At 32.7% G+C, this 72,089-nt stretch overlaps 1 long non-coding RNA gene across 1 annotated transcript; it reads left to right on the forward strand.

Annotated features, from left to right (window-relative positions):
• Positions 1-6,157: 6,157 nt before the first annotated feature.
• On the forward strand, positions 6,158-41,382 carry LOC129225742 (uncharacterized). Its single transcript, XR_008580749.1, has 3 exons — positions 6,158-9,829; positions 22,167-22,248; positions 40,820-41,382. It is a non-coding gene; the product is annotated as an uncharacterized LOC129225742 (long non-coding RNA).
• The last annotated feature ends 30,707 nt before the right edge of the window (positions 41,383-72,089 follow it).

The raw sequence follows: 72,089 nt of genomic DNA on the forward strand, positions 1-72,089 counted from the left end.
TTTAAAAAAGTTTTGAATTTCTTATGGGACACCAGTTTAATTGCTTCCTTTTGATGAAAAAATACACAGATAAAAGTTTCATAGAATTTGAACATAATTTAGGGGGTGCTACCAGTGATTAAAATTACATTCATTGTGAAAAAAATGGTGTAAAAATCAACTCTCTCTCCCCAATATACCTTGTCACATTTTTAATCAAATTAGGTTGGTTGGGGTTAACGTAACACAAATACCTATTTATTATAAATACAAGAAAATAATAAGCATTTCATGGTTGTCATTTTATGTAATAATGTCAAAAAAAGCATTTAAAAGTTCAGTAATGCCATTTATATCACAGGTTTACACTTTCGGTCTTTTACATTCAGCAATATTGTAATTTTTCTCTTTGTTACTTCCATGTGATAATACAAACTTTTCACTGATTGCTACTTATTATCCAGACTAAATAAATAAATTAAAAAAAAATAAAAAGAAAGAGAGTTGAAAAATTTTGCAGCAGTGGTAGCACCCTCTAAATATTATTCAATTTTTATTTTTCATATATGAGAAATTTTTTTCCATCCAAAGGAACAAAATGAGAGGGTGCCTGATGAAAAAATAACACCTTTAAAAATAAGACGCACCCTAACCTTTGTACTTAGAAAGTAAAATAACAAATAACAAACGTATAATAGCACAGATTGCAAAATATGTAATAATTTGCAATTTGTGCTATTACGCACTTATTATTTCTTATTTTACTTTTAACATATAATAGCATTTACAAATCACCCCCCCCCCCCTTTTTAAGGATCATATGTTATTATATGTTAAAAGTAACAAAAATATTATAGCACAAATTGCAAAATATGTAATAATTTGCAACTTGTGCTATTACACACTTATTATTTCTTATTTTACTTTTACTTTCATGCTCTAAATCTAAAGTGTGCAAGAAAGATATTCGTTAAAACTGAGCTTTTTCTCTTAAATAAACTGCCTTTAAAATGACTGAGAACACTTTCTGAGAAGGTCTCGGCATAATGGAAAATGGTTTTGAAAGTTGCTTTCTGAACAGATATTTTGCATTATCCATTAGTTTACCCATACTGTATTATGTAGGGAAAGGAGGGGCCGAGAATGCAATTTTCGATTATTTCCTCCAGGAAATATACACCTCCGGCTAAATTATTCATTCAGTTCATAAAGCAAGCAGAAAAAGCATGCCCAAGCAGGCAGTTGAAAAATGACATCTTGCTCCCACCTGCTAAGAATAGGCAGAGAGGGGAGTTTGGAAACTGTAGAGCAACCACGACGTCGTTCTCTGGTATAAAATTCAGCTCTACAACTTTATTGGTTTGGGAAGTCATTTGCAACAGCGGTGGGTTTTGATGCCCAGTGGATTTGTTATTTTTCTTGCAATATCTCTTCTGAAAGTGTTTTGACATAAAGCTCAAAATTGGCAGGAAAATAATACGTGATACATAGAGTGCAGGCAAAAATCAACAGTGAAACACGCTAAAAGAAATGAGCTTATTTCTTCCAAACCTCACTCCGGTGAAAAAGTACTCAAAAACTGATTATATTATTGTGAAGAGGGGCAACAGCTTACTGAAAAACGTTACAGTAAAACCTGTGTAAGTTGACCACTTTGAGGTGCAGCACTTTGGTGGTCAACTTATAGAAGGTAGTAATGAAAACCTTTTTTTTTTTGTCATTTTCTTGTCCCATGCATTCATTTTTAACTAATTGGAATACTTTAAAACTCACTTTCATTGGTTAACATTACTTTAAAACAAAAAGAAAAAATGTTGTTTGAATATTTTTAGAGATTATTTACCAGAATGACTCGTAAAGTATCATACAAATTTAAAATTTCTGTAAATCTATCAAAAAAAAAAAAAAAAAGCTTTATTACTAATGAAAAACAACTTACTTGATATTAACAATTCCTAAAAATTCATAAGTCAAAAGTTACTCAAATTCTTCATTTGATTTTTTTCTTGAACATTTGTAACCATGGTAATCTACTTTTCAACAAAAATAACTTCTTTTTGAAGTTTGGCGCATTTTCTGGGACCTAACATTAGCCCAATGTTTTTCGATGGAAACATAAATATTCATAGGATTTTCTAAAATGTCTGGTTATTTATTTGAGGCATAACTGATGAAACTTTTAGTATAGTCTAATGCTTTTGCCTAGTGTCAACTTACAAAGGGTTTAAATACTCCAAACCAAAGCTGTTGTATATTAGTGGTCATGATAGAGAGGTGGTAGTTACAGAGGTTTTCCTTCATTATATAAAATATGACTAGTTCCGTTCCTGACAAAAGCGGTTAACTTAGCCAAGTGGTCATCTTACAAAGGTGGTCAACTTTTACAGGTTTTACTGTACTAGAAAGATTCGTCGCCATGTTATTGTAAGTTATACGCGCCATATAAATACTTACTGGGGGCGCTATATAAATGTGTTTCTATTAGGTGTTTCCTGAAAAGTTACTTATGTAGGGGAAGGTTTGCCGTCAATAAATCACATAACAGTTTTCGATTTTTTTAGCAAGGAAATCCAACTCAAATTTCACGGTAGTTATAGAAACAATTTTTCAGTATATTTCTCTTTTGATAATAATATTTACTTTCATGATAAATATACACAATAAAGAATGGACAATTAAAAATAAATATTTTAGCAAGTGGTCACTTTATGGCTACTGGTTGCTATAGATGGACCATCGAGTTTCCATCGATGGACCACATCCTCAATCAAAGCAATCACTGCGTAACTTACAAGTTTTTATAACAAGTGATCAATAAGCCCTAAAAGTAACAATAATTTATAGAAAAATAGATTTATTTTCTAAAATATTTTATTTTCGGATAAGAGGAAAATAAAAAAATTCCAGCACTCACACAACACACAGCTGTTGTCATTACACCTCGTTCACCGCTTGATATTTTCCCAACCTCTGCAACACTGTTCTTAGCTAATATCTTTTTAACCTCTTTTGAACTGTTGAGAATTTTGTTAAATCAATTTTGAAAATTATTTTTCGACGCAATATTGTACTTGCTCTCTAAAATATCAGAGAATTTATTGACCATTTTATTACTGAAACCAGAAGTCTCAAACTACCAGAGAATTATAGTACCTACCAACTGACTTTTTGTCTGAATTTAATCAGTGGGACATGTTATTTTTCTCAACATCTTGAAAGGCCAGTTCCCCCAATTTTTCGATGGTAATTTCCAAAAGGGTCTGCTCTAGTTTCAAAAACACGATTCACTAATCATATTCCTATTTTCGGTGGGGCTTATCTCCTAAATTTTTAATAAGTGACTAAGGTAACAAGAAACCGGTTTTTATCTTCTATCCGACTGCTTAAAGTTGCTTTCAGGACACTATATTGTCGACAGACTTCGTAGCGGTCTATGCCACCATTTCTGTAAGCTACTGTAGCACGTTACATGCTCTCACATGTCCACTGGCCACATATTACTAATTTTTGCATTTTCCTGGAACAGTAAAAGTACTTGAAACTGTATTATTATAAGATAAATAAATACCTTTGTGCTGAACAGTAAAGAAAGACAAAACAACGTTAGAAGAAGCACAAATTTGTAAATTACAGCAACTGCTAATTTACAAATTTGAGCTTCTTCTAACGTTGTTTTGTCTTACTTTACTGTATTATTATGTTTTAAATTTTATTCAATTTTATTTAAAAAATGACTTTAAATTATAATAAAGTATAAGAGTCTTCATGAATTACTGGGATTATTTTTTTACATTATCGTATTTTAAATCAATAGAGCCATTTTCGAAGGTAATTGAGCTGAAGTTACAACAATATTTGAGATTTTCCATGAATGAACCACTCTGTCAGGTGGTCCATTCATGAAAACTCCTAGCGGTCCAATGACAGCAGCTGCGTCATTTTTAGTATTCTTACAGGTGTTACTGCTGTGACGAATCATGATGAAACATGAAGTATGGGGAGTTGTACTTGAAAAGATCCTCTTTTAAATTAATATTGACTTTTAATTGATCAATAATATTCAAAGCATGTTATAACTAAATGAAAATCTGAATAATTATTAAGATAGTGGAAGAAATCATTTCTGACCGATTAACAATATGATGAAATAATTTTACCTACTTGACGACTCTGCAGTAGACTGTTTTCAGACAAAGGAAGGTACAGTAAAACCTGTAAAGTTGACCACCTTTGTAAGTTGACCACCTGTCTAAGTTGACCGCTTTTGTCAGGAACGGAATTAGTCCTATCTTATATAGTGAAGGGAAAACCTCTGTAACTTGACCACCTCTCTATCTTGACCACTAATGAACACCAAATTTGGTTTGGAGTATTGTAAAAAAACCCTTTGTAAGTCGACCACTAGGCAAAAGCATTAGATTGTACTAAAAGTTTCATTCAGTTATGCCTGAAATAAGTAATCAGACATTTTAGAAAAACCTATGAATACTTATGTTTCCATCGAAAAACATTGGGCTAATGAAAGTCCTAGAAAATTCGCCAAACTTCAACAAGGAGTTATTTTGTTAAAAAAGTAGATTACCATGGACACAAATGCATAAGAAAAAATCAAATGAAGAATTTGAGTCACTTTTGACTTGTTATGAATCTTTAGGAATTGTTAATATCAAGTAAGTAGTTTTTCATAAGCAATGGGGCAATTCTTTTTTTTTTTTTGATCAATTTGCAGAAATTTTAAATTTGTATGATACTTTACGCGTCATTCTGGTAAATAATCTCTAAAAATATTTAAACAACTTTTTTTCTTATTGTTTTAAAGTAATGTTAAACAATGAAAGTGAGTTTAATGTATATTATAATTAGTTAAAAAATGAATGCATGGACAAGAAATGATAAAAAAAAAAAGTTTTCATTACTACCCTCTATAAGTTGACCACCAAAGTACTGCACCGCAAGTGGTCAACTTACACAGGTTTCACTGTACTAAAACTGATTATGCATTGGTCCAAACTTTGGTACAGGAAATATCTTTGCGGTCTAGTCATGGAACCGGTTCATTGACGGCAATCTTCCCCTATATGTAATATTATGTAACTATCTTTATTATTTTACAAGCCTCAATAGTTTTATTCTCTTAAATAATATGATTCTTATTAATAATTCTTATATAAACCCTTTGTTTTAAGTTAAGAACACAGCCAAATAACTGCTCGAAACAGAAATACATGATCATAATTTGAAACATCGACGAAAATATTTCAAAGACATTTGTATATGTTGAATCTTCAAAACAGAATTGTTGTTGTTAGAATGCATAGGAAAACCACTTCAAACAATATTTGCAGACATTGTTTATGCATAGATTTAAATATTTGTTTGAGCACTTCTCAATTTTGAACTAGATTAAGCCACATTAGGGTGCTTAGTTACCTTTATAATGTATGATACATTTAAAGAAAAATTTGGGAAACATAATGTGTGGATAGCTCTGCATGTTATGTATATTTCATAATGCAATAAATAAATTTAAATCAAGTTTATTAATAAGTATGTAGTTTACACATTTAACATCATATTAAAATAATATTTATTCAATAATACTCATGCAAAAAATTTCAAATTTATTCTTTACGTCAGTGAAATATTGGACAAAAATAAACCCCTATTTTTAACTTGTGATTTGAGAGAGCTTGGAACATTGAAGTTTTAAAGGTTCACAAGGTTTTTTGAACAACTTCGTTAGTCAATAGCTTAAGAGCGCTTAAGGAACAAGTGGGGGAAATTTAATTGTTAGCTGGAAGAGTTAATGAGGTAATTATTTATGCAAAGTACCACCCAAATTAAAGGCGTAACTCATTAAAAATTATAAGTTATTTCAATTAGTCCCATCCTCCCATGAGTTCGTAGTCATGGCAACGATCGGAAGAATTTCATTAAAACAAACGTTGTTACCATGGTAATGGCGGTGCTGGGGAATTAGGTCACCCGGCCGTTTTTTAACATCCCCCGCCCTCCACTGTGTGCTTTCGCTGCAGTCAAGAAATACTTATCCCTTCACCACCCCTTCCAGACGATGCTAATGTGTCACATCTTTAATTGCGGTAGTTTGGAGAGGAGGCAAGGAGTGAAGAATTGATGACGTAGTTGGAGGAATGGTGGAGGGGAAAAGAATTATAATGTAATGAGCGAAGAACAAAAGACTCAAGGCTTGCCACGTGACAAAATCGATAGCAGTAATTACACACACAGATCCAATCAGAGAAGCCCATCTAAAGTACACGGGAGAGCTGCTAAGTGATGCTGCTGGGATTTTGCTCTTCAGCTTCCCGTGTGGGATTCTAAGAGGCAGGCGTCTCTCTCTCTCTTTCCTTTTCTGCGAAGGCTTGCTTTTGAAGAAATCTTCTGAAATTCGTCGATGCTTTTTTATCCGTCTCCTATGAGCCTAGGAGAAGATTATGCGCTTACCGAAGTAAAGAACAGACTTCTGGAGTAGAAGATCGAGTGGAGAGGAAGCCTTGTAGAACAGCCATGTTGCAAATCTGCCCAGGCGTCCTTTGCGCCTGGGCAGAGCGATGCCTGATGTTTTCAAGATGGATCCCCATTCATCTTTCGTCTGTTTAGTAGGATTAAACAGCTTTCCTTTGCTATAAATGAGTTACAGAATTTCCACACTACATTCAATTCCTTTTCTACTTTCTCGAAGAAGAATAGATCGAAGTGTCATGATGCTACTGTTGCCAACTTGCGAAAGACAAATCTTCTTTCAATGGCTGCCGAAAAGGGAGAACAGATTTTTCATTTGGGAAATGGCTTAATTTTCGAACTACTGTTCATTTGAATTACTGCAATTGAAAACTAAGAAGGCATTATTCGAATTTTCATGAAGTTTATTCGGAATATGGATTCTAGTAAGTATTCATAATTAGGTGTTGCCAACATGTAAATGCAAAATGTGAAACTCTAAATTTAATGGCTTCCAAAAAACGAAGAATGGACATTTCATTGGAAAAATGGCTTAATTTTCGAATTCCAACTAATTTGAAAGACCAAAATTGAAAACTAAGAAGATATTGATCGCATTTTCATGAAATATTTTCCGAAGATGGGTTTAAGTAAGTATTAAAAATTAGGTGTTGCCAGCTTGCGAAAGACAAATATGCAACTCTTCATCCAATGGTTACCCGAAAAGAAAGAATGGATGCTTCATTTGGAAAATTGCTCAATTTTTGAAATTCTATTCATTTGAAGGATTGCAATAGAAAACTAAGAAAATACTAATCGAATTTTCATAAAAAGTTTTCTTTGAATATGGATTTAAGTAACTATTCAGAACTTGATTACATCTTGATTCATTCAGAATGGAAACAATGGCTTTTATTACAACATATTTCTCATAAATATTTTTTGTCTTAAATAGTTCATCGAATTCCTCGCTCCGATTTTAAAACTCCGTACGAAGAATGTGGTGAAGAAACTGGTTTTATTAGGAATAAGATGAAAATGAATTAGAACTTTAATTAATAATCTGATGAAGAGCATAGCTTTCAGAGTCTATTTTTCTTCAGAATCTTTGTAGAAAATACGATATTTTGAAGCTACGAAAAAATTGGAATTCTGAATTGGTTGTAAAGAGATTCATACTGAAATACGAACGCATCTGTTTAGTTTCAAGACCAGACATGTTTGACAACAAAAAAAAGAAAGGAATATAGGCAATTTTATTGGAAGAAAGCCTCTGATGATTTAACTTAAATAAGTTCAACTTGTGAATAAATAGAAATTTGCACAGTTTAACTGATTGCTTTGGTTAAAGGTTCGTTTTTATGAGAGAAAATAATGATAAAAACTATTGAAACTTATAAAAAAGTTCGACTTCTTTAAATTTGTTCATGGACTTCTCTTCATTGTTTTCAGTTCACACATTAAAAAAAACTTCGATCTTGATTGAAAGCTGTTATAGTTTTATCTTTTCAAATTGTATGAAGTTAACCAAGAAAAAGTGGAAAAATGTCAGAAATCATTCAGAAAATTTGTTATTTAGTGCAGTTGAAGTTATTTGAAGCGAATGAAAGCTGGTGTTGTGATTCGAGCTTTAGAAGAAGCTGAAATTTCATTAAGATACAACTGATTTCACAATACTTTTTCATGCATCAAACACTCTCGATAACAGAGAAGATTCAATTGTAAAAGAAATGATTCAGAAAACCATGTGTGATGATAGAAATGTTTTCAAGACCCGAACTTTAGCCCCCCCCCCCCAAAAAAAAAGAAGTAAAAGAAAAGTGTTCAAGAACCGAACTTCGGTCCAGAAAAGAAAATGAGAAAAAGAAATGTTCAAGACCAAATTTAAGCCAAAAAAAAAAAAAGGAAGTGAGTTCAAGAACCAAGCTTAAGTTCAAAAAAAAAAAAGAGCTAAAAAACAAAAATTGATTCAGAAGCATTTGATGATGAAAAGCATTTAGGGAAAGATGGAGATTTTTCTAACTTTTCACAAAAAATATTTCCTCTGAGTCTAAAAGCTGGTATATTCTAAACTGGAGTTAGTTTTAAATATTGAATAAAATATTATAGATTTTTTTTAAAAAGGCAATCGAAATGAATCATTCGAAGAAAGAAGTGATTAATTTGAAAAGAAGAACTGAAACTATGAATCAAATTTTGATTAAAGATGGGATGTGCTATATAAATGCTTTCAAAATGAAAGAAAAAAATAAATTAAATAAACGAAGGAGAAAATTGAGAAAGAATGTACCCCTTAGTCAAAGAAAGAGCAGTCATTTATCAGCTCAAAGTGCATGCAAAAATGATCTACATCTGTTTGGAATTCCAATGACAAATTTTGAAAATGACTGTAAGGCTAACTACATAAACTGTTGTGAATTGTAAATATGTCTAATTTTGTAAACAGTTTTCATAGGAAAGAATGTGAACTGAAAATAAATCAAACTCGTTTTATTTAGTATCACGTTACATTTCAGCACTTTGCATTGCTATCAATGTTACATTAAATGTTCCAGTAGCTGTCAATTTTTACACAAGAAATGCAAAATATCGTAAATATTGCTTTAGGAAGTATTCTGTTTCAATGCTTCAAGTTGCTATCAATTCATACGGAAGAACTGCTAAATTTCATAAGTATTGCTTTAGAATTTGTGCAGTTTAGATGCTTCAAGTTGTCAATTTGCACTCACGAAATGTAAAATTTCATAAACATTGCTTTAGGACTTGTACAGTTTCAGTGTTTCAAGTTGTTATCAATTCGCAAGCAAGAAGTGCAAAATTTCATAAACATTGCTTTAGGACTTATGCAGTTTCAGTGTTTCAAGTTGTTATCAATTCGCAAGCAAGAAGTGCAAAATTTCATAAACATTGCTTTAGGACTTGTATAGTTTCACATTGTTATCAATTCATACGGAAGAAATGCAAAATTTCATAAGCATTGCTTTAGAACTTGTATAGTTTAGATGTTTCAAGTTGTCCATTCGCACTCAAGAAATGCAAAATTTCATAAACATTGCTTTAGTACCTGTACAGTTTCAGTGTTTCAAGCTGTTATCAATTCGTACGGACGAAATGCAAAATTTCATAAACATTGCTTTAGTACCTGTACAGTTTCAGTGTTTCAAGCTGTTATCAATTCGTACGGACGAAATGCAAAATTTTATAAACATCGCTTTCGAACTTGTACAGTTTCACTGTTTAACGTGCCAGATTTTAAAAACTTTGAACACTGCTAAGAACTTGTGTATTCCCCCTAAATGTTGTCCTAAATGTCTGCTGTAGAGTTTAGAAATTTCGAGAAGCGTTTCATCAGAAAGGAGTTGGTGAATTCATCAAATATTTCGTCGTAGTAAGTAACAATTTATATTTTTAAATGCACTTGCTAATATGAAATGATAAATACCTTTATGCAATTAAGTAACAATAATAAACAATTTAATATCAAGTATAAATTAGCCAACTGATCTCAGTCATGTGTTTCGGGGTTTCATAGGGATTCCTTGAATGTAACGCGTGTATGCAACCAGATTGCTAAATGGTACTTAATTACGTTGTTTACTGTTGGTACTTGTTAATGTTTTTGTAAAATTTAACTTCAAGAAAAGTCGAAGACCTTGTTTTAGGAGTTTCTTAGTTTTTAAAGTTTCAATTAAGTAGAGTAATTCTTATTTCTTAGAACTAATAGGCTGAACTGTGAACGATATACACTTTGCTTTTTGTTCCGCGGTTTCGTAGGGGCTCCTTGAAACTCCGAAACACGTGCCTTCAATCAGATTTCTAAATGGTGCTTTTTTGTTTACTATATATATATATATATATATATATATATATATATATATATATATATATATATATATAGTAAATAAAATTGAAAAAAATTAATAATAATTGCAAATCTAAGGTTGCATATTTGTTAGAATATTTTTAATATTTGGGGTTGTTTAGTAAATGATTAAAAAAAGAAACAAATTTTTTCCCAATGATTTTGAATTATAAATTGAGAAAACCTAGTATATATATATATATATATATATATATATATATATATATATATATATATATATATATATATATATATATATATATATATATATATATATATATATATATATATATATATATATATATATATATATATATATATATATAAATATTTTTTACTATTGTTACTTGCTTATGTTTTTTTTAATAGATTACTTAAAGAAAAGCTGAAATCCTTGTTTTAACATTTTCTTAGTTTTTGAAGAGTTTCAATTTAGTGGAGGAATTCTTAGTTTTTAGAATTAACAGGCTAAATTATGAATTATACTTTCAGTTTGGGAGACGCTATGATTTTCCGCAGTTTACATCAAACAATTTAAGCAGATTTTAAGCATGTATTCATTAAAAAAAAAAAATCCTCCCAAACAGAAAAATACTAATGTTAAATTTACTTATTTAAATGATAGGTTGTTGTTACTTTTTGAGCATACTACGAAACATTTTGTGCAATTTGCGTTTGTTTACTTAAGTAGGAAAATATTGAATAAAAATGAAAATAATTAATAATAATTGCAAATCTAAGGTTGCATATTTGTTAGAATATTTTTAATATTTGGGGTTGTTTAGTAAATGATTAAAAAAAGAAACAAATTTTTTCCCAATGATTTTGAATTATAAATCGAGAAAACCTAGCATATTTTCAAGTAGCTGGAGGCAATAAACAACAAAAGCAGTTATAATTATAATGCTGCTACCGCTAATAATAGTAAAATAACACTAATGTTTAATTTTTTCTTCTTGAAAAAAATAATTCTCTGTGCTCTTATTTTTATTCTCATTACCAATAATCATTGAATTTCCGCTACTGTCGCTCTTGTGAGTGTTACTATTACCGTTATAATTATGATATACGTTTTATTTTGTTTACCAATAATCATTGAATCGCCGCTACTGCTGCTCTTGTGAGTAATACTTCCATCGTTAAAAAATGAGAAGTTTTAATTTTATTACCAATAACCATAGAATTCTGCTACTGCTCTTGTGAGTGTTTCTATTACCGTTATAATTATGATATACGTTTTATTTTGTTTACCAATAATCCTTGAATCGCCGCTACTGCTGCTCTTGTGAGTATTACTTCCATCGTTAAAAAATGAGAAGTTTTAATTTTATTACCAATAACCATAGAATTCTGCTACTGCTGTTGTGAGTGTTACTATTACCGTTATAATTATGATATACGTTTTATTTTGTTTACCAATAATCCTTGAATCGCCGCTACTGCTGCTCTTGTGAGTATTACTTTCTTCTTTAAAAAATTAAAAGTTTTCATTTTATTACCAACTAGTGATACCCGCACGGCTTTGCCCGTAATAGAAAAATCAAAAGGTCTTTTGGTTCGCCTGTATATTTACAAATAATGTATGGTGAATTTTCTCGCCAGTTGGCTTGTACCCATCTTACGGTTCCACGTTATGATAATTTCGTATCTCGCCAATTGGCTTGTGTCCATGTTACGGTTCCACGTTATGATAATTTGTAATTGACTCGTCCATCTTATGATATTTTTTTTCTTAAAATTGAAATAAAAAAAGAATCACATCGAATTTTCGAAAAATCGCTTCGAGGTGCACACCCCCATGCTACATTCTAACTTTGTGCCAAATTTCATGAAAATCGGCCGAGCGGTTTAGGCGCTATGCGCGTCACAGACATCCTACAGATATCCTACAGACATCCTACAGACATCCAGACATCCTCCGGACAGAGAGACTTTCAGCTTTATTATTAGTAAAGATAACCATTGAGTTGTGCTACTGCTCTTGTGAGTGTCACTATTACCGTTATAATTATGATAAGTTTTATTTTTAATACCATAATCATTGAAATGCTCTGACTGCTGCTCTTGTGAGTGTTACTATTACCGTTATAGTTATGATATACGGTCTGTTTTTATTACCAACTAGTGGTACCCGCACGGCTTCGCCCGTAATAGAAAAATTAAAGGTCTTTTGGTTCGCTTGTATATTTACAAATAATGTATGGTGAATTTTCTCGCCAATTGGCTTGTACCGACGTTACGGTTCCACGTTATGATAATTTCGTATCTCGCCAATTGGCTTGTGCCCATGGTACGGTTCCACGTTATGATAATTTCGTAACTTATGATAGTTTTTTTTTCTTAAAATTTGAATAAAAAAAGAACCACATCGAATTTTCGAAAAATCGCTTCGAGGTGCACACCCCCATGCTACATAATAACTTTGTGCCAAATTTCATGAAAATCGGCCGAACGGTTTAAGCGCTATGCGCGTCACAGACATCCTACGGACATCCTACAGACATCCTACAGACATCCTACAGACATCCTCCGGACAGAGAGACTTACTGCTTTATTATTAGTAAAGATAATTATTGAATTGCTCTGACTGCTGCTCTTCTGAGTGTTACTATTACCGTTATAATTGTGATACACGTTTCATTTTTTTTACCAATAATGATTGAATCGCCATGCTGCTCTTGTGAATATTATTACTAACCTTATAATTTACTTATTTCCAGTATTGCATAGCTTTAACTATGCTGTTTCTTCCCCCATATGTAACGTTTCGTTACTTACCTTTAATCTCCGTTGCAAAAAAAAAAAAAAAAAAAAAAAAAAAAAGAAGACTTTAAGTTAAACTTGTGTATCTGTATATCTCTGTGTGTCTGTTTATTTGTGTAATAGTGGATGTCTGTGGCATCGTAAATTCTGAATGAATGAACCGATTTTTATATATTTTTGTATTTGAAAGGTGATTTGATCAAGAGTGTCCTTTTTTATGATTTATTTGAGTCGGATATTTTTAAAAATTTCCCCTTAATACGTTCGTTTCGAAAATGAACCATCTTTTTTGTAAACTATGATGAGTGCCTTTTGCTGCCATATTTTCTAAATTAATCAATTAATGTATTAAATTTTAGAAGATGAACTACCACTATTACTACTATTTTATTACTAATAGCTTATCCTTACAATAGATGTTATCAAACTGGTACTTTTGCTAAAGTTATTATTATTATTATTATTTCTGTTGTAATTGCTTCTGTTGTCCCATATTTTGTTTTTCTTCCTCCTCACGTAACGTTTTGTTTTGTTTTGTTTTGTTTTGTTTTTTTTGTTTTTTTTGTTTTTTTTTCAAAAACGAACAATTTTTTTGGTGAGCTTAGTAAAGTGACATTTGCTGCCGGATTTTCCAAATTAACCAAAAAATTAAGTAAATTAGAGGTGATTATCAGAAGGAATATGAGCAAACTACTGCAATTACAGCTACTTTTTTACTGTAGTTATTATTCCTTTGTTATAATATGACAATAGTTCTTACTATTGTAACATATTTTGGTTTTCTCTCCTCTTGCAATGCTTTAAAACTATTCTTTTTTCTTATCTTCGAAAATTAACTCTCTTTTCGATGTGCTTCGTTAAGGACCTTTGATGCATAGTTCCTTAAATTAATGATTTCTTAATATGAGAAAGTATTATATAAATTAGAATAAATGACGAAAATGAATTAAACGAATTACATTTATTCTTTTAAATTTGTTTATTTAGTTTGAATTATTATAGGGAAATAGTTTTTAGTAGCATTTATGTTGAATAGTTGTAGTTATGTAGAATATGTTGAAGAGTTTGGAGCTGTTTTGGAGTTAAATAAGTCCGCTGCTTTTAAGACTATTGTTGGTTTTCTTATACCACGTAAAGTTTTTCTCTCTAAACCTAGTGTGAATGCGGTCACTTTCCTCGTTAGAACGCGTATTACAAGAAGCTCTGGTGCGCACATAGTGACCGGCATAAGACAACTAAATAGCTGCTTTTCAGTATTATTTTATTGAATGTTTGTTACTTCGTTTCTTCGGTAAACATTTGAAGAGATGAATTTTCAGATATTATGAAAATTTTCTTACTACTAAAGTTTTACTAAATAAAGAAACAAATCCTGCTATTTTTTTTTAAACTTCAGACATTATGTATGTATTTTTTCAGTTTGACTTGATTGCGTGATTATTTCAATCAGAACCGAAAAATTGGTATCATAATTATAAACACCCGCAAAGAGTTAATTATTGGCTTACTACGTTTCGTGTACATTTATCTTTGTTAGTAAAACGATAGGGGTTCATAGAGCACAGCGTGCCATCGATTTCTTGAGGGGGCGGGCGATTAATTATAGAGTGCTTTTGATCAGAGTTGGAGGACGACGGCTATCGTTCTTCGAGAGGGGTGTTCTGTAACATTTAAGGAGCTAGGGATGTGCCATCGCTCTTAGGCGGAATTCGCACCGTCTTTAACAGAAAAGTTATCAACAGGCATTAAAAAAATAAAATTTCTATCATTATAAATTTTAAGGGAATGTATTATGTAAAAGAACACTTTCAGGTTCACATTTAATGCTCAAAAAAGCATTTCTTATTCAGATAATTTCCAGACAATAAAATTTAATCATAAATTACTATCACCAGTCTCTGCTTTTCAAATAAATAAAGAGGGACACATGTGAACATGGTATGTTTTACGAGGATAACCTCAAGCGAAAAATATTGAAAAATTCTCAAATAATGGCAGTACCAGTCCTACTTCTGGGCCAAACCCATAGAGAAATGGGCTCGTTTATGTTTCTGTAACGACAATTTCTTTATTTTAGCAGGTGCTGTATGAAATTTTATCTCTGTATTCTTCTCGTGAAAACTTATTTAAAACTAACTGATAAGCGAAACCTAATTATTGCAAACCATCTTATGAGCATTCAAGTAAATTTAAGATAGAGCGTCTAAATTTTTAAATTAAATTAAGAATCCTTTATTTTTAAAAATCAGTTCTAAGGTAGGTGACAGGTCACTTGTGAGCACAACATGTAAGGGCACATGTGAACAGTTTCTATGTCCTCTCTGCATTGTAAGTATTAGTGTAGGGTTTTTATAAGTGTTGAAAAAGGTGCAAATATTTATAATTATTATTTTACTACAGTTAGTTTGTAAATTTATTGTGAATTATTATTACATTATTTATTTATTTTTTTACTGTTTTATTATTTTTTAAATTCTTTTGCTAATAAATAGTTGACTGACATTTAATGTTTACGATATTTACAAGAAGAAACTAGTATGTTGTGGATACATGAATAAAAATAATTATTCAGTTAATTGGTAACTCAATTTCAAACCTTAGCGTAATCAAGCGTAGATTTGTGGATTTTGGACTTATGAAACTTTTCAAATGATACAGGATTTCGAGGTTTTCCTTGACTTAAGTCGTCAACTTAAAAGCGTCTTTAAAAACTGCCCTTTCTTCCTCATATACTTGTAACAATACCTTTTCTTTGCGTCAAAACCCAATTCGAAGTATAATTCCACATTCAACCAACTTCAATTCCAAAAAAACTTTTGTGGTTTTTTTTTCTACGAAAACACGCGTAGAGAACGAATCATCAGGGCTCTCATAAAGGAAACTCGCTTGGTCAGCTGAAAACTTCGTAAAATAATATTTAAAAACTTTTCTGCATTGTTATTAAAGTTTTTCTAAGAAGCACTCTACCGAAGTAAATACATTTGAAGTATTACAGACTAGAAAACGCTGCATACCAACAAAAAAAGTTCTATTCTTTTTCACCTAACTTGGAATATGGGAATATAATATCCGGAGGGGGGATGCTTGAAACCTCGTTGCAAAACGGCTGAGTTCGCCATTTCGTGCTTTTCACTCGACGTGGAGGCACGTAGGAGGCATGGATGACAACAACTACGACAAAAGAATTTTTTTATCGCGGTATTTTATCTTTTTGTTTAAGAGGGCATTGTGGAGGTCACTCTTCCAGATTTAGATATCGTGAGATAGCGTATCTTAATATTGTTCACTTTTTCCTTTCAATATAAAGGTAGAAATAAATAGTTTAATTTGAGTAGAAAATCCTAAATAAATCATAGAATTTTAACATGAAACAAGTTATAATTTTAATATAATGGAAAGAATAAATCATCTACTTTGTACGGGAAACCCTAAATTAATCATATAATTTTGATTGTGTGGAAACCCTAAATAAATCCATAAATTTTTTAATTCAGGTAATGTAAGAACAAATCGTTTATTTTGTGCGGAGACCCTAAACAAATCATATGATTTTCTATAGAATAAGACATAATTTAAAATACATGCAATGATAGAATTTTATTTTGCGTAGAAACCCAAAATAAATCACGTAACTATTAATAATCATTAAAAAAAGAATTTCAGTAATTATATAATGATTCAATAAGAGTAACAATGACTAAAATGGAAAACTAACGTAACTAAAGCATAAATTCTGAAGAAAATACAGTATACAAGGCTACAATGGAGCCTTTTCATCCATGCAAAAAGCTTACCAACACAGCCAGAAAGTCGCGAGAACTGCCAGTGTTCCCTCACGCTGTTGTTTCACCATTTACGCTGGTTTTTACCTTTAAACTGGTTTGACACAAAGCTTATTAGATCCTTTTTCATTTAATAGAAGTGATGGTCATAAATATTAAGTTAATTCATATTGTGTTAATCAGAGAAATTTTAACCCCTCCAAAAGCGCTATTTCAGGCATTGAATTTATGTATGTATAAAAAAAATAAAAACGTAATTGAAAGTGAGAACAAAAGCAATTTAATTGAATTTTTTTTAACTCAGAAGAAACAGTAAGGTAAACACACCAGTAGTGACCAGTGGTTCAGTATTGGCCACTTCAAGCTTTATATTTGAAAAAATAGGATTCCAGATCTCCCAATGGATTCAAAAGCGCATCAAGCGTACATGAGGTATTACCAAAGAAAATAGATTGGTATTACCTCTTGCACGTTTGAATCCATAAGGAAACCTGAAATCCTATTTTTTCAAATAAAACCTTGAATCGACCACTACTGAAGCACTACTAAGCACTGGCTACTGCTGTTGTGTTTACCTTATATAATTAAAAAAAAATTTAAAAACGTTTTTAAAATTGATGAATTAAAGCAAGGAAAGCTTCAATGGGGTCGGTTCCAATGTTTTCAAAGTATTTTTTTTTCTGAAAGAACATGCTTAAAAACATAAGATCCAACCATTTTTCAAATAATTTGTTTAAGCTCCATGTTTTTAAAAAATTACTTAAATCGGTGATTTTTTTTTTTGTTTACATTTCTTGCCGATGACATCACAAATGATGAAATGCCATTCTGTGTTGCTATTCACTGAGCAAAATATTTAATTACCTTCTTTACTTACGTGCATTGGCAACGATAGGGTTGATAGCAAGCGTAGAGCGCAATTTTAATTCGCTTCTTGATTATCATAACGTGGAAACGCGGTACAAAGATGCGCCAAAAAACATCATTTGTGACGTCATCTAGATCACGTCTTGTTTGAAAAATCGAACATTTAAAAAAATTCATTAAAAAATAACTGTTGGGAAAATAAAAGAATTTTCTGGGTCCATGTTATTTTTTTTTTTTTTTTTTTTGCTTATTCTATCAATTTCAGTGACTAAAAGTACTCTTTTTGATTGAAGGAAACAACCCCATTGAAAAATTTTAAAAGCCCAAAACACATAAATCTATGCCTGCTTAAGTTCATCTTAAAAATAAATTTATAAACTTTATTAATGTTTGACTTCATAATTACTAAAACAGAGAGCTACAAAAACTGTAAGCTCTTAGACTCCTATAAAATATTTCAGTCGTGACACAAATTATTTCTCACTGTTCACAGGCTAACTCATTGTAATTGTAACATAGATTCTGAAAGATTCTTATTAAGAAAATACCAGTCACCAAGTATTTTAGTCGCCCGGGGGGCCTGGCACCTAGCTTGTTCGAATCCTGGCTTTTATTTATTCTTGTTTTTGACAACGTTTAAAAAATTTTTCTCATCCAATACAAAGTAAGTACAGAAATACACCTAATTATATCGTCACTTAAAACGGACATATCCTTCAAACTATTTAACGCTGAATAATTTTTCACTTAACAAAAGGTTTTTTTCTTAAGTGATGTTCAAGGATAGAATGTCTAGCCTTAATAGAGACCTAAAGCTTTCTTAGCTGATAACGGAAGAGAAAAAGTTGCGCATCGCTGATTAACGGTACTCTAATTGAAACTTTTATTACTGAAACTAATGTTCTTGTTGACTTTAACATGGCTTTCAAAGGACCTTTGTCCAATTGATCTCGATTGCCTTAGTGAAAAATAAAGTTAAAATCCAATGACTGCGATGGGGGGGGGGGGGTTAGTAGCTTTTACATTTGCGTTATAAAATAATTTTTCCAATACAGAGCGAATTTTAGTACGGCTCTTTCTAAATTTGGGAATTAAAGTAATGTTTAACACTTACTTAATGGGGTCGTTTCCAAAATTTTAAAAGTTTTTTTTCTGAAAGAGCATGCTTAAAAACATAGGATCTGATTTTTTTTTAAATAATTTATTCAAATTTAATATTTTTAAAAAGTTACTTAAATCGGTGCACTTTCATTGTTTACACTTCTGTAGTGTGACATCACAAATGATGAAATGCCATTCAATGTTGCCATTCACAGAACAAAATATTTAATTCGCATCTTTAATCACGTGCGTTGGCAACGATATGGTTGATAGCAAGCGTAGAGCACAATTTTAATTCGCTGCTTGATTATCATAACGTTGAAACGTAGTAGAAAGATGCGGCAAAGTGCATCATTTGTGACGTCATCAAGACCACGCCTTGTTTGAAAAATCGGACATTTTAAAAAATTAATTTAAAAAAAACTGTTGGGAAAATGAAAGTATTTTCTGGTTCCATGATTTTTTTTTGCTCATACTATCCATTTCAATGACTAAAAGTAGTACTTTTGACTGAAGGAAACCACCCCATTATTAGCAGAGATATAGCTAGGTTTTTTTTCCCCCGAGGCGCTGAAATGCTCCTTGACACTTTTAAATGAGTGAAATTCATTCGGAAGAAGGGAAATGAACGAAAGCATGGAAGATCATAATGATCATCCATTCCATAAAAGAGCTATTTAAGTATGAAATGGAAAATGGCAAGGAAAGAAGACATGTGCACCTACTGTACAGCTTTATAACATTTTAAACATTAGGTATTTTAAATTTAAAGACACAAAAATATTCAAAATTTAAGAAAGTTTCAACTCACCCCTCTCCTTACCCCAATTTAAACGGTAGTAAATTTTTATTCGAAATATAAGGTACAAAAATACACTTGACTGAGTATTTGAGGGGTATATCCGATTTTCAGTATGTGAAATACACTTAAGAATATTCAAATGTAACATTTTAAAAATTCTAATTATATTGTATTCAATTTTCTTGTTAGTTTTTTACTTAAAGTACAAAACGTGAAAATACGTTTGATCAAGTTTTTGAGATGTATTTCTAATTTCTGGTGCATGAAATACCCTTGTAGAAGTGTTAAAAATGCTCATGGTTGTGAATATTATCAGAAGTGACGGCCCAGACTATTAACAAAATATTCTGAGTATGTCTATCAAACCAATAATCCATTTTTGACTAGTCAACTTGCTTAGAGTTATTTTCTTTCTCCTGTCAAGGTTTCGGATTTTCTTATCAAAACGAGAGGTCTGATAAATTAAGTTAAGTATGTTCTTTGTGTCTTCGAGAAAGGAGACCTCCGAATAAAATCAGGCATAGAACTCATTCGAATGCGAAAGAGGTGGATGCGAAGTGAGATAAGGTTTGCGTCTCCGACATCTCTCTCTGTCTTTCTCTCTTCATCGCCTCTTTTTCATCCCTCTCAAGCATCACTCTATAAGATACAGGCAAAATGTAGGTTGTGTTGCTATGTCGTGACGTCATCACGCAACTGTCATGGCCGCTGTAGACTTATTTTTATTTTTTTATTGCAGTTCCCTCTTTTGCAAGGATTCGGAGTTTCCTTTTTCACGGGATTGCTAAGACGGAACTAAATAGCCACCTTGAGTACTAGGTTAGGAGGTTCCCTGGGGGGGGGGGGAGGAGGGGGCAGATAACTAGTATAAGGAAAGCGGATGGCTCAAAATATTTGTTATCCATCTTATCATTACACACACACATACACACATTTTCAGGGTCTGACAAATCCCAGGCGCTAGGTGAACCTGGCGACATAAAAAAAATACCTTGGCAGATAATTCTTTAAAAACAAAAATCTTTCAGAACCATGTATCGAATTGTTCTATAAAGTCTGAGTAATAAATTGTCTGGCGCCTAAGATTTTGCATTGTTTGTTGATCTCTGAGTTTACAATGTCTCTCCCACCCTCTCTCTCTCTCTCCCCCTCCCTCTCTCTCTCTCCCCCCTCTCTCTCTCCTCTCTCTCTCTCTCTCTCTCTCTCTATATATATATATATATATATATATACACACACAGTTTTATGACGTTTGTGAAGCTTGTCAAATTCAATGACATGTTTCACTTACGTCAATATGAGAAAATTTTTATGTTAAAAAGTTAATTTGTTTCTTTTTCTTCTTATAAGATTCTTTTTTGTCAGAACGATATTCTTCTGAATAGCATAATAAATTGAAAAGTAACATTTAAAATGCTTTCCTAAACTTCATGCATTAAATTCAGACAATGCTTTTCTACTATTACTAAATAGTTGATTGTTACCAAAAGATAAAACCAAAACGCTTTTAGAACAAAAATTCAGCATTCGAAATTTTTTTTACAATGTAGGCGAGAGTGTTGTTCCTTGGGACACTAAATATAAAAGTCGCATTAAAATACTCCAAAATACTTCTCTGCAATATATTTTTTAAAATTGAGACAGTTTGAAAATAAAATATTGCCAGTCATTTAAAGTAAGAGTTCCAAATTGTCTCAAGGTACAACATCCTATATTATTTTGGGATACATCCTGTTATACCATGGGAAACTCTTTATGATTCAGGAAACAGCCATGTACTTACGCCAATTTTGCACAAAAAAAAAAAAAAAAATCATGGCAGTGAATTAAATTATGAGTAATGAATAAAATGAATCATAAATTATGAATTATTATCTAACATTAAATGTGTTTAAAAGAATTCATCAGATTAGAACATTTTTACATGGTCCTAAACTATCTTAATTGTTAAGAACCATGCATATGTTTCATCTTGGAACGTGTCCTAAGTAGAATACGGTTGGCTGTCCCGAGGTACAATCACAACTTAGTTTAGGAAAAACCAAAATGACTGTCAAAAGATGCATTATCATTACTTTCTCATAACCAACATATTTGAAGTACTTCTCTTTTATAACAAAAGAAAATTCAGTTGATCAGTTTTATAAATACAAAGACATAAAATGAAATAAAAATAAGGAAAATATTTACTTTGGAGTCATGAAATTTTTCTTTCTCTCACAAAATCGTCAATTTTACCCATTTAACGCTGATTTTTACTATGGCACCATTTATTGGTGAAGGTTACTAGATTAAAGTTAGAGATATTAACTAGATTAAAGTTAGAACTAGATATAACTAGATTAGAGTTAGAACTAGATATAACTAAATTAAAGTTAGAGATTAAAAAAAAAAAACGTGACTGCTAGAAAAAGATACTTAGAAATTAGCAGTGTTCCAAGGTACAAGCGTCCCAAGGTATTACACTCTCCCCTATTATATGCAATTTTTTATAAAATCGTGTTAGCTTTTGTGTGATATAATATTTATTGTTTTTCTTCTCTTCCAGAATTCTGAAGTGGATTCTCTATGCTGCATCTGTAATATAGTTGACTTTAAAGAAAAACGGATTCGGTGACTTCACTAGAAAAGTTAGTTTGCATTTTAAGGGGTTTTTTTTATTATTTCCAATTTTATTTTACATTTATTTATTTATTTATTTATTTATTTTTTTGATGTTATATTTGCTTTAGTGCTTTCTGTGAATTAAAAATCTATTTTCATCGACTTTTTATTCGTTCTTTGTACTTTCAATTGAATTGTAGGTTTTAAATTCTTAAAATTAAGTCTAGTTAATAATAATACTAATAATAATAATAAGAATAATAAGGTTTACTAGAAATGTAATCGATGTCAGCAGTTTCTTGTAGTGGTAAAATACAGTCAGGACCGTTATTATTATTATTATTATTATTAATTGAAATTTGAGTGTGCATTGACTTTGATTAGCTTCAATTAATGTAATGCAATATTAAAACAGTTTAAAAAGTAACTTTTCCAGTATAAGGTATATTTATAAGCAATATACTCTGTGATTCAGAAAAAGGTGGTTCAACCATTTCTCTTTCTTATTCATTATTTTTTTCCCTCGAACAATAAATCTATGTTTTTTTTTTTATTATTATTTGAAAAGAGGTTCTAGAATTATTAATGTTTAAATTACAGTTCAATTTAAAAAAAAGGATATTCCAATCAAAATTGAAGTTTGAATTATGTTGTATTTTTAAAAATGTATTATTTTACTTATACAACCGTAAAATAACAAAAAGTCCTTCCTTTTTTTTTCGTCAATGTTCATCGTGGTTTGACTATATTTCTTACAAATCTTCTAGCTAAACTCAAGTTAACGACCCGTTCTATGTCAAATCAACAAGGCGCTCAACCCGACCTTCTTACATTTTGAGAAATAGTACTCTTCCACATCTCAAATCTATAGTACATAGTTTTGAAAAATCTATCATTCGTGATTGCTGATTAACTCATGTTTAAAATCCGTCAAAAAACACTTTTTATTAAACTTTCTGGTTGTGCTTAAAATTTTATTATTCAAGTTCTGTGGGAGTTACAGAGGTGTACAATGGCTTATTTTAAAGATAATTACATGCACTTTAATTTAAAATGTGCTTAAATACTTGCCAATGAAAATGTTTCCAGAAATGTAAAATATGAAAATTCAAAATTGTTTATGACTTTAACATACCAATTCTGTTGCTCCATTAGAACTTTTAATCTTTTAAAGCACTACCGGCAAGTAAGAAAGTTTCATGAAAATCTGAATGGTGTGGTTGAGATTTTTTTTTTTCTTTCGGGTTGATTTTTAACATGGACGGTGTCATAAGACTATCATTGAGTAAAATTATTTCGTCCTCTTTTTACTATCTCTTCGAAGGATTAATACCAAAGAATTAAAACCAGAGTTCTGAAAGTCGAAGCAAGGGTAAACCCAGGCGGAAATGAGGGGACTGTAGAGGCCCCTTTAAGGGGAAGGGGGTTCATACTGACAACGGAAAGGGGTAGACTTTTCAATGGGTTACGGTTCCTTTTTTTAGTTCATTTGCTCTAAAACCAAGGTGAACGACCGAGCAAAAAAAAAAAAAAAAAAAAAAAAAAAAAAAACTAGGCGGGTGGAGAGCAAAAGGGGTACGCTTAAGGGACTTCCCTGTAACCATGACCTTCCTGGTTGTAACCCGCGTAGAAAATGCATACAATTCTGTCTTTGTGACGCGAAAGAAAGTGACGTAATATTGCAGCTGGAATTTCCGGGTACTACATTTTTAACACTTTTTTTTCCTTGTAGCTTTATAATTTTTTCAAAAGTTTCCATTGAAATTATTAAATAACTTGTTGTATTAGCTATTCAAGGTAATTGTTTTTTCAAAAACAATTTTAACCAGCAGTTAATAAATAAATAAATAATTAAATAATTGAATATTTAAATTTTGTCATTGTCACCAAGAGAACATTTTAAGCATCCCTTTTCTTCTGTAAATTTTTAGATATTATTTTAAATACATTTAAACTACCTCTATTATTGCAAACAACTGTTAATATTTTAAATAGTTTATTAATATATTTTTTTAAAGATTTGCCTGTTAAAAGTGAAATTGGAATTGTATTATGGCAAACTACCTTCAAAATAATACGATTTATTAGAGCTTCTTTCGTATGATATTTAGCATGAATGGAAAATTATAAAAGGAAGAGAGCAAGTAAATAAAGAGAATTTATTTCTAAAAGTGGGATTTTTTTTTTTTTTTTTTTTTTTTTAGTGACGGGCTTGGCTGTTTCCTTTCTTTTGTGTATTACAAATGAATTTCTTAACCATATCAGGATAACGAACGTGGTGCCTATTGGAAGATGATTAGGATGCATATTGGAAGCAAAAATCATAATATTGAGTGGAGCGTATTTTGTTGGTGTTATATTATTTACGATAGCTGAAATATTTCAAGTGAAATTAATGAGAGTTTAAACTGATTTACTCCTTCTAAAATTTACAAAAAGTTTTATTTCCTTTTGAGAAAAAATGAAGCAAAACGACTGAATTTTGTTAATTCGATCACCCAAAATTTTCCTTAGCTTTAGAGAAGTTGAATCTTTTCACAAAAAATTGCTGCAGCATGTAATTAAATTTCCAGCAATGTACTTGCAAAATGGATGCTTGAGCGAAATTTAAATGTCGTTCATGTCACTTACTGTAACATTATTGCTTTACTAATCTTTATGCTTGAAAAACCAGTACAAAGGCATTCTTTTCAATAGCAAAATCATTAGTAAACACCGAGAAAGAAATAAAGCAGAAAATAATTCACTAGTAGTTAAAGATTTTTAAAAATGACGTGAATATTGGAAAAGTCAAGCAGTTCAAACTGGTTTTTCGTAGCCTTATGTACAAAAATTGTACTCATCATTGTTGACAGCAGAAACAGCGCCCAGATATATGTAAATACAATGTAAATACAATAGTTTCTAAAAACTAGGGGAAAATCCCCCCCCCCCCCCCTTGATCCCTCTAAATGACGGGCCTGGAATAAGGCGCATATTTTAACCAGGACAGTTAAGATATTTCTGCCAAAAAGTTGTTGGTTTAAATCTGACTACAAAATTTTAAATTACTGATGGGAAGAAGTTAGACAGATAGACATTTCCCCATCTAAATACCCTACTTACAACTTTTTAAAGACATTTATGTAATTATTTAATTCATTTTTTTACTTTTTCTTTCACGTTGTTTTAAAAAACTCCAGCTGCTTTTAGGTCCGTAATATTTTTCTGTAATAATAATGTATTAATAAATGAAAATAAATAAATAAACAAATAAATAATTATTCACGTCAGAATATACTAAAAACCAATTTTAAAATTTGCTTATCGCAACTAAAGATTTAAAAATATATAAATGTATTAACTTCCTTTCATGAGATTCAAATCTTGTCAACAACTATGTATTTATCTAAATTATATTATTGCTCTTCATTCATTTGGGAATCTATTAACATCTTTTATCTGTGTTACGAATTGTGATGATTTTACTTAAAGAATGTCTAAAGCAATTTTTACACGTTAAAATAGAAAATCTCGTCAATTTGAGAGAAAAATATCTTTCTTAAGTCTTAGCTGTTCTCATTTATTAAATTATTTTACACGAAAAAAAAGTACTTTCACTTTCATTATCTCGTTAAGCTTTTTAAAACAGCGTAACAGGTCTAGCAAACTAAGCTGCAGCAATGTTTTTCAAAACCAAGCAGGGAAAAAACCTCATGGGGAAAATCTTGTTTATGTGTCGTTGTGAAGGGGGTGGGGGTGGGGGGAATGCACTTCCTGGATCTAAATGTATTTTTCATGAGGTATGCACTTAATGCGTTAAAAAAAGATCTTAGAAAACGAGATCTGGTATTAAACACTCTTTTACGCCCCGATATTTGTTTTTTTTTTTCCCCCTCCTACAACAGCAGTAGCATATTTAATATTAAAGCATATTTTAAAATGATGAAGATATGATGATTTTTCAATTGTAATATGTTTGGATTAACTTTTTCACGTTCGAAAAAATGTGCAAGGTTTAAAAAACAGATTCCTTTTTGTCCGTGAAAATGCTGCAATGAAAATTCTTTAATGATTGCTAAGGTATTATTAAAGATATTTTATTTTATCTTAAGAGCTAGAATGGCATTAGGATAATTTTTTTGCCTGAAAGATTTATTCTATAAAATTTCTTTTGTGTACAAATTTAAACACTATTAACTTACTTTGTATTGGCGGATAAAAATAAAAGATAAGGTAAAATACAGAAAACAAATTGATACTGAATTAAAGCGTTATTAAAATACAGAATCTAGTACCCCACACATATATCTACATATTATACAAGCATTGTGGCATTATTACTTGAAAATTGAAGGAAAATTTAATTTACTTCTTAAAAACTAGCATTTGTGGAAAAAGAATCCTTTATTTTTCGTTGTTTTTTTGCCTGTTAAGTTTCACTATTCACATATATCGAAATAATACTCCCTGTGACATTTTTATTTTTTGTTGATCATAGCCAACATTTTCATTTTAATGCACTTTTTATGCATAGAGATTTTAACTCAATTGAAGGGCAAACCAAACTTCAGAAACAAAAAGTTCGTTTTAGCCGTGATTCGTAGTAAGCGTAGTCCTATGGAGTGAGTTCATATATATATACACCTAACAATCTGGCGCTCGAATAAAATTGATCAGCTACTTTTTTTGGCTACTGGAAACTTTACAGAAAGTGTTTCCAACATTTCAATGAAATTGCTGATAAAAAGAATAATATAAAAATCACACAAAAAGACAGATGTTTTTAGGGGGATCCTAGATTTCTTTACTAACGCCATACTTCTATTTGCAGCAAGTTGCTTCTCGTAAATAAGAACAAAAACATCATAAAATGTTTCTTTTGCGGACCTAGTTGCCGTAAATACGTGTTTTACGTCTTAGAGAGGGCATAAAACATAAGAATATAAGGGACGCTGATGTAAAACGAAACAAAGACAGGGTTGAGACGGAAAATATTTTTATATATATATGCAAAGAAGCAAGGATTAAATAAAAGTAAAAAGATAGATATATTTGGCAACAGATTTTTATAGCTTTCAAGTCAGATTCAAATTTATAGTAATACTTGCTACAAAAAAATCGTTAAATTTTCGTAAATTCCTTTCTTGAAATTTTACTGATGAACTTGTTTGAATATCTATTCCTTTAGAATTTAACGGGTTAAGATTTTGTCGCGTATCCAGTGCACAATAAAATAAAGTTCATTTTATTTGGACTGCAGTTTCGTATCCGAGATTTAATTTAGTACAAGTAGGCCGGATCATAAAATACGTATTTTGGAATGGAGATTTTGTTGCACTTTTTATTATTTCAGTGAGAACAGATTTTATAAGTTACGTTTATACGTTTCATTTTATATGTTAAGTTTTGTAACTTTATGATAAACAGAAGAATGTGTGCTTCATGTCTTCTAATAATCAAACTGTTTTTTGTATTTACAGCTATTAGGTTTCAAATACAATAAATATTTGAAATATGTTTAAATTAAGATGGATAATTGTTTTTTGGCGGTTTTGGAGTGTTTCAAAACAAATTTAGAAATCAATAGGTTTTGAATGATATTTACTTATTAACTGTTAGTTACGGTGGCTTTGAACCATGTAGGTCAACTTTGCATCACTTCATATTTCTTGTTACATTTGGCAAAATGTTTTTTTATATTTGCGAAAGAAAATAAACGATGGCCCCTTTTCTGCTGCCAACATATTAAAACCAGTTTTTACTTTTTATTTTAGAAAAAAAGTTGTATATTGTTCAATCCATTTGCACTAATGAGACACACACTATCACAACAAAAAAAACGAATTTTGAAATTCCGACAATGAAGAGCAAATATATGCGTAAAAATGCTGCAGCCATGATAATGGTTTGAGCAATGTAGTACGTAGTAGTTTGAGCATAGAACCATGTAGGCCAACTTTGTATCACTTCATATTTCTTGTTAAATTTCGCAAAATGTTTCATTATATTTGCGAAAGAAAATAAACGATGGCTCCTATTCTGCTGCCAACGTATCAAAACCAGTTTTTACTCTTTATTTTAGGAAAAAAGTTGTATATTGTTCAATCCATTTGCACTAATGAGACACACACTGTCACAACCAAACACCGAATTTTGAAATTTCGAGAATGAAGTGCAAATATATGCGTAAAAATGCCGCAGCCGTGTTGATGGTTTGAGCAATGTAGCTGATAGTATCATCCATTCCTGAAGTCACCATTTAGAATCTATTTTTTGAAGTTATTAAAATCTCTCCTTTCATATTGTAATATTGTGATCGTTATAATAATTACGGAAAGTTTGTGAAGCTGGGAAATAGAAAGGAGACATTTTTAAAGATTTCGCAATTTAATTCATATTTAGTTATTTATTTCATACTCAAAATTAAGCTACTTTTATTAAAATAATTTTATTTGCACTAAATTTCCCACGTGTTTTAAAGCGACCTTAAGTGACAAGATACTTTGAACCAGATTAACAATCCTCTCAAAATTTTATAGTTAGTATTTCCTAATTTTGAATACTATACAACATATTTTTAAAGCTTTATGCCAACAAATGTAGTAAGTTAAGTATGCGTTGAGTTGCTTTTTGCTAATGTGATATAAGAAAATAACCTATATCCTGACGAGGATGATAAACTTTCTCAATATCACTCCTTCATAGGTACTAAATTGTAGCTCTGACCTGAAGGTGTTTCGTTTTACCAGTGAAGGAATAACGTTACCACTCGGTCGGATGAAGGAGGAAGTTGATGAAGATAGAAAAGCAGTTTTGGCTCAAAATATTTATCTGCGTATTGAATTTTTTTGCACAATTACCCGATCCCTAAAAATTTGACATTAAATTCAACTTCACTGCATAAATGAGTAACGAACATCCCCAGAGCGAAAAAGGTATAGTAACTTTCCACTTAAACAAACTCCGGTTAACCAGACGTCTGCTTCTATCGGCTTCTTTTTTCGTAGAAAAAATGCATTTTTCTTACGCAATACCTTTATCTATAGAAATACCCACTGTTCATCAGGAAAAAAAAATCACCAGTTTCTGCAAAAGTAGAGTATTTTATTGGAATGCATATGTCTGAAATTTTGTTTTCGATTATAAATCGCAAAAATTTTGAGAAAAAAATTGCATTTTGCCATCTAATTTTACTCCCTTTTCACTCCCCCTACAACTCTGATTTAACCAGATTTTCCCTAAACTAGTCTGCTGTTCATCCCTATTGGAGCAGGGATTTTTAACTTTTATCTACCTATGTACCCTATTTGTTTTCATCATAATTTTGTGCAGCCCTAACAGAAACATTTTTGTTTTATTGAACTGTGTTACTTAGTCAAAATTTAATGGGAAAGTTTAATCGCATATAAATTATTTAATATTAAAAAAAATAAGCAATTTTAATTTAATGTACGTTTTATAACAAAGTTTTATTCATCAGACATAAAATTTAAAAACTCTGAAGTAAAAAAAAAAGAGCAAGAGAAATACTTTTTTTTACAAAGTTCATCAACAATTAACCTTGGTCAAATACAGTCACAAATCATCCCCATAAATTTACTTGTTTACTTTCTCATCAGGTAAGTTAGACTCAAAATCCTTTTTCAAGTTTTCGTAAATTAACTTATTTCACAGTTGCATCAGCTAGTTTTTTGCGTTCCTTTTCAATACCAGTTCAAAAGTTAACTAAGAAATAATTGCAATACTTTTGTTTCAAAATAGTGTCATACGGTACTACACAACCTTTTTCCACAAATAAATTTCATTACTATCAATAATAAAATTTAAAAACTCTGAAGAAAAAAAAAAGAGCAAGAGAAATACTTTTTTTAGTTCATCAACAATTAACCTTGGTCAAATACAGTCACAAATCATCCCCATAAACTTATTTGTTTACTTTCTCACAAGTTAAGTTAGACTCAAAATCCTTTTCGCTTTAAGTTTTTGTAAATTAACTTATTTCACAGTTGCGTCAGCTAGTTCTTTGTGTTCAGTTTCAATACCAGTTCAAAAGTTAACTAAGAAATAATTGCAGTACTTTTGTTTCAAAATAGAGTCATACGGTACTACACAACCTTTTTCCACAAATCAATTTCATTAATATCAATATAATTTTGAGTACTCTTTGGTAGTGAACCCCTTTCTGACAAGCATACTAGAGGCACGCATACCACCAGTTACGAGCAGGGTTGCCAGATTTAAGAACAGTTAATACGGGACAGACTTTTAGAAGTGAAAAGAGGGGGGGGGGGATATTTTTGAGATTGAGTGCAATTACTGGTTATGGTGTATTTTTAAGGAGTGATAAATAACAATGTTTTTATAGCTTTCCGAAGATTCCTCTCAGTATGTTTATGGGTGAGCACAATTTAGGAGGAACTCTATCTCAGAGAATAAAGCAAGCAATAGAACGATGTTCAGTGTACATATCGACGTTGATAGGAACAGGTGCTAACTAGTTTTTTACTTGCGTTTGCTATAAGAGAAACAGTGCAATCGAAAAATTTTCTTGTTAAATGTGACTACTTTATCAAAAATAGTAATGGAAGGAATCAAGGAGCAAAAATTATTTTTTAAAGCCACACCATGCCAATGTGGAAATCTGAATGAGTAAGCCTCATGGTCTACCGCCAAAACAAAAACGTACGAACCAAATAAAAGCGATAACAATTTTTGCATTTGCTACCAAATTATTTTCTTTTAGCCCCTTTTTTCACGTGTTTTGTTATTTTTTTCCCTTAAAATAATATCTCGTTCTGTAAAATACTGTTATTAGCCAAAATACGTTAGCCGTCCCGTATGGATGTTCCCTGGGACGCGGGACAATTTTTCAAAATACGGGACTGTCCGTCGAAATCCGGGACGTCTGGCAACCCTGGTTACGAGCCACTGTGTTGAGCAAAATTTCTTTAATGTATGTCCAATATTTAGTACATTCCCTTAGCGATTTATTTACGCTTAATCATCCCTTACCTGTAGCTTTCAGATACCTAAAATCGTATTTCTATAGTTATTGAAAACAGCAGCAGCGAAAAAGAATAATAGCACATTTAATTCCGCAAAAGATTTGGACGTCAAAAAGCAGTTCTGCAATTAATATTATTCATTCGTGAAACATTGGTACTGCCTACAGTCAGAAAAACAATTTCTTATGGCACATCACTCGCTCACGCAGAACTTCGCCAATATTTATTTATATCCGAATTTAATGCTCCCGAAAATTTACATCCGAAAACGGGGAAAAAACCGTATCCAGGCAATTCTGCTTATAAAAGAGCTACGTTGCCATGGCAACGCTTTTAGTATATTCAAGGCAGTTACCTTTTTTCTTTCATAAAAAACCAATAACGGCTTCCTACCAGATTCTGGATTCACCATTGGAAAAAATCAAGAATATTGAGCCGGCTGTATAGATGCAACATCTATTTTCGTGTTGGCATCACTGCCTTTGATATTTCTTGGATTTTTCATTGGCTTATATATGGATTGAGCTGTGAGCAGTATGGTTTTCTTCTTAAGATGTTGCTTGCGTTGGTTTAAGAGTTAATTGTTATATTTGTGGTTTCTTATCTGCTGTTGAGTCTTTCGGATGGACTGCTTGGTTGGTCTTAACTTAACTATATTATTCACAGTTAGAGGCAAAATTAATTTTAAACAAAATAAAATAAACATGAAGTTGAACTTGTTTTGACAGAAAAAGTGTTAAAAGCTTGAAGCCTAATTTTGAGACATTATTTTTTAGTTTTTTATACTTATTTATTAGTTATTGTTACTTTTATTCATTTATTCTGGTCAAATGATCAATGATCATACATTTTCTTAGAATTTCTATACTTTATAATAGTTTACTCAGGGTTTCCAAAAGTTATAGTTTTGCATACATTTCAGTCTATCTTTATGACTTTTTTGTTCATACTCATACTTATAATCAATTATAGTAATAAAAAAAAAAACTAAAAAATCGCATCATTTTAAGATCTTATGCCATAATACATGAAAAAACCATGCTAAAGCAAATCAGGACAGTTACCTTTTTTACTTCCTTTTACAAAAAAGGAAGTATTGTATTCGCGAAAAACATTTCACTCAAAAATCGGCCGTAATTTCCATTTTTCTCACCCCCGAATGAATGTTGAGTTTTTTTTCAATCCAATCACGCGTGGATATATGCCTAGGAACGTGCAGACACCCTAAATATCCATTTTGACGACCCCCGGGGTAATTACAAGGAATTTTCTCGTGACGTCCGAATGTACGTATATGTATGTGCGTATGTATCTCGCATAACTCAAAAACGGTATGTCCAAGAAAGTTGAAATTTGGTACGTAGACTCCTAGTAGGGCCTAGTTGTGCATCTTCCGTTTTGGTTGCATTCAGATGTTCTTAAAGGGGTCTTTTGCCCCTTTTCGTGGGGATATCATTGTTAATTTGGATGTAAACTCAAGTTGTCATATAATTTGTCGGACACTTGGCGATATATCGCCAGTCTTTTGGTCGTCAGCTTGGCGACAAATTTGGCGATTTCTTTTCTCTTTTTTAAATTTGGTTTGAATTTGTCCACTGTTGGTGATATTTAGAGAGTGAACAATTGAATAACATTAAAGTTGCCAATAATGGGGAAATGACATTAAATTGGAGTAAAAGGAAGTCATGTGATGCACGCATCAGCTCGTTCTTTCATAAAACACCAACAACGGCTTTCTACCATCTCCTACATTTACCATCGGAAATGAATCAGAAATATTGCGCCGGTAGTAGAAAGATGCTACAACTATATGCCTTTTCTACTTCTTAAAGTTTTCCTTGGCTTGCATATGATTGAGCTATGTGCAATATGATTTCTTTTGATAATGTTACCAGTCTTGGGTTAAGAGTAAATAATTATTTTTGGTTTCTTAACTGTTGTAGACTCAAGGAATGGAGTGCTTGGTTCTTCTTTATATATCTATATTAATCAGATAGTTAGAAACGACACTAATTTCAATTAAAGTAGATTCAACAAGAAATTGAGTTTGTATCTGACAAATTAAAGTTTTTGCAACGAAGGATTGCAGCCAAACTTTGAAACATTTTTTAACAATCACGAATTGCTTATTGTTTTCACTTGACCGTTGAATGACGTCCGCGTCCGTTCACGCCCTTTAATATATTTTTCACGCTTATAATGCAGGTATCCATGTGCCTCGGAATCGAATTGTTTATAAGCGACTTTCGTGACTTTACACAACCTTTTTTACGCAAAAACAGTATCCAGAATCCAGCCCCTAGCATTCGTTTGAATTTTGACATCTTGGATTAAAATTATGGTTGCAACAAAAGCCATTAGTAGGAGCAAGAAACCCAACGAGTAGGGTCCTATAGCAATTCGTGATTGCGAAACACAATTTAAATTCAAGATCTCAAAATTAAAACTAATTTTTTTTTATTTATTTTATTTTATTCTTTTTTTTCTTTTCAAATGATTTTACATTTTTCTTCGAATTTCTATGCTTTGTAGTTGATTACTCAGTCATCGTAAAGATTACAACTTTTCACACGTTTCAGTCAAAGTTTTTTTAGGTTTTTTATTAATAATAAGTAACACACAAAAATAACACTAATTAATCACAGCGTTCGAAAAAGGTTTAGTATAATACATGAAACAACCATCATAAAATAAATTTTCCATGTTGTAATAAATGTGCTCAATTGGAATATCAATTTAAAGATATCGTAAAAAAATATAACATTAAAAAAAAAGAGAGAGATTTCATTAAAACAGACAAAATGAAAACGAAAAACAGTATTCTAAATAGATTCATTTAAATAACTCTGGTACGAGAAGTACTTAAATTAGATGCAATTTAAAAAATGATCATACATAATTACTACATAGTTAAATAACCTTTCAACGTTTCAAAAAGGTATAGAGAGCCAGCCACACTAAAGCTAAAGTAATAAACCGTCTGAAATGTTAATGATAAGGCCGTTCCCTGGTTAAATTCTTATTTAATTATCTTATAATCTCTCTTTTTTTCATCAAGTATTACATTTAGTAATGAAAATGAATTACTTTGTTTCTCTCAATTAATTGAATTATTCGTTATTTTAAAGTATTTTTACAAACTGAATTTCATCATTAAACATTTTAAGTTAGGTTGAACAATGTTATGAGGTACATATAAGGCGGTTACAATTACAGTTACTTTATTTGGACATACGTAGAGTTAGTTCGAATAGACGCGTCATTGAAACGTAGTAGACACGTGATGTGAGCAAAAAGAAAATAAATTTCTAATAAGAAAACATTAGTTCAAAATTTTATCAGCAGGGATATAAAGGATGCTTGAAAAGAAAGCAACAATCTAGGAACAAAAATTTTGCTTTTTCATAGAATTTGTTCAATGTTTTTTTTTTTTCCTTTCTTTTCTTTTTTTTAATTATTATTATTGACATTGATCACACGTCTAAAGCGTTCTTTAGTACGTTCAAAAGTTCCAAGAATGATTTGTCTCTCAATCGCAGCAGCCTTGAGGTTAGAATTTCAATTGATAAAAAGCCTGTCGGAGAAAAAAACAGAACTCGTGTTTTGTTATTGGTTATGAATTTTTGCTTCGGTTCGTATCGTATAACATAGGTACCAAGTTTCAATGACTTACCTCTGTTACAACGAGTTTTTAACGATATGTGTCCAATTTTGTGTTTTTATATTAATACAATACCTTTATTTTTGTTAGCTAGTTGTAATAATAGCGAATTAGTTGCAAAGATTTGGAAAAATATCTAGAAGATATTTACCAGTATATTGCTTCATTTTAGAGAGGAATTCAGCGCAAATTAACCTCTCACAAATGTCATTGTTTTCTTGCTACTAAAATAAGTAGTTTTAACCTTTTTTTTCAATTAAAACTTCATCGTTACCATGCATTTTTATTTTTATTTTGTATGCTGCTGAATAAAATACATATATAGGAAAAGGTATAAAAAAATCTCGGTATTTATTGTTTTAGTAAAACTTATTGAGTCAAAACATTTTTTTTGTTGAAATAAAATTGACCCCGAATTAAAATTGTCTTCTAAATCCAAATGTTTCTTAGACAGAATTACTTCAATTTAAAGCTTGGTCCAATTTAAAATTTTGTTATTTGGGCAGTCTTGTTTTCCTCTTTTTTTGCTTTCTCACTCGTGGGAAATTATTTCAGAATAGAAAAAAAAGTTTAAAGATTAAGTAACTGATCATAATGACATAAATGATTCCAAACAAACATGAAGCTACTTTAGATGAAAAATTTAAGTTAAATTAGAGTGATGTAACTAATTTTAGCAGTTTCGATTCCTAAGATTTTCTTTTCTTGAAACATATACTTTTTAAACCAAACTGCTAGATTTTGGGAGACATAATTTAAATTCAATTATACGCTTTTTCATGCATATTGTCAATAATTTTAACATAAAAAAAACGCAGGCACCTTCAATTCCCGTTAGACATTTTACATTCCTCATCTTTTTTTTTTTTTGAGCAATCACGATTGCTTATTGTTCTCACTTGACTGTTTTTGGCGTTACGCTAACTCACACTCACACACACATACACACATACACACATATCCACACACACATACACACATATACCCACACACTCATGCCCGCACACAGACACAAACACAGGCCTACACACACTTACACACACATACACGCCTGCACACAGACACAAACACACGCACCTACACACACACACTCACACACACTCTCACACACCCTCACACTCACACACGCTCTCACACTCACACACACACTCAAACTCACACACACACACATACCCACACACATACACATATATACACACACACATACCTACATACACACATGCCTGCACACAGACACAAACACACACGCCTACATACACGCATACCCACACACACACACACATGCCTGCACACACGAAAAAAAAACACGTAATCGCGAAAAACATACTTTGAATTCAAGATGTCAAACTTCAAATTATTATTATTTTTTTTTTTTTCATCTTTTTTTTTCGCCAAAGAAGTTTTGTTAAGAAAAGCTAAGTCGTTTTGCGAAATGGCCACGGCTAAACATTTTATTTAAAGGGAGAACATTAAATAGAGTGTGTCGCGCACTCAAAGCTGAAAGCGGAATACTTAATTTTTACATCATTGGAGGTTTAACATTTCTCAACAATTCGTTTACACGCGTAGTAATATAAATTGGTTTTGTGAGTCACAGTCGTCTCAAAATGGAATAACAACATTTTGCTCACATTTTAGAACGCGACTCTAAAGAGTTGAGGGAAAAGAACTCTGAAGTTGAATCAAAAATCTCATTTTCAGGGTGGAGCACTGTTTCAAAGTTAAACATATTCCAAATTAATTCACGATTTTACAAATGGCCCTCTTATCGGGGAAGAGCTACGGGCGCAAATAGCTTTTGCCTTCTGGCAGAAAGGCTAGTCCGTACCGAAAAAGGAAAAACAGAATCCAAAAACGCAAAAGAGAAAACTCCCACTTAAATTGTCCCCAAAACACATTGTCCGCACTCTGGGGCTTCTTCCATCATTTTATTTTCATAAACCCAACGGAGTACAAAAATGGTGGAGGAAAAAAGGTCTTCAGACGCCTTTAAGTTGAAAACATATTTCCCCGCTTGCCTGCGAAAAGAGCGTCAGCATTAAATTGAATTTTTGTCCTTATTTTCCCTCCTGTGTAGCACGTTTACGAAAACCAGGCACGCCAAGTTTATTCAAGTTATTTTTCGCGATGGAAGTGGCAACAGTTCCGAGATGCATTCGTCCTTAGAAATAGGCTTAACACGGAAGTAGGAAGAGTGTCATAAGAAGGTTAACTAGAATAATAAATTACGCTCGCACGTGAAGCCGAAGCGAAATGCGATGTTAAAAGGTATCACCTATTATAAGCTGATTTACTTTTAACACGCTTTCTTCGATTCGAAATGTGAGAATTTATTCGAAAGAGATTAGAATGGGGGGGGGGGGGTACTTTAAAAGGAATTCATTTCAGGTCGCATGAAGAACGTGAGATTTATCAGGAATTATTAAATCAAAAATGTCGACTGATTGATATGCACTTCGTGAAACTTAATTTTGCATCCAAATGTGCAATTTCGGAAAAAGCGAAAATTGTTGAAAATTGCTTTCAAATTGATTATCTCCTTACAGAGTGGAATTTTTTAAAGCTCATCTTTGCTGAAATAGAGAATGTTTTTCAGAAATACTAGAATACGATTTTGTTGCAGATTATTCGAAAAGGAAATTAAATTGACATTACGCAGTTCTGCGCGAGATTCAAAGGGTGGGAGCATTAGAGGATGTGTTGTTTTTTTCTTATTAATAATTCGTTTCTGGCTCTTCAGATGTTTTTGTTTGCACATTTGCTGAAGTCTGGATCTGGTTAACAATTCATAAAGTGTTCCTTTTTTAAAATGGTTCATTCCGAATCCATGTCGCTTGCATTTAACAATAAGTAAGTAATTTAAAATGAATGCTATGAAGAGCAAAATATTTGCTCGTTGTTTAGTAAAAAATAGCATTTAGTAGTAGGCAAAGATCAATTTTGACCAGTAGGGCCCTTGAACAGAAACAGCTATTTGTTCCCATACCGAGCAAATATTGACTTTTAATAAAAGAACGTGTTCCTGTAAGTCATTTTTTAAAGAGTACCAAGCCTTGCATTTCTTTTTTTAAGTGTCTTACTTTTTGTTTTTTAAATTGTTATTTGTGATTTGCAATGAAATACTCAATGTACATTGTGGTGATATATGAATCAATTACAGTAGAACTTCTCAATAAGGGACACTAAGGGGGCCGGACAACTTGTCCCAAAAATAGAGGTGTCCCTTCTTCGCAGGTAGATGAATTAATGCAGGCTGTGTAATTAACTCACAGTAATAATTAACTCACAGTAATTTCATAATGAACGCAAACTAATAGCATTTAAGATTAAATACTGAAAATGTATCATATATGTTGAATAAAATTCTGAATTATTCAAATTGGAAAAAAAATTTAAATTTTATCAAACATTTTGTTGCAACAAAGTTTTGTAACTGATTTTCATTAATTGCCATTTTTAATTTATCCATGACATGTTTTTTTTTATGTCATGTATTTTGAAATGCAAAAGACGATGTGATCACTTTTCAAGTTTTCGAAAGTAAGCTTGTCAAGGCGGCATTATCTGTCGAGGTGATCCCATATAATGAAATTGATGAAAGAGAAAAGCATGAATGTTAGTCTCAGTAAAAATTTTAGAATACATATTTGTTTATTTGCATGTTTAAGTAAAAACAAACTTTTACCGGCTAGTTTTGGGACAAAAAGTAAACCTTGAATTCCAATAATTTCGATATTTCTAATGCATTTATGCAAACTATTTTTTTGTAATTTTTCTCTGTGACTGTCCCTTAAATAGAGTGCCCCTTAATGAGAGGTAAATACATGGAAGACCCTACTCAAAGGGACTGGGACCAGAAAAAGTGTCCCTTAAATAGAGGTGTCCCTTATTCAAAGGTGTCCCTTAAAGGAGGTACTACTGTATAAGCAAAGGGATGCAAAAGGTGAAATAAGAACTAAAAGATAAATCGTACTCATGGTACTAGGAACTCTCATCTGTTTTGTGGCAAGAGGTGGTAGGATGGTACTAGTATTCTCGGTAGGTGTTGCTATGAAGGTATAAAGCAAGCTCCAGAAAACCTTTTCAATGAAAGCCTGCTTGGGGGTTGAGCTTTGCATGCGTTTTACTCTAACTTTAAAAAGTCCATTTACCTTTCTATGCTTCTCGATGCGTCATATTTAAATTGAAAGAGGCCTTTTAATCAACAGATACTGAACTTTTTACTAAATCAGCCATGCCGTCGTTTAGAAAATTTTTGAACACCGCGCGCAAAAAAATAAATAAATAAATAAATATATATATATATAAAATGAATAAACAAAATAAATAAGTTGTATAAACGTTACAAGTTTTCTAAATATTTTTTAAGGTTTTATAATTTTACGGAAAACCTATATGTTACGCATTTAATTGGTTCTCACAAATTTCTGTCAATTCTGATACAGTCATTCAGACTGACTTCGAGCCACAAGATTTCTAAGTGTAAACTGCCCTACTGATATTCTAATAGAATTCCGGCATTTATTGGGATAAGAAACTCCTTAACAAGTGCACAATTATCCAAGATATATATATAAGGAAATAATGATCATTAAATTCATTTAAAACGAAACTGAAGAAAAAAAAAACTATCCTGTCTTTTCGGGTCATAATGAGCCACGTCATAAGTGGGATAAAAAATAAATTATTTTAATAAACCAGTGCGACTTTCATGCGGCAAAATTATGTTTCTGATTGTTTTAAAATCCCTTTTTTTTTGTACTTCAATTATCACAAGATTTCTATTATTTTATAATATTGCATAAAATACCACGATATGCAATTGCTGCCACTTCAAAAATAGCTTCCGAAAGAGGTCACTTCAGATTGGTGTACACTATTGCATAGTTCTTTTTTTTTTTTTTTTGTATAATAGGAAACAGAGACTTCCTTCGCAATCTTTCCGGAAAGGCCTTCCTAGGCCTTCTAGTTTCCTTTTAAATTGAGCTCTTTTTTTTTGAAAAAGGGAAGATATGATTTCAAATTTGTATGTTTTGTAATGCATGCTTACAACTTGGAGTTTACCAGTGATGACAAGTTTACGCTTCGTGATGTTTATATAAATGTTTTTCCTCTTCAAGAGAACATTTTTTTTCTTTTACGGTTTATAAATTTTTATGCTTAATCGAACAGTTGGTAGCAAAAGCGGTGTGGGTAAGTAAAACAAGATTTTGAATAATAAATGGTTTAGTAGCCACTTTTGCACAAAACACACTGATGTTTTACGTATAACGGTTATCGTCAATCGGCAAATGGTTGAACCTAAACTTACACCACTTGCGCATGAAGAACAATGGGGTTAAGGCTAATTTCGGATGGAGTAAATACATATTATTTAAAAAAATGACTAATACCACTCTTGCTCTGCTTCCCTTTGTTAACTGAATGAGGGCTTTAAACAAAGCTGTACTATTCAGTAAGTTACCGCCCTATAGCCAGGGCTAAGGCAGAAATACATGAAATACACCGCCAGCTCAGTCAATTCCAGCCGAGGACTGCAGTTTCGTGCTTATTAGCACTCATCAGCCCGGCATAGGAGTGACTGAGCTGGAGGTGGAAAACCTCTTAAGGAAGCCAAGAGTACCAAACAAACTGGTAGCTAATACAGAATTAGCACTAACCAGACGAGTGACCGAAACAATGGTTCGGTTCAACTCGAATTTTGAAGGCAAGGCAGGTATATTCAGTAAGTTACCGCCCTATAGCCAGAGCTAAGGCAGAAATACAGGAATACACCGCCAGCTCAGTCATCGTCTCAGTCTCAGGCCGTCAGCTCAGTCACCTGACTGAGCTGGCGGTGTATTTCATGCAAAGCTGTACTTTTTTTTTTTTCATTTTTCAAGTTATGTGCGTTAAAAACTTAACAGCCATCAGCTTAAAATATTTTAACAGTATTTTTCTTCTTTCTAGGAACTGTGGATTCTTTTCCTCTGAAAGAAGTTGTAAAGACAGTCAACGTGAGTTCTTCTGCATATGGGTGGCAGCAAAAAGACAGAGAATTCTGGTGTTTAGTTCCTAAAGGATACAAAATGTATCCTATAAACACGATTTCACTTGGACTTTCTATTTCTCCTTCTATTCCACGAAATAGAGGAGAAATTTTAATGTAAAAATATGTAAATAAATCGTTTTACTATTGTCTAAAAAAGTTTGTAATTAGAAAAGTGTGAGAAGTCGATAAAAGAAATGAAAAGTAGAATAAAAATATGTTTTGCTAATTTTAAATTAAATTTACTTCAAAATTGTCATAAATATGATACTTGAAGCAAAAAAAGGCTCATATACTACTATAATAATTAATATTTTGCTTTAGTTCAGTGCTTTAAAGTGTTCTTTCGTGATTATTAATAAATCATAGCAGAAGACAATTTAGAAAAGTGCTATTCTTTAGAAAGTAGTCCTTAAATGTAAAAATAAGTGAAAGAAAATGATTTTCTGACAACCACAAAGTTTTCTATTTATAGGGAATTATTCATTTTAAATGTAAAATAAATAACGTGTAAACTGTAAATCTTTGCTAATTAGTGCATTTCTCACATTGTTTATTTCAAATCTATCTTTTTACATAGCTTTTTTTTAAATTTATTGTGAATTATCTCTCCAGAAAAAATAACGCTTCAATAAGTCCTGGAAATATCAGAGTCAAATTGAAAATTGTGAGCCCCCCCTTTTTTAAAAGGAAAATTCAAAATGCTTGAATGAGCGGTAAAAGAAATTTAAGAAAATTTTTATGTAGACTATACCAGAAGATTAAAATCTTTTGCTGGATGGAGAGAAATGTTCAGCATCTTAAAATCAATTGCTTGTAACTTTTTCCTTAACAAAATTTTCAGGCACTGTATATGTGGTATAAGTCTAATATGTGTGAGAAAAGAAATATGTGTATCTAATGTGTGTACCTAAATTGCTTATACAATGTTTTTAAAATGTAGTGCGTTTTGGTACGTAAGATTTCAATAAATGCTGAGTCATAAATATAAGCAGTAAATTGCTACAAATCCTGATTTATGTAAAATACTTCCGGTTATTGCGTAAAAAAGGATTTAATTATATATTATGTAGAAAATTTGTAATTTAAATTATTTCTGTATAATATTTATCTTTCATAAATCAAATTTTATTACTTCTTTCTTTTCAGTTTCGTACATGTTAATGATTGTTTCAGTATTGAAACGTATTAATGAACTTATATCAGGAGCACAGCTCGTGTATTATAATGATCAATTTTAATATTTATTTTCATCGTTGCAAATATTTTGAAAGAGAAATCCAAAGGAAATTTTCTCACCTTCTAAAGAGAATGATAAAAATCAAGAAATATGTGTAACGTTATTGTAAATAAGTAGATATACATTAATTTTCAAAGTTATGTCAATATCAGCATCATATTCTTTTGAAAATAGCAAAAACTGAAGTGCATATATACAAGCTAGTTGTATTACATGCGCTAGTTGTGGAAGATCTCGGTGCAACAAGGGGACAGCTTCACTTTTTAAGGACTATCAAAAATCACGAAAAAAGTTTTAAAAACTTAGTTTTAAAGGTTTTGTCTGAATATTATGTTAGAATTTGCCTCTATAAAACCAATTTCAATGATATTTTAATGAACAAGCGTAATATTATTTGTTACATTTTGGAGCAGTCCTGTTCTTGCTCCAAATACACATCGCATCCCGGCGAGGAAAGGAATACAACTGAAAATTTGGGGAAAAAAAAAATTAAACTCCCGATTATCCGCGAGAGGATTATCCGCGGGGAGATTATCCGTGAATCAACAATCAGGAATATGTATTTTCACAGTAAAAAGCAAATACCAATGGCTGTTTTTCCTTTGTTGTTTTTTTTTTTAATTTAAACTCAGTTGTTTTTGTTTTATTTATATATTTATTTTTTGTGATTTCTTCAGTGTACATGCTACACTTGTTCTTTATTGATGTTAAGTTCAACTGTGCAAAAATACAAACTGTTTTACTGTACTGTATATGTTTTCACAGTTTAATGAAATAATTTTGCATCAACACAGCAGAGCATTTTTTAAGGAAGGAAAATTTTTACCTAATTCGTCCCTCAATTTAACCTTTTTAGGGTTTATCAGCAGGCCCGGCTCTTGGGGTAGGCGACCTAGGCTGCTGCCTAGGACGGCAGATTTTAGGGGCCGCAAATTTCGAAGTTTTTTTTTTATTTTTTATAAGTATGAATACCTGTTTCAGCGGTATAAGTTTCTTAGCTTCAATGCTAAAAAAAAAAAAAAAAGAGTGTACCAGTGCTTGGATATGCAAGACATAGCTCGGAATTTAACTAGAAATTAAATTTAATTTTAGAGGCGGCAAATTGCGTGATTTAAAAGTCTTTTTAAAAATACTGATATCTGTTTCAATGCCATGAGAAGCACTACTTTAATGCTAAAAAAGATATTTGAAAGTGTGTATTAGTGCTTGGATAAGCAAAACCCATTTTAGAATTTAACTAGAAACTTACTTTAATTTTAAGCACTTTACTATTATTTTTATTTTATTAATATATTATTATTATTATCAGTATTATTAAATAGGGGGGGGGGGCACTTGTCAATATCGCCTAGGGCGGCAAAACTATAAGAGCAGGCCCCGTTTATCAGTGACGTTCATTACTTGCGGCAATTGTGCCACCTAATTCTGCGGATAATCGGGAGCGCACTGTTCTAGCTATTGGTTTAAAATCTAAATTGAAGTATTTTTCTTGCAACTAAACTCGCACAAAATTTAGCTTACATAACTGGTGCGTAGTGGAGTAAAATCGATATAATCAATATTAACGCATCACTAAAATTTTCTAACTTAGAAGAAAGATTTTCGAACTGTACAGTGCTGGCCAAATTGTTAGGCTAAGACTTTTAAAAGCAAATTCTTTATTGATTACATAACTATAGACACATTAACCAACAGTGAAATAATTATCTAATATTTCGTATGCATTCCTTTGTTCTTGATGAGCATTTTAAGTCTTTTTGGCGTACTTTTCACAAAGTTTATACCATTTCTTAACTTTTTAAAAAAGGAGGTAAAAAATTGTTTATACTCACTATTATATATACTCACATACACATACTCACTAATTACCTAAAACTAACTTTAAATATAAGAGAACACACTAATAAAAAGAACTAGTGAACTGTTTAAGCTGATTGAGGCTATGTTCCTGGTAGGTTGATAAACTTTTTGGCATACTTTTCACAAGGTTTACACCATTTCTTAACACTTTTTATAAAAGGGGGTAAAAAATTGTTTATACTTACTATTATATACACTGTTAAAAATTTTCCGGATTATTTACGGTAATTGTTACTGGCATCCATGTTGCCAGTAACTATTACCGTAAAAATCAAATGTTACTGTAAAATTTTACGGTTTCCTCGGTAGGCCACAGCAACCAGCTGGGCTGGGATCGCTTATTTCTCCGGTATAAATTACCGTAAAAATCAGCGATGCGTCGGCGATGCAATTTTACAGTAACAATTACCAGAAAATCTTCCTGAATTTTTAACAGTGTATACTCACATACACATACTCACTAATTACCTAAAACTAACTTTAAATATAACAGAACACACTAATAAAAAGAACTAGTGAACTGTTTAAGCTGACTGAGGTTATGTTCCTGGTAGGTAGATAAACAAAAAAGATAAACAAAGCAGACAGTGCTGCCACCTGCAAACATTGAATTATGCTAAAATAACGTAATAATCAGTGTACTGTACTGAACAGTAAAATAAATAGTATTTTAGTACAAATAGTGCACAAAAAAAAACCTCTTTAGTCTAATAATTTGGCCAGCACTGTAGGTAGGCATTACTAATTTAAACAGCAAAAACTATAACGTGTAAATATCACAACATAACTTTTTGCTCGCATTCTTATATTTGAGAATAAATCGCTTAAGACTACTATTTCGCAAAACCTTGATTATCTCAAATGATGTATAACTTTCCCTACCGGGGTGCGATATAATAATCCAAATATGTTTTAGATTTTTACTAAAAACTTAAATAATATTTTGTTGTAACGAGAGAGCAGTGGTGTACCTAACATTTGTGCACCTGGGGAGATAATTTGTGGTGTCACCCCCCCGGAAAATGTTAATATTTAAAGTCTTCAAAATGCATATTAGCTTTATATTTTTCAAAAACTTGCATTTCCACTTTGGGTGTCACCCCCCAGACGGTGGTAGAAGTATTACGAATCTTCTGAAGCTTTTAGTTTCAAAATTATGCAACAAAATAGGCTACACTTTGCTTTCACTTTCTTCTGAAGCGCCGCCCGTTGCATCTGCTTTCCTTTAATTTTTTCCCTTAATATTGGTTAGAGATACCTCGTTTTTGTACAAAATGAATGATAATATTTTCCTTCACGTATTTCAATGTAAAGCACAAAACCGACAAAAAACGATGGTTTTACCTTTTTGCACAGAGGTCTTTTGACTTCACACTGAAGTGCAATTAATTTTTAATTTTATTTATAAGTCCTCTTTTGGGGTGACAAAAGATTCACCGATAAACCTTTAAAGTTATTTAGTTTACTTTAAATGTTACTTGTATAAGCAGTTTAGCTTGTAAATTGTATGTCCTAGAAAATTTGAAGAATGACTAAAACTTACCTTATACGCGTACTTAGGTTGAATGCGCAGAGAGTTTGGATGTGTTCTGTTTGTTTTAAACAAATATATGTGTAGGAGTACTGAAAAGTGTAAATAAGAAACACTTCTTTCTGTTTTGATTTCTTGTTAAAAATCCAAATATGTTTGCGTAAGAACGACAAACATTTTTTTGATTTGTTGACTTCCCGTGCAAAAATCGAATTATGTTTAAGTGCGAATAATAAAAACTGTAAATAAGAAACACTTTTTTCATTTTTGATTTCTTATTACAAATTCAAATATGTCTGCGTAAGAATAATAAATGTTGTAAATAAGAAACACTTTTAATTTTTTTGGCTTCCTGTGCAAAAATCCAGTTACGTTTGAGCACGAATAATAAAAAATGTAAACAGGAAACACTGTTTCTTTTTCAATTTTCTGTTAAAAATTAAAGTACATTTGTGTAGGATTAATAACTAATGTAAATTTTGATTTCCTGTTAAAAATCCAAATATGTCTTATATTCTGCCGAATCAACACCGGTGATAATTTGTGTAAATTTGATGATGAAATTAGTTTAATGTTGTAAACATTGTGCAAATATTTATCAGTGTGTAACTCATTTGTAAACTAACATATGTGATTTCTGTGTTTTACTCAATAAAAGATCAATTCATTTCATGTTGAAATTGCTTCGTATGTTTTACTGTTTTTTTTTTTATATATATAATTTTAAGAATGAGCTAAAAACATGTTGCACCACTTATCATTTACTTTCAACTCATTTTACAAGTGTATTTTGGAAAATCGTAGCATATTACAAAACAATCATTCTCTAGAATTCCTTTGAAATATTGAAATTCCGTACATATTTCTCTGAAAATAACGAACTATAAATAAAGTATATTTCTTAAGTTACTTTCTCTGTCCTTATGCTATAAGCGTAATAGATTTGATTGGGGTAAAACTATTATTTCGCGGACTTTCAAGTATCTTGACAGCTAGCTCCAGCAGGTCCCACTAAGCTGTTATATTATCTGTCTTAATGCGATCTGGATGTCAATTTTGATTGCTTAAAACTAGTGATGTTCCGGATATCCGTATCCGCGGATATCCGAGGGAAAATAACGATCCGTATCCGTATTCGTATCCGTTACTTTTTTGACGGATCTTAAACGGATCTTTTCTATTCTAAAAATTACTAAATATTTGAATAAAAGAAATTTCAATTCCTAGGTTTTATTCCCTATTTAAATTACAATGTATCATTTCCGAAGTCAATTTGCACCCCATTCCCAACGCGAAAAGGAAGGAGTAATAAATTTTATAAGTTTGTATCAGTGTGTCTATTTCTGGCATCGTAGCTCCTAAACAGATGAACCGATTTTGATATTTTTTTTCCGTTCAAAAGATGACTTGATCGAAAGTGTTCATAGCTTGGTCTCGTTTTTGTAGAACTTTAATTACCGGGGATATTAACTAAAACCGACTTAACGTTTTTCACAATTATGGTGTAAAAAACTTATCTGAACGTTAAAAATATTGGCCCTAATTGAAAGAATTAAGTTTTCTGCGTTTGATATTTGTTTGGAACTTCCAAGTTATGTACAGTAGGAGCTATAATCTTGTTAAGTAAATTTTAAATGCAATTCTAAGCCTTTATAGGCGTGATTGGTAGCGATTTCATAGTCGGAAAATAAGGAGAAAAACGTCAATGATTTAAAATTTCTATCTGCTGTCAGTTCATATTTGTTAACAATGTGTGTTCTGATCCGCGAAATTCATCTTAATATGAGATCGGCCCTCTGGGACATTTTTTTTTAAATTTTTTATTTAATATTAGTTTTTGTCATTGATTTGGGATTTGTGTTATTCTTCATTTTGGTTTTTCTCGGCATCCTTCAAAAAAAAAAAAAAAAAAAAGAGACTCAATTCTCTATTTACTGTTTGTAAAGGTGTTCCGGCTCTGTTATTTCGTCGGCCGGAGTAAGTTGGGTGGAATGGGTCAGCGCTGCATTTATGCTGAAATAAAATGCGAAAAATTATTTCTAGCCTGTCCAGTAGCAGCTTTACCACTCTTGCTCCTGTATCCTACATCTACCGAGCAAGCTAGAAAATTTTTTTTCACATTCTATTTAAGCATTAATGCAGCGCTGATCCATTCCTTCCAACTCTTCCTCAATTTTAACGGAGATTTTTTTAAAGAGTAAATTATAGTCTTGATTATATTTTCGACGTAAATGACATTTTTTGAAGAAACAGTGCCAATATCCTGACGGGAATACCTTCCGTAATAAATTTTACACTTGGATAGTTGAATTGTGTAAAAAATTTTTGAGGTCCGTATCCGTATCCGTGGATCTTGACACTAATGATCCGGATCCGTATCCGGATCCGTATCCGCGGATCTTCTTTTTTAACGATCCGGCACATCACTACTTAAAACTGGTTTACATGAGAAGTTATGAATATTTAGCAATTCTTCCGATTCTTTCTTTGAGAGAGGAAGTTACGTTTTGCATTCGTTCATTTCAGTACGCTTAAAAGAGATATGACTCCTAGAAAGTTTGCAAAGCTAATCGTACTTAACAGTCACGTATAGAAAGCTGTAAAAATACTACTTCCATGATTGGTATTAGGAAATCGACCTTCTCTGGGCGTCCGAAGAACTGCATATTAACTGAACCATTTCCTCCTCAAAGAAAGGGCAAAAGTGAAAGGAAAGGAAAAAACTGCAAAATAGGATAAGTTTCTACTCTGAAATAGCATTATTACACCTATTAGAGCTAGCCAATACCTAATGAGGCATTTATTGCCTAGTGATAATGATATTCATTGTCCCAGGCTGCAGCGGGAACCTCTCACTTTTGGTTAGAAGAGAAGTTGTCAAACGGTCATTTTTCCAATACCAACCACAGGAAATATTTTTTTTTTTTTGCTCCCAAGGATTTGGGCCTGTTTAGTCCGATTATATTTGACTTTGTTCCCCTCTAGCTCCGTTGTATCCCTATTTCGTAAATTAGAACGAAAGAATGGAAGATGATACTTCCTCCTCTCAGAGAAACAAACTAAAGATTCAGTATTCCCAATTTCTTATCTAGACTAGTTTTAAGCAGTCAAAACCATAGACTAATAATAAGAATAGACCGAGCTATGGCAACCCTTTTGCTGCTCATAAACCAAACCATGTGACTGGTGGATATCTTAGCAACAGTGGGCGTTGATCGTAGCAGACGATCAACGCCCGCGAGAAATAAAATAAATAGAATTGATGGAACAAGGAAGAATGATCTTTTATGGAGCCCGATTTGTAAATTTGTTATTCTAAGTTGTAAATATTTTGTTAATATAGGGAGTTTTTCGTTTAGATAATACCGTGCATTTTCTTTAGTCAATTTCAATAACTCTCTAAGCTTCCAAAAAGAATCGGCAAACGTTAAGATTTTTGCCTACAATATCAATTTAAGATACCGATTAGTACATTTTTGCGTTAACGCAAAACGTTTACGCCATTACGTTCACGCCAACGCTGACGTAGCAGTTCCGAATGAAATAAAAGTTACTGAAAACTGTGATCAAAAACTAATTACTAATGTCAAAATAATGCACAACTAAAAGAAAAACAGTTCAATCTCTGCACCTGGAAAAAAAATTATAATGAAAACACGTTACGTCTTAAAATACATGTCGAGTGCCAAACTATAGATAATCCTGCCATTTAGCAACCATGCTGCCAAAGTTTTCGCCAAGCCTCCCACCAGTCACATGATGTATCCATGAACCAATTTTTTCATCAGGAAGTCTGGGAAAGCTCGGTCTACTCTTATTATTAGTCTATTGTCAAAACTGACATCCAGATGACATTAAGACCGACAGATTTGCTTAGGGGAACTCACTGGAACTAGTTGGTAAACAAGTTGAAAGTCCGCGATAAAATATCTTCGTCCCAATTGATTCGAACACTATAGTACCTGCCGATGCCGCTTTTAAATTGCTGCCAGAAACAATGAAAACTAATACAACTATAAAAGTAAAACGTTTAAATTTTCAGTTTAAAGTAAAAGTAAATTGTTTAAAAAAAAAATTAAGGAATAACCTTTTCAAAAATTTTAAGATTAAAAATATTTTTCCGATTCAAAGTGGATTATAATTACTTTAATTAATTAAGCTGTTTCGATTTTTATGAAGCAAGCAATGTTATTATAAATACAAACACAAAGCATATGTAACTTTATTGTGATAGCCTACGCTATCAGATATTTCTCACATAAGCAAGACATGAAATTGTGGTGTATATTCATAAGAAAAAAAAGGGTACAAAAACAATGTTTTACATACTTTAATCATTTTAAAGATGGTATATGTGCCCTTTTCTGATTCCTGAACGATACCACAACTGTACTCAAACTCTTGTTATATAATACACGTTGTAGCAAGTACGCAGTCACAGAAGCAATTGCTGCAGTAATCCTCTTTTTCAGTTCTTCAAGATTAGAAGATAAGGTGATATAAAACAGCAATCGCTACAATAATCCTCTTTTACAGTTCCTCAAGATTAGAAGATAAGGGAATATAAACACAGCAATCACTGCAGTAATCTTCTTTTTCAGTTCGTCAAGATTAGAAAATAAGGGGGAATAGACACAGCAATTGCTGCATTTATCCTCTTTTTCAGTTCGTCTATATCAGAAGATAAGGAGTTATAAGCACAGTAATCGTTACATACAGTCAGATCTCGATTACTAGAAGCTTATAACTCGAATATTCCTTTATTTGAAAGTTTTTCTGGGGTCCCAAACTCTTGAGACTGTTGTGGGAACTTCCATAACTCGAACTACCAATGACCCGAACGTTTTAGCCGGTTCCTTGGGAGTTCGAGTTATCGAGAGTTGACTGATCAGCACAGGAAAAAACACATGGTGTAAGGTATGGTGACCAAAGAAGGCCAATCATATAGTTCTCAAATACCGGTTCACCTTAATTGCCAATAGACCAGCTGAATAATGAATACGATATTGCCCCTATACGATAACTCGCAGAGAAACCTTTTTTTTTTTTTTGACTTATCTCGGGCATGTTTAGCAATGCTAAACAACCCCCATGAATCCAAATATCTGCAAAAAATCCAAGAACAGCAATGGGTCGCTAAGGACCTCGTCCTTCGTAAAACCCAAACAAGATAGAATGTGCTCAGGTGAAACCTCTCCAGCAGAGCACCAGTGACACTCCGGAAAAGTCTTGATATTCCCAGAGAATCTAAGAGCTTTTGTGTGGCCACTCAGGAATCTCGAATATGTTGTCTGGAGGAGTCTACCCTTGAGTCTAAAGGACTCACCAGGACATTTTGCAAAATACCAGGCGTGTCTGGGAGGTGTTTTAAATTGGCGATTGAGCTCCATTTTTGAAATTGTGGAGATCTCACTGAAAGTAAGATCTCCACAAGGGCTCACACCCTCCGCAGCAGCAGATCTAGCCAAAAAGTCAGCCCTTTCATTACCCTCAACTCCAACGTGGGAAGGGATCCATTGAAAGTGAATTGTATGTCTGCAGAGAAACCTAGCGGTAGCTAATTGAAACTTTACAATTCGTTCTTTCATTCAAACTCCACCACACAAATATAGGTCTAATATTTTCAAATCGGTAGCCTTTGGAAACTGCACCATTCTTCTTGAATCACTCTGTAAATTGAAATCGTTCAAATCTCAGGTCATACATTATAATATTAGCAATATAATGAATTTTGGGTATCCTTTGATGCTACGAAATAAAAATGTGGGGAGTTGAACCATTTAGAAGGAAAAAAAGCTGGTTCGAAGCTGCATGACTTTTCATAAAACACTTATTTTACATTACATTTATGTAATTTGTTGGAGTGGCTGGGTAGTTGGAGTGACTGGGCGAGTGTTTACTCTGCTAGGGACCTTGTAATAGGGGAGAGTGTTGGGGAGTTAAGGGAGAACCTTGGGACACTTTTCATATTTCAATTTTTGACGTCAATTATTTGAATCAAATTTAAAATCTAAAAGTCATATTAAAATAACTCAACATATTTCTATGCAATATATTTTTTAAAATTTAGAGTTTTAAAATGAAATATTGCCAGCCATTTAAAGAAGAGTTCCAAGCTGTCCCAAGATAAGACATTGTATCTCGGGACACATACTGTTGTACTATGGGAAAGTCTTCATGATTCAGGAAACAACCATAAACTTGAACCAATTTTCACCAAAAAACAAAAACAAAATTTTTTTTCATGGTAATTAATTAAATAATGAATGATGAATTATGGTTGGTTTATTTACTTTTAATGGCACAAGAGCCTTGAGATCTATACTGTGCAAATGTTTTCTTTATTTAATATTATTTATATGAAGTCATGATATTGTAAAAGTAAACTTGTTTTGAGGAAAAAGGTATAAAAATTCAGTACTTTAAAATAAGTAGTAAAGAACATGTAAATATCAAAAGCATTTAAATAGACATAACAATAGGTTGACAATAACCTTGATTAACAAGAAGAGGACATAATCACATTTTGGCGACACAAACACTAAATTAAAAAGGAGAAACCAATCTCCTGGAGGAAGGAGAACAAATTGCGAATGAATTATGAATAATGAATTAATGAATTATTGTCTAACATTAAATGTGTAAAAAAAACTACACAAGATTAGAACATTGTTCCTAAACATATATTATTTTATAAGAACCATGCATATGTTCTTCCTTGGAACGTCTCCTAAGGCACAATATGTTTGGCTGTCCCAAAGTACAATGACCACGTGATTTAAGAAAAATCAAAATGGTGGTCAATTTAGATGCACTATCATTATTTTCTCATAACCAAAATATTTAAAGTACTTCTCTTTTATAACAAAATAAAATTCAGTTGATTAGTTTTACAAATACAAAGACAGAAATTGAAATAAAAACGAGGAAAATATTTACTTTAAAGTCATGAAATTTTCTTTCTCAAAATCGTTAATTTTACTCATTTAATGCTGAGTTTTACTATGGCACCATTTAGTGATAAAGTTTACTATTAGAGATTATAAAAACAAGGCTGTTAAAAATAGATGTTTAGAATTTATCAGTGTCCCAAGGTACAACACTCTCCTCTAGTGTAGAAAATTCTGATTGGTTAGCCGACACAAATACGTCGACTGTGTTTTTTTTTTCCCCTTCCAACGAATGCGAGCAAATTTAGTTTATCAAAAAAATCTGAATTCTGGTTAAAATAGTTTTAATTTGTTTCTCATTCGAATAATTTATAGACGATCTTGTTTCGAAGTGAAACAATAATTAGAGCATACAAAACGCGTTATAAAGGACATAGATGACGTATTTACGTGATAGCCAATCAGCAGTCGTCAAATTTTTACATGGTCTCTAGGAAAGTAAAGGTTGTTTACATGTGGACAGCAAACTTTTCATTAGGATAAAAGCACACTTTAAATGATTTTGTTATTATTACATAACAATTTTTTTTGTACTGTACAATATTTTAGGAGTTTTTCTTCTTTTTCATAATAATAAAACAATAAAAATATATGAAATACACCGCCAGCTCAGTCAATTCCAGCCGAGGACTGCAGTTTCGTCCTTATCAACACTCACCACTCCGGCATAGGAAGTGACTGAGCTGGAGGGGGGAAACCTCTTAAGGAAGTCAAGAGTGCCAAACAAACTGATAGCTAATACAGAATTAGCACTGATCAACGAGTGACCGAAGCAATGGTTCAACAGTTGAACCGTATTTTTACACTCAAAAAACCATTTTTTAATGTAAACTCGAGTTAACTTGAGCTAAGCCTTGAAAAAAAAAAAAAAAAAAAAAAGAACGCTAACCGCAAACGATCTGTAATCATAGCGACAAGGATTAGTCTCTCTAAATAAGTAGTAAAAACAACTAGCTAGACTTATATTTGTCGTCATGGTAATCTGAAAAATCAAAGGAACATCAACTACAGTCAGGTGAAAATTATAAGTAATTCGTGATTGCTAACAAAAAAAAAGGGGGGGGGGGAAGAAAGAAAGAAAAAAAAAAAAACACCAAAACGAAATTTTTATTAAAAAAATGTGAAAATTATAAGCAATTTATGATTGCTAACCAAAAAAAAAAAAAAAAAACAACGAAACAAAATTTTTTAAAAAATACGAAAAAACGTGAAATTCTCCATTTTTCCAAATTTTTAGGCTCGTTGCGCAATTGGAAGATATTATGCTATTTAATATATGTATATGTATTTGTTTGTTTCTAAATTCGTCACCAATCGCAATTTCAGTATTGGAAACTACAAGTTTATTTTAATTTCGATTTCCTATTAAAAATACGAAATTCTCTCTAGGTAATTGATAAGCTTAACAAAAATACATCTTGAAGAAAGCCATTATTTTAAAACTTCAATTAGCAACTTGAACTGTAACTCTAAACCAATATTATCGTCTTTGACTTGGTATTTATTTCGAATGTAGAATGGAGTTATTTGGCGATCGCTATTGGAAACTAAAGATTCCGCAGTTGGGGACATTTTACAGTTCTTTAAATATGGGTAACTTGAAAATAATAAACAAATAAATAAATAAAAAGGTAAGAAAAAAAATATAAAAATCTAATTGTAACTAGCGATAGGAATGGTAAAAAAAACCCGGAAATTTTATGGAAAAAAAAGCTTTTGTCTTTTTTTCCGAAAAAGTTGATTTCTTCCGGAAAAATTAAAAAAAATGAAATTTCCAGTAAAAATCAAGTACAGTAAAACCTGTGAAGTTGACCATCTGTCTAAGTTGACCGCTTTTTTCAGGCACGGAATTAGCCTTTGTCATATAACTCAACCTCTGTAAGTTGACCACCTGTTTAAGTTGACCACTAAAGTAGTGCACCGCGAGTGGTCAACTTACACAGGTTTCACTGTATTTAGTAATTTTTCATCTTTGCATTTCAATGTTTTTTTCCTAAGGGTGGTTTCTTAATGCTCAATACCCAAGAGGAAAAAAACTAATTTTACTAACGCAAGAAGCTGTAAGATAAATTAATTTTTCTGTACATCAAGTATTACACTTGCTGAACCGAATTATAATAATAATATTATTTAGTGGAAACGTTTAAGTTTTATACACGGCCATTGAATGAGCGTATATCACATATATGCATACATGCAAGTAACAAAGTTTCTAAAAAAAGGAAAAGCAACAACTTTCTGTTTACAAATTTTACAGTATACATGTAAAAACAGAAAGGAAAAAAACTTAACCCAAACCCCCCTGTGTCACGACAACCCGTGAGGGCCAAGGCATACTGTGCCCAACTCAGTTTTTCCCGAACAGGGGTCTCTGGGCTGCAAGGCGGATGGATCAGGTGGTCAGCCGAACGCGGAACCCCCAGTGTTTGGTTCCCAAGCACGCTTGGTACTCATTTTGGCGACCCACTGAAGGGATGAATGGCTGAGTCAACTATGCCTAACTGGGGAAAAAAACTTAACTGCTGCCAAAATATTGATTTTACAATTTACAAAAATCACATCCTATCTAAAATTAATGATTGAATGATGATGTGACCAATTAGGATAATTTTTAGTGTTTCGAACGAGGAAACTAAGGTATGAAACAGAAAGGATATTTTTTGAAATAGTGAACGTTTTCTGCACATCTCTGCTAAAAAGAAAGAAATATGGATTTCACAATTTTTTTAACGTTTTACGCTCTATATCTATATATTACAAAAAGTAGCATCGAAGAAATTGTGAAAATCTGTCTGGTGGGTCTGAGTTCAGGTGACTCCATAGCACTACGTCACTCCCTATCCTACGTCATTCAAAAGAGCTTATTTCTGCATCAGACTGAGCTTGTTCCAATTTTTAACCGACTTCAAAAAAGGAGGTTATGATTTCGTATTGCAGCTTTTTATGTGTTTTTTTCGAATTATTCCAGCACTACTGGACCGATTTGAAATTTTTTTTTGTTTTTTTTTGTTTGGAAGGGTATACTTCCCAGATGGTTCCAATGTAATTTGGTCTGGATCTGATAAAGGGTCTCGGAGGAATCCAAGAAACTTTAAATTTCATACGTCATGATCACGTGGTTGTTGCTGTGATCGGTGTATTTTCACACCTAAGCTTTTCGCTTTCTCTTGAACGATATTTAATTCTCGCGGCACATGGATGATAAATTTTCTCAACGCTGCGTCGTATGGTAATTTTTTATTATAGGTGTAATTAATGTATTTATTACTGCGTAGCAAAGCAGTAAATTAAATATATTTTGTTATTTTAATAGTTGAATCAATTACCTTAATATTTTATTTACTAATAAATAACTTTATTCAGGCACTGAAACATAAAGTTCTTTATTTAATATTCCAATTTTTAAATATATTTAGTGTTCAAGTGAGGGGGAATTGAATACAGAACACCCCTCCCCCTACGATTTAATTTATATTCTTTAATAATATACATTATAACTGTATATGATTTTTGACATTTTACCAATATTCTGGATTTACTATTTCACGATGCCGCTAGTTCATTTTGAAATTAGGGTTATATTAGTTAGCAGGCTTCAAAAAAAGGAGGAAGTTCTGAACTCGTCGGATTTGTTTTTCCTTTGTACAATGTTCCATAAATACTCGAAGACACCTGTACCCAGGGGCGTGCACAGGGAGAGGGGAGGGACACCTGTTGTTCCGGGCCCGAGCCTGAAGAGGCCCAATATGTTTATAACTAAGGGTGAAATATAGGGGTAAACAATATGGAGAAGGGCCCGGAAAAGTCATTTGTGATGGGCTCCAAAATTTCTGTGCACGCCCCTGCCTGTACCGATAAGGAAAAGTCTTTTTTTGTTTGAAACATCATAGTTCCTCGGCGGTCTAATGTTAATCAAGTTCAGGTTTGATGAAATTGCAGGAACTCTTCAAATATCATACTCACATTTAAATCGATTTGTACTTTATAACCTTGTATATCGTCTCACTTAGTGAATCGATTTTTATGCTTTTTTTTTTTTTTGGTTTAGTGGTGGTTTTGTTTAGGGGTGGTCTAACTTAGGTTCCAAATCTTTGATTTACCCTTTTTGTTCTTTAGGGAAAAGTTAAGGGTAAAACAATAAATTTCATGCAATTTCCCTCACAAACGATTAAATATAAAACCCATTGATAAACAAAGGCCATAAAACAAAGGTTTATACTTTCTTTACCTATAGTTAAAGAAAGTACTAAAAATATATATTATTAAGAGTAATGATAATGAAAATTTTGAATTAAGGATTCTCTGAAGCAAACATAAAATTCATTCTAGTGGAATTTTTAATCTTCATCTATAGTGGGGCCATGTGAAGAAACATGCGACTTTTATCACGAGTTACATGACACTAATTGCGAAACATAAATTACAATTAACAATATTGCAATTCTAAAATTTACAATTTTACAAATTTGAGCTAAAAGCGATTTCGTTTTTTTTTAAATTTTTTTAGTGACTCGTGCATTTGCTTTTGGAAAGCAAACTTTGATAAGGTTGAACAAATGATAAAGACAATTTTTTTTGTACATAGTTACGCATTTGAAAAAGCCTTTCTTCACAGTCGTTGGAAGTCTCCGAGACGCTCGCCGTGTTATTTACACCACTAAAAAGCAAAACATAAATTACTTTTAAATAAAAAAAAATCCGCCTTCAAAAAATGCTCCGGAACTAAAAAGCAAAAAATAACTGATTACACTTACATTCTATTTCTTACCCAAACATAGAAATGAAATTTATTTTACAATTCCAGTACAAAAATCAACTAAACACCGAATTATAAAATAAACACTGATTTAAATTACTATACGATGAATTATTTTAAATACCTAACTAATTATATACGATCTCTTAATTTTTAATAACCTTTTGAAGTTAGGGCCTTCTATAAACTACTACCTGACGTAACTGAGTAGGTTTAGTTTTAAAGACTAATTTCGCGTATAGTTAAATTAGTGTTCAATTCAGGATTCGGTGGGTTGTCAGTTACGTTATGTAGTAGTTTATAGGAGGCCCCGACTTCAAAAGGTTATTAAAAATTAAGAGATGGTATATAATTAGTTAGGTATTTAAAATAATTCATCGTATAGTAATTTAAATCAGTGTTTATTTTATAATTCGGTGTTTAGTTTAGTTGATTTTTGTACTGGAATTGTAAAATAAATTTCATTTCTATGTTTGGGTAGGAATAGAATAAAAGTGTAATCAGTTATTTTTTGCTTTTTAGTTCCTGAGTATTTTTTGAAGGCGTTTTTTTTATTTAAAAGTAATTTTCGCAATTAATTAGAACAGCATATATAAGTGTTTCTAATTTAACGAGAGTCCTAGCCTCAACTCAATTTAAGCCCGGAGCAAAATAGCTAAACATGAATAGAGACCACGAATTTGAAAGCTACCTTTCCAAACTTACAAAGCAGTCATTTTGATATGTACAAGAAGGACTTAAGCTGTGCTCTTTGACATTTTTGTTTTTAAATAATTCAATTATACGTATTTTTATCAAGTTCTTTTGTTCTCCGGTTGAAGTGGGATTTTAATATTTTTATAAATTTGATGAGCTTTTTGCTGAAACTTTATTTTCTACGGGAAAGGGAGTGTGATTTTCATTTTATTCCAGTTGTAACGTGTATTTTCACTTGAATCTTCTTAACAGACACTTAAAATCTTTACGAAGTAAATAAGATCGCGAAGAAATCTTCGGCGATTGGTGAGTCGTAGCTAAAAAGGGGCGAAGTCCCCTAGTGTTTTTAAGAAAATACAACTTAAAAAACAAGTTTTTTTCAGTAAAAAAATTAAAAAAAAAAAATTTGTTCCTACTTTTCCAAAAAAACAAATTCGGCAATTTTTTTTATTTCTTTTTTTCATCGTCGCAAAATTTGTGGCAATTTTAGATCTCTAATGTCAACCATAATATTTGCCGTCATGTTTGGTCTATTACTACTCTACACAGATACTACGTATTTGGCGATATCACAAATTATTTTGCCTTTTAAGTTACTTGTAATTTAAACAAACCAGTAAACCAGATGAAAAGGTCCACTTTAATGTAAATCCGTCAAATATAAATTAAGACATTAAAACACAAAACAACCCTTTAAATAAAATATCAAGCCACTAAATATTATCAAAAGTTTCATTAAAATCTACAATAAACTGGCAACTAAATTAAACAGCATTAAAAACTTCATTAAGTGTAGAATATATCACTTAATGAAAAAATATAAATTCCAGTAGAGTACGTAAAAGGAGAAGCAAACATGGTGGCGTAGACTCCAGGGCTTCGCAACCGGTGTGCCGCGGCACACTGGTGTGCCGCAACAAGGAACCCGGTGTGCCGCGGTATTTTCGTAGTTATATAAAAAGAATGAGCCTTGACGTATTTTATTTTAAAGTTACGACCGAATAGTGTTTGATCGTTTTGTAACTTCTAAATTCACCCTGTCGATCATGTGCAAAGCGACATACCCGACAAGGGGAGAGGGAGGACTTGCTGCCTCACCTCTGTTAAACTTCTTGTGATCCTATTGCTTTCAGTTTTGAAAACGGATTTTAATTTCCACGAAATCAACTAATTATACAGAAATTTTTCTAAATCTTTCGCAAACGGGAGTATTGTCCCTTCCCCCAGGAAATTTAGCCCCAGCTTTGGCTTTCGTTTTCCTCTTTTCCAGTTCCGATACTAATTTCCTTTTATCGTAGTTTCTCAAAGCTCGGTTCTGAGACTTAGTAAAATAGAAACTAAAACCATATACTGTTTCCTCCATCATGAAGCTCTCATGGTAGAACTTACCAGATGAGCTGAAGTCGTGAAAATCGTGAATTTAAAAAAATCGAGGCCGCGTAATTCTCGCCTTTTCACCGTATTTTACGAAGAAATGGGGGCAGATCACCACTCCCTACTTCTTCATATAGAGATTCGCTGGCTTTCACGTGGTGAGGTACTATCAAGAATTTTTGAATTGAGGGACGAGGTACGACAGTTTTTGGTTTTAAAAAACGAAATACAGTACGCCAGTTTGTTGCAAGACAAATATTGGCTGGTAAAACTAACGTACATGGCTGACATTTTTGAAAACCTTAACGAATTGAATCGGAAAATGCAAGGACAAGGAGAGAATTTGGGTTACATGTATGGACAAGCCAAACGGGTTCAATTCAAAAATTCAGCTGTGGAGAGAAGAAGTTTCGTGGCTCATTGGACATGTTCAAACGGACCGTCAGCATGCTATGTGAAGAAAATGGCATAGAAGAAAAGCTGCTGAATGTGGTGGCAAAACATTTAGTCATACTTCAGGACAAGTTTAAGCACTATTTTAAGAATATTAACATGGAACAGTGTGACTGAATTCGCGATCCATTCTCTTCATCTGCGGATGCATCAGGTTAAAGACCTTTCTTTGAAGGCGCGAGAAGAATTTATGGACCTCAGAGAGACCGTACTCTTAAACTTAAGTTGAGCGAAGTGCCTCTGGACACATTTTGGTTACTGGTTAAAAATGATTATCCCACTATCTCTTGTCCTGCTACCATTTTCAATTACATATCTTTGCGAACTCTTCCTCTCAGCCCTCGCACTTATAAAAAAACAGTAACAGATCACCTCTAAAGAGCCTGGATCAAGAACTTCTTGTAGTTCTTTCCAGCATAGAGCCGAACATCTTGCAAAAATTACTGTCAAACGGAAGTTAGGTGCATGGTTTTAATTTCTTGCTTGCTTCTTTCTTGAAACATTATTTGATAAATCGTTCAGCTGCAGTGTGCACTTTAATGACATGTTTGACACAAATGCTTTGAAACTTATGAAGCACAATTTTCTGTAAATAGCTATAGTTTTGTTGTTCATTATCAACTTCAATACATTCGAAATATTTCTGCTTTCTAAATAAATTTAAATACACTACGTTTGATATAATTGTTTTATTCATATGAGAAAAGTCTGCCCCCCCCCTCCCCGTCTTTTTACCAGTGAATGCTAAAAACATTTCTATACTACCATTGCAAAATTAAGTTCAGTGTGCCCCGTTGATCTAGAAATTTCTTAAGTGTGCCGCAAAGTAAAAAAGGTTGAGAAGCACTGGCGTAGACGATATCTTTCTATTTTCAATAAGGTAGTTGAAGTAGACCTAACCTGGCAGCATTGCGACGGGTACGCAGATCCTAATTCCAGCATCATAACGCTGTCAGGCTAGGTTCGCCCCAAGTATAGTTAAGATGCGACACTCCGTGTAAAACTTACATGGCTTATGCTTATTGTTACGTTCCCTTTTCCGCTCAAATCATATCAGTTACTTTATACAACAATTCCAATTGAGGAATTGTCTTTGACTTTTTGAAATTTCAAACTAGTTATAATCGTTAACAAAAATATAAAACATATCTTCATTTAATTAAAATGATTAGCAGATAATCATTTTAATTAAATGAAGCTAGTGCCTCAAGTACCTTTACTTTCAGCAACCAAAAGCCTGAACCGTGTAATTTAAGTTCAATGGTATTGACCTTTGAATAAAAGCTAACTTCATATTTAAGAATCATTATCCGGTTATATCGAGGCTACTGTCTTGATAAATGAAGTTGAAGTAGGCTGTGGTTAATGATTAAACTTCGTGATGAACGCGTGTTCCAAGAGATAATAATAATATAATGATTAATGATCTCCGAAAATTTACAAATCAATTACGACGAAAAGCTAAAACGCCCACGGTAGAGAACTTGAACAAAACATTGGAAATAGTGGTTCTTGAGCATAATGTATTCAAATCTGCTCTTTTCGTGACTTATTCATTAATGGGAATAATATTGAGTGTTCAAACAACTGAAACATTTAAAAAGTTGACATAATATTATCCTTTCTCGTTGTGGGGGGGGGGGGGGCGAGTGGTCGTGTTTTCCTGTGTGCGGCACAAGCACGACGCGGTCCGACGAAAGGCCATGTCAGCCAAGTTGGAAACTAGGGGTCCGGGCCTTAAGGGGACCCGGCGACACTGATGCAAAAAAAAAGAAGAAAAAAGAAAGAAAAAGAAAAGAAAGAGAGAAAAACAGAAAGAAAAAAAGAAAGGAAGAAGGGGAGGACAAACAAACAAGTAAACAGACAAAAAAAAATCTAAATAAGTGACCACGTAAAGAATAAAATTCTTATAGCGTGAGTGTTCGCAAATAAACAAATGTTCTGTTCTCACTAATGATGGAGGGTGAAAGTGTGTGGTGAAATAAACGTCGATCGTTCCGTGCATGCATTCTTCTGTATATAGTATATGTTTAATGGATTCGCGACCCACACCCTAGCCAAACGAGCTGATGTGTGCATCACATGACTTCCTTTTACTCCAATTTAATGTCATTTTCTCATTACTGGCAGTTTTAATGTGATTCAATAGTTTACTCTCTAAATATCACCAACAGTGGCCAAATTGAAACCAGATTAAAAAATAAAATATTTAAAAAAAAATTGAGAAATATGTCGCCAAGTTGGCGATATAAGTTGACCAAAAGACTGGCGATACATCGCCAAGCGTCCGCCAAAGTATAACACAAATTAAGAGCTTACATCGAAATTAACAATGATTTCCCCCCAAAAAGGAGCAAAAGACCCCCCTTTGGAGCATCCGAATGCAACCAAAAAAAGAGGTGCACAACTACACCCCACTAGGAATCTAAGTACCAAATTTCAACTTTCTAGGACATTCCGTTCTTGAGTTATACGTCATACATACACACATACGCACATACATATGTACATATAGACGTCACGAGAAAACTCGTTGTAATTAACTCGAGGATCGTCAAAATGGATATTTCGGGTATCTGTACGTTCCTAGGCGTATATCCACGTGTGGTCGGATTGAAAATAAACTCAACTTTCATTCAGGGGTGAGCAAAATAGAAATTAAGGTCGATTTTTGAGTGAAAATTTTTTCGCGAATACAATACTTCCTTTTTTGTAAAAGGAAGTAAAAAGAATGATCGTAAGAAATCATAAGAGCGTGTTGAATTGAGAATTGCGACTAGTACTATTGACGTCAGGGGCTTGTTTACACTATTGGGGGCCCGTTTCAATGTATTTTTGCCCATTTCCCTGTCCATCACTCGAAAATAAACTGCAATAATTTATAAAACTAATTTTTCATAACTTTAATCGTTAATAAACGAAAGCAAGATCGAAAAATTATCCAAAGGATCGTCTTCAGACGTTAGACATAGCATTGTAAAAAGCCATTTTATTTTAAAGATTAGTTTCTTACATGATAATCGAAGATTTATTATTGATAAAATACTACCTGTTCATTAAACACTCTTATTTTAAGATTGATTGCGATATAGCGCTTCTTAAGTTCATTGCAACGGGCAACTAGTCATGGAGTTTTCGCACTGAAGAACAAGCTTTCAAGAAACTTGAACTTCGATGAAGTTATAAATCGTTTCATATATAAAATAGCAACATTGTTAAAAATTCAGGAAACTTTTATGGCAAATACTACTGTAAAATAGAGTGTTTACAGTACAGAAAAAAATTACAGTAAATTGTACCGAAGAAAATAAACGATTGCAACGTCAGTTTATACACCACGTTACTTACAGTACGGAGCAAATAACATAGTATTTCCCCGCACGCGTCGTGTCCCAACTCGTATGGTGGGCAGCAAAGCCGCCTGACAATCCGTAAGTCCTGAGATCGAATCTGCAACTCGCATTTCGCGTTTTTTAATTCTCGTTTATTGTATCGTAAAGTTTTACAGTAGAATAGGATTTTACGGTAAAAATTAATGGCAACATGGATGCCACTAACTTTTACTATAAAATTTCAGGAATATTTTAAACAGTGAAGGAAGGTTGCTTTGAAATAAATTCAATATTGTGCATGTGCATAGTTTAAATGTATGAAAATTTGGTTCTGATGTGTGAATTTCTGTGTCGTTTTTTTGAGCAATCACGATTGCTTATTGTTCTCATTTGACCGATTTTGATGTTCCATGCCTTTTTTAGCTTGGACCAGAAGCCTCTGCAGCATCACTGCCCACCGTCCTCTGCAGGCGGGCGCGGCGCGGCTGCTCCGGTCCTGAGCTATCCGCTTCTCCTGGTCGGAGGCGTCCATGTCTTACACACACGCACGCTCACACACTCACACACATACACACACACACGCCTACGTGCATACACACAGGTCTACGCACACACACAAGCCTACACACTTACACACAAAACTATGCAGACGTAACCGCCCAGGAGGAGAGGCAGGCTTGGGGGGGGGGACAGGAGCTGTTTCTAGAAACAATAACTCCAATGAGTAGGGGCCTGTCTCAGTTCGTGATTGCGAAAAACATAATTTGAATTCAAAATTTCAGAATTCAAATTAATTTTTTTTTCTTTTTGAATTAATGAACAAGCAATATTCCTGAATTAAAATTGTGATTGTTTATAAAATTTACTTTTTGGTATTTACTGTTGCGACACTTAAAATAGAGTTACTAATTGTTTTCTAGTATGCGGTTTTGATGACCCCTCCCCTTTTTTCTTCCCCCTTTCTTCTTTTTTCTTTCTTCTTTTTCTTTCTTTTTTCTTTTTTTTGGGGGAGGGGGGAGAGCGGGGGCCCGCGGAGCACAAGAGTTTCTGGGTTCGGTTCCCACTGGTGCCCTGTGTGTTATTTTTTTGTGTCGTTAATCTTTCTTGCTGTCTTGTCTGGCAATAAAAATTTCAAGCACTGTCGTTGTCGCACTCCTCTGAAAATTGTTGGGACATGGGAAAAAGTTAACATTTTTAATCATAAGCTTCTCGGAACAATCGGCATGTTTCGACTGTACTTTTCTTCAAATGAATGCAAATACATTGGTGGACAATTGCTAAGGACGGATCACAAAGGGTTTATGTAGCGTGTAAAAAGTAAGTGTGATTTGGATGCCAAGTGAAATAAAGTAATGCCAGAATACTTGAACATTAAAATGACGATAATTAATTGTATTCCGAAATCAAAAAGGCTTTAAAAATTATTTAAAGGACAAAACGGTCGTTTTGTGCTGAATACGTATAAGTGAAAAAATGTAATTACCGTCCCCAGGCATTCCGGCGCAATATGTCAGTTCTGGATATGACTACCATAGATACCATGCAAGTTTCTCCACGTCGTGTCATGCTTTACACAACATTATCCAGCAGCTGTTGAGGTACTTTATCTCATTCCTCTGTCAGTCATGGATGAAGGTATCCTTGTTTTTGGAGGGAATTGTCGACCAACAAGAGTCTTCCTCAAAGCATTCCAAACATTTTCAATGGGATTCAGATCTGGAGAACGTGCTGGCCATCCGATAAGATGAACATCCTCGCTCTCTAGACACTCCTGGACAGCGACTGTTCGATGAAATTTTGCATTGTCATCCATGAAAACCAATTTATCACCCCACAGCACCACAGAACATGTGAATATGATGCAGCAGAACAATATTAATGTATAGCTCGTAAACCATAGTCTTTTTTTGAAGTTCAGGAGCAACGTACAGCCATTGCTCGTGATCCCAGCACACCATGACACAACTTGTAGGATATTGGTCCTTTTCTTTTACATTTGCCGGCCCATATGCAGTACCACTCTCACGTCATTTCAGTTGTCATCCGCTATCAGGCAACAGACTGGACCTGCTTTCATCTAAGAGTGGTACTACACAAGCCCAATCGACTTCCCTCTCATTGCGATGCTGACGACACCATTTCAAATGGGCGAAACACTCACTGACTTGGAGACAAAAGGATGCACAAAACAAGCCAACGGGAGTATAGTTCCACAACATGCAAACATTTGGCTACAGGGATATTTTCTTGTCAGTAGCAGCAAGAAACTGATTTGCTACCCCAGTAGCAGTGCTGCACCGGTTTCTTTTTGTTGCTAGCACAATGTACCTATATTCTGCTAACGTCGCACTGCATGCTGGTCCTTCCCTGTAAGGTTTGCAACATTTTCCAATTGTTCGAAATGAATTCCCAAGCTTTAAAACAACACTGTGGCTGACTTTGAAATCCTTGGCAACATCTGATATTTTCTGCTCTTCCTCAATTTTGTCAGTAATAAGGCTACCTATAAAATCATCTAGGTGACGTCGGCAAGACATTCTTTCCTGTCAAACTTTGCCTTTGAATAAAAACGGTCTTACGAGCCCAATACCTTTTATCGCTTATCAGCGCTATCACGTGACGAAGAACGTCGTGAAACCAAAATTTGTATACGCACAATACGTCTTATTGTAGCCCGAACTTATGCTAATTTCCATATTTCCTTGCCTTCCATTTTGCGGTTGCTAACGTTGATATTGCAATCCGTCGTTAGCAATTGTCCACCAGTGTAGTTCAATACTGTCCTCGAATTCTCTTTGATTGGTATAAATTTCGGCATACTGAATGTAACAACACATCATTGTGCACATACTTTTCAATTTACCTCTCGTGCTCATCTAACAGTTGTTAATGATACAACAAAATGACGCAATGTATCCTTATGGCAAAACTGCATTAGTGCAGCATGTGTTGACTGAATTCATATTTCATACTGGTAGGGGAAGGTTGCCGTCAATGGACCTCTTAACATTTTTTCGATTTTTCAGAAAGAAAATCCAACTCAAATTTTAAGTTAATTATTGAAACAATTATTTAGTATATTTCTCCTTTAGAAAGAATATTGACTGTACATAATAAATAATAAAAATTAAAAACAAATATTTCAGTATGTGGTCCATTCATAGCAACTTGGGATTGCAATACCGGAAAAAAATTCAATACCGGTATTCGGTATTTTTAAAACGTAATACTGGAGTACCGGTATTAATACCGGTATTTGAAATTCCTCAAAAAATGCTCGAAAACATTGTTTTATTGCCGAATTAAATATTTTGTACAAAAATTGTATTATACAACGTATTGTAAACAAATATAAAACTAAGGAATACATATAATAAAAAATTAATAATAGTAAAAAACGTAATGCAATAATTGAACTGTCTCTAAGCCTGGAACTCATTTTAATGTTCAACTTTCTTGCAGTTGAAAATACTCTTTCCGAATTCACGCAGGTCGGCGGTATTGTTAACAACTCGCGTTACGACACATTTCCTATAATTGTCTAGAAGTCCTTCATCTTCAAATACTTCGGTCTCTTGCGTGTTATTTTTGGATAAATTCTTTTGTATGTGTGTGCGTGTTTCTTCCGTATTGTGTGTATTATTGTTTTTTAAACAATTTATAGCCAGTTGTAATTTCTTACCTAGAGTCAATACTTTTCCAATATTAACATCATTTTATCTTTTTCTCTTGAGCAAAAGAGGTTTGTGTTTGCTTTTTATTAACCCTTTGTTTTTAAATTTACGATAAACTAATTTGATCTTGTTAGTTTCCTTTATTCATTTTCGATTTCTTTTCAAAATTATTTACAATTATATAATAATGTGAAAATCTGAAAATATGTTTCAAATGATTATATTTTAACTTCATGCAAATTTTAAAGGCACTGTATAATTTCTAAATATTATCTTGCCAAGTATAAAGCTAAATAGCGAGACATTACAACAAACCAATACTGGCAGCAACACATTACCATTTGTTAAGCTTACAAGAAAAAGCTTTTGTCAAAATTTAGTACAGTTGAGACAAATAACACTGTTCGGCAATATAAAACTCCTTCAAAATGCTTCTGACATTTTGTCGGCTGATTCGCATGTAAAATGACCCCCTGAATCCGAATATGACCTCGGTTTCTCCCCTATACGTACCAATGTTTTTTAAAAGCCGACCCCTCCTCCCCCAAATTTCTTACAATTTTCCTTTGTTTCAAAGAATTTTTTTTTTGAGGGGAAAGGAGCTTTATATTAACTGCTAACATAGTTTTGGGGGACAGGAGTGGTTCAAAGTTCAAGATCATGGACACCGATAGCAAAAGGGGGGACTGGGGGCTATATCCCCCAAATATTAGAAAAATCACGAAAAACGACCTTTTTATCCTGCTTTTTTTTTAAAGATGTTTTTTAAAAACATTTCGGTGCAGAATGAGAGTATAAGACTCGCTTCTATGACTCCTATGTCCAAAAAAATTTTCTCGATGTGAAGAAAAAAAAAATAATAATAAAAAAACTATCATGTGAATGTCGCTCGTTGTATACGAGTTGAATCGCAGGTTTTCATTCAGAAAGACATTCTTGTGACTTATTCCTATGTAAAATGACCCCTTGTTTCCAAATACGACCACCTATGCCCCCATTATGCCCTTTTTTAGAACATCCCCCCCCCTTTCCTCTGATTCAGAGCCATTTTTTTTTTGTTATTTGGAGGGGGAAAAGAGCATTACAATAACCGTAAACATTATTCTGAATGACTAGAAATGTACAAAGCTCAAAATCTTGTGCATATGTAGCAAAAAGAAAAACATGGGACCACCCCATTCCCCGTGGGGAATGGGGTGGTCCCATTGACTCTCAACTCTCCCCCCCCCTTGACTCTCAAATGCTTCTGAGGCTATTCCGACTGATTCTTCTGCAAATCGACCCCCTGCATTCGAATATGATCTCCGTTTTCCTCCTACACGTACCGATTTTTGTAGAAAAGCACCCCCCTTTTTTTAATTGGGGGGATCAAGTTTTATGGGGGCGCTGAGCAGTTCGGCCTAGGATTATTGTTTTAAAGAAACCGTAAATGTAATTCGTTGCTTTGAAAGAAAAGAAACTTTTGATTTGTTTTATCCGAGTGAAATGTACGACATTTTCCTCTCTTTTTTTTATCTGACGATAATTTTTGAATGTTCCACGGGATAGTTTCTTTTTTTTTTTCGTTAGACGGATGGATTATGATAGCGTGGTTGCTGGGCGAGCTTGGCGATAAACAATAGAGTTGCGTAATTATTTTTACATTTGAAAGACATTATTTGCTGTTTTTTGTTTATTTGGCAAAATATTTTGAATTGCAGTAAAAACCGCTTCACTCGCTAAATTGAGTTTTAAAGCAAGTGTAACTCTAATTTAATAATTTAACGAAAAGTTCTTAATTCCAAAAAAACTTTAATAGTTTTTTTTTTTTTTTTTTGAAAAGGTGTGTACGCATTTATACAAAGAAAAATGATCATTTCACATCAGAGGAGGAGGGGCGTTATTTTTTTTTCATTCAACGGACTTCCATTAAATTTTTATCACGGGCATCGCTGGCGGGTACTGCTAGTATCTAATAACTTAAGTTAAAAACTCTTTAATTGAAGCTATTTATTATTTTCACCTAATACCGAAAATACCGGTATTTTACCTCGGCAAATACCGGTATTTCGATATTACAAAGCTGCGCGAAATACTAGTATTCGGTATACCGGTATACCGGTATTGCAATCATTAATGGCAACCGGTTGCTATGAATGGACCATCAAGTTTTCATCGACGGACCGTTTTCTCAAATTAAAAAATAAATGCGCAACTTACAAATATTTATTATGAGCGATCAGTAATCACTACAAATAACAATAAGTTATAGGAAAAAGAGACTTCTTTTGTAAGAAAGTTTTTCGGATAGGAGGAACACAAAAAAACCCAGCACTCACATAACACACAACTGTTGTCATCAGACCTCGTTCCACTTGATATTTTCTTAGCAACACCATTCTTAGCTAATATCTTTTTTGGCATCTTTTGAACTGTTGGGAGTTTTGTTTAATCCATTTTGAAAAATTTTGTTCGACATAAGATCGTACTTGCCGACAAGGCTCTCTAAAATGTCAGAGAACGTATTGACCATTTCCTTACTGAAGCCAGAGGCTCAAGTCTCAGACTACCAGAGAATAGCAGTCCTAATAGACTTTTTGTCTTTATTAAATCTCTGGGACACGTTATTTCTCTCAGCCTTTTCAAAGGCCAATTCCCCCAATTTTTTGGAAACGATTCCAAAAAGGTCTTCTCCAGTTTCAAAATATAATTTACTAGTTATATTCCTATTTTGAGGGGCTTATCTCTTAAGCTTCTAATAAGTGACTAAAGTGACAGCAAACCGGTTTTTATCGTCCATGTGTCTGATTAAAGTTGTTTTCAGGACTCTATAGTGTCGGGAAGCTACTATAGCACGGTCCATGGTCTCACTTGTGCACTGGCCATATTTTACTAATTTTGGCATTTTTCTTCAACAGCAAAAGTATTTGAAACAGTATTATAATTTCTTAAATATTTTAAAAAATTATAAAAGTTTTTAAGTTGAAATTATAATAAAGTGAGAGAGTTTTCATGAATTACTAAGAAACCTTTTTTCCTTATTATCATATTTACTTGAAAACAATTGAGCAATTTTCAAAGGTAAGTGAGCTGAAGTTACAACAATATTTGACATTTTCCGTGAACCACTTTGTCAGGTGGTTTATTCGTGAAAACACCTAGCGGTCCAATGATAGCAAGTGCGTCATTTTGAATATTCTTATAGGTGTTAGTGCTGTGAGGAATCATGATGAAACTGAAATATGGGGAATTGTACTTGAAAATGCACTCTTTTAAGTTAGTGTTCACGTTTAATTGATCAGTGATATTCAAAGTATGTCATAACTAAATGAAAATCTCAATAATTACTAAGATAATAGTAAAAATCTTATCTGAACGTTTAACAATATGATGAAGTAGTTCTAACTTCTTCAAGACTCTGCAGTAAACCGTTTTCAGACAAAGGAATTTACTAAAACTGGTTATGCGTCTGCACTAATTCTGGTACGGGAAATATTTTTCCGGTCCAGTCATGGAACTGGTCCACTGACGGCAACCTTCCCCTACACCAGTGGCGTAGCTGCAGTGTTTGCCGCCCGGGGCAGTTCCTCAATTTGCCGCCCTTTCATTGTGAAATAGGTTTTACATAAAACTGTCAAAGTTTTAAACTAGAAAATTTAATTGAAGAAAATATATGACTTAATTATTTTCTATATAATTTCAAATGAAAAAAAAGGGGGGAGGGCGGGACGTATTAGGGCCCACACTTGGAGAAAATTGCTAAATTTAAGTCAAAAACCGTTATTTGAGTGAAGTTGTTAGAAAGGGCGCGTTGGGCTTGCTCCCGAATTTTTACAAAATTAGTATCTTTTAGGGTTTTTTTTTTTTTTTTTTTTTTTGACGTTAGGGGATCGGTGGGTAATGAAAGAAAATTTTACGATTTTAAAATGCAGCTTAGGCTACTTAAGAGAAGTCATGGAAATCGGGATTGGTCAGATACTCAATGCGAAAATTTTAAGCTCGGGGAGACAGGGGCGCTGAGGTTTCTCACTGAAATGTTTTAAAATTTAAATCAATTTTAAGGAAATCTTCGGTGGTTTGGTTGAAAGGGGAAGGTTCGGGTTCTTTCTTTAGAAATTTTTTGTCACTGAAGTCTCAAAAACAAAATTCTAGGCTGTCTTTGGTGACGTTGAGGGGTTCCCTAATAGCATAAAAAATGTTGTGAAGCCAGGCGTTTCTTTCCTGAAAAATTTCCGTAATTGACATCCGACTTTGGATTTTAGTTTATAATGTTAGGAGGAAGAGGGGACAGAGGGAGGTTTCCCTCTAAAAATCATTTATAAAGCTGAAGTTCATTTTAGACTATCTGTCAGAAGGAAGGGTTAGCGAGCTCTCCTACTCACGCAAATTTCTGAGAAAGAAAATTTTGGGCTATTTTTGCGGACGTTAGAAAAAGGGGTAAAGAGTTCTACCCTCGGAAACTTTTCAAAATTGAAGTTTTCAAAACACAATTTTAAACTTTGGAGAAGTTAGGTGAAAGATGGAGGGCGGTTAAGGTGTCTCTCTTGGAAAAATTCCAAAACTGAAGTCCTAAAAACGTATTTTAGGTTACATTTGATCACGTCAGAAGATCAAGGACAGTCAGGGTTCAAATGCTGTTTTCACAAATTGATATTGAAGTATCGTAGCTTTGAAAACGTAATTTTAAGCTAGGCTAATTTTAAGCTCAGACTTTAGAAGAGAGGGTGGGAGTTTTCGCGAGGAAAGTTTTCAGAATTAAAGGCCTAAATATATATTTTTTGGCTGTGTTTGCTACGTTAGGGGAAACGGCAGGGTAAGGGGCTCTGTCCAGAAAATTTTCAACATTGAGGTCTAAAAACGTATTTCTGAACTATCTTCATTGATAACGAATAAATACCTTTGTGCTGAAGATTCAAGAAATCAGTAATCCAACGTCATAAAGCACAAAAATTGCAAAAAATTGCAGACACGTGTTTCGGTGTTACAAGGAACACCTTTTTCAATTGAAAGAGGTGTGAGCTTCTGGATGAAAAGTCATCCGAGAAAAGCTATTTTTCTCGGATGACTTCGGATGACTGGAATGATGATTGTATCTTCATTGATGTCAGAAACAGGGATGAGATATTAAAGCGCTCTCCCGCTTAAAAACATTTTCGCACTGTTAGAATACAGAGTGGGGGTGGGACAGGTTTCCAATCGAAATTATTTGAAACTGAATACTTTAAAACGCATTTTGTGCAATGTTTGGATAAGTTGAGGGTCTAAACCAGTGGTTGAAAAATGAAATTTGCTTACCTTTTATAAGGAATAGACTAACAAGTGATCCAAAATTGTCGGATAGAGTAT

The sequence above is a fragment of the Uloborus diversus genome, chromosome 7, assembly GCF_026930045.1.
Source record: "Uloborus diversus isolate 005 chromosome 7, Udiv.v.3.1, whole genome shotgun sequence".
Classification (NCBI taxonomy): Eukaryota; Metazoa; Arthropoda; class Arachnida; order Araneae; family Uloboridae; genus Uloborus; species Uloborus diversus.